At 42.9% G+C, this 60,948-nt stretch overlaps 2 protein-coding genes, 2 non-coding genes and 1 pseudogene across 4 annotated transcripts; 4 read left to right on the top strand and 1 right to left on the bottom strand.

Moving 5' to 3' along the window:
* The first annotated feature begins 6,321 nt into the window (after positions 1 to 6,321).
* EIF3A (eukaryotic translation initiation factor 3 subunit A) lies at positions 6,322 to 39,887 on the top strand. Its single transcript, XM_027112728.1, has 22 exons — positions 6,322 to 6,505; positions 13,195 to 13,385; positions 13,540 to 13,676; positions 14,074 to 14,237; positions 15,780 to 15,979; positions 17,178 to 17,386; positions 18,885 to 19,056; positions 22,619 to 22,723; positions 23,097 to 23,195; positions 24,699 to 24,815; positions 25,060 to 25,245; positions 25,865 to 26,212; positions 26,862 to 26,966; positions 27,053 to 27,166; positions 28,676 to 28,798; positions 29,342 to 29,495; positions 30,301 to 30,485; positions 32,890 to 32,978; positions 33,576 to 34,291; positions 36,676 to 36,877; positions 37,593 to 37,774; positions 38,651 to 39,887. The coding sequence occupies exons 1-22, from the start codon at positions 6,457 to 6,459 to the stop codon at positions 38,878 to 38,880; spliced, it is 4,077 nt and encodes a 1,358-aa protein (XP_026968529.1). The 5' UTR covers positions 6,322 to 6,456; the 3' UTR covers positions 38,881 to 39,887.
* Positions 22,824 to 22,954, top strand: LOC113623707 (small nucleolar RNA SNORA19). Its single transcript, XR_003434024.1, has one exon. It is a non-coding gene; the product is annotated as a small nucleolar RNA SNORA19 (small nucleolar RNA).
* Positions 24,242 to 24,371, top strand: LOC113623706 (small nucleolar RNA SNORA19). The gene has a single exon (XR_003434023.1). It is a non-coding gene; the product is annotated as a small nucleolar RNA SNORA19 (small nucleolar RNA).
* Positions 39,888 to 40,334: 447 nt separating the features above from the next.
* LOC113623461 (voltage-dependent anion-selective channel protein 2 pseudogene) lies at positions 40,335 to 41,607 on the top strand (annotated as a pseudogene).
* Positions 41,608 to 44,202: 2,595 nt separating this feature from the next.
* Positions 44,203 to 46,246, bottom strand: NANOS1 (nanos C2HC-type zinc finger 1). The gene has a single exon (XM_027112727.1). It carries the CDS (start codon positions 45,861 to 45,863, stop codon positions 44,988 to 44,990), a length of 876 nt encoding a protein of 291 aa, XP_026968528.1. The 5' UTR covers positions 45,864 to 46,246; the 3' UTR covers positions 44,203 to 44,987.
* Positions 46,247 to 60,948: the final 14,702 nt, after the last annotated feature.

Here is a 60,948-nt window from a genome sequence, read left to right as displayed (position 1 = left end):
ACAGACATTAAACACCACTGAGAAGGAGTCTTGGAAGTCTGTCTACCACAGTCTCCATTCCTTCATTTATTCACACATCTCATACTTATGGAATGCCTGCCCTGTGCTGGGCATAGTTCCAGGAGTTGGAGATACAGCAGTGAACAAGATGAACTTGGCCTCTTAAAGCTTACCATCTAGTATGTTAAGACAGACAGTAACCAAGGAAACAAAGAAAACTCCCAGTTAGTGCTGGCTGCTCCTCTGAGAATTAAAACAGGCTGGTCTTTAGATTAGATTGGGTGGTCAGGAAAGGGTTCTCTGAGGAGGGACTATTTTAGCTGCTCCCTGAGAAGAGAGCACAATGAAAAGGTCCATGTGAAGACAGTCTAACATCCACAAACCCAGGATGAAAGCCCACACGTTCTAGGGTTCCTTCTAATCATGTTTAACACATTTCACAGAGAAGCCCCATTTCAAACCACATCCAAACCCACTACGCACAGTATCTTACTCATTCTGCTTCCTTGGCTGTAGTTGGTTTGTGTAGCTTTGGGCATAATCTCCTCAATCCCCAAGCAGGAACTGGGCTTCATGGCGTGCCAACAACGGCACGTGTGAGCACGTGTGCCAATTCCCACAAACAAGCCCCTCTTTCTTCTTCCCTCAGCCTTCTTCTAGAGGCAAGCAGAATATTAATTGAAGGTTCCTGAGTGTAAGATGCATTTTACCCAATAAATAACAGTATATTGCCAGGACATGTTTCTGCTAAAAAGTATACTCAACTGAATTTGCATTCCAAGTTCCTGCTTTAAATGTGCAGAACCCAAAGGCTCAGTGAGAACTGTCTGGCACAAGCACAGTGTACCCCACGTTTGCCTTTGGTACCCCACTGCCTAAAAGCTTTCCAACCCCGGTTAGACACTTTCATGGTTAGGAATTCAAGGCTGTGAGGTTTTGGACCTAGTCTGTTACGGTGCAGCTGGAACCACCAAGGTGCTTGAGTGTGACCATGAGCCAGGCACTGTCCAGACACAAAGATTAATGGTCCCAATCATTACCTTCAAAGGACTTCCAGGGTCATAGAGGAGACCAACATGCAGACGGGCAATTATAATATAGGAGGCTTGCTTTAACCAATTGTCATTTCTTCGACGAAGATTTATCGAGTGCTTACTCTGTGCAGGGCACTCTTACTGGTGCTGCAGATATAGCATTCGAACAAAACAGACAAATCCCTGCCCTCATCAAGCTTATATTCTAGAGGAGTAGACAATAAAGAAAGAAACTCATAAAATATATCAGGGATCAAATGATGATAAAGAAATAAATGCTATGGAGGAAAATAAAGAAGAGAAGCATGCTAGAAAGTACTGTATGGGAAGAAGGGAGGTTATTATTACTTTAAAGAGGTGAGGGAAGACAGCACTGAAAAGGTGACACTGGCGTCACAAGGGAAAGGAAGGGATTGTGTAGGGCCTTGTAGGCCATTATAAGGACTGACTTTCACAGGGTGATCTGGGGGCCACAAGAGGGTCTTCATTAGGAGACTGACATGATCACTTCACTTTTGTGTTAAAAGGATCCCCTTCCTTGCTAAGTGGAGAAAAAAGAGAAGGGAGCCAGGTGAAAAGAGAAAGACAAGCTAGCAGGTTCTTATACACTCCAGATGAGAAATGATGGTGACTTGGATCAGCATGATAGCTGTGGAGGTAGCACATGCGGGATTTGTTGATGGGTTGACTGGACGTGGGGATATGACAGAAAAAGTGGAGTCGAGGATGTCTCCAACACTTTTGTGGCTTAAGCAACCAGAAGAAAGGGGTTGTAATGGTTCACTGGGGGACGATGGCAGGAGGCACAGGTTGGAGCCAGAAGAGACCCAGAGTCTGGTTTGGGACAGGCTGGGTGTACGTTGTGTGTCAAACATTTAATGGATGTGAGACGGGCTTTCAGGGGAGAGACCAAGTGCTGATGATACAATTTTGTAACTTATAAGCACAGATGTGATTTCTAAAGCTATGAGCTAGCGTGTTGGGTACCTTTGCCATAAACAAGCATTTCCACTGCATAACTAATTGGCCGTAAGACAATTTTGTTATGAAGGATATAATAACTGGTTGACAATTTGGTTTCAACTGGTTGAAATGTATTAGCATTTCTTCTGGTTAGTGATATCATGCATGTCTTTATCGAGCTGACAGATGAGGTCCCTCTTTTACTTTTCGTTATTTTATCTTTTAGGGCAAAATTGCCTAAGGCCAATTAGTTATGCGGCAAAAAACATTTGGAGCCAAAACGCTTGTGGCAAAGATGCCTATGGCAAAGATGCATACTGCGAAAGTACCTAGAAGCACGAGCTAGAACCAAGAGATGAAGGTAGTTAGAGGAGGGAAGAGGTCCAGCAGCTGAGCCCTGGAACTTTTCAACCTTAGAGGTCAGAGAGATAAGGAGCAGACAGAGAGGTAGGAAGAAAATCAGGAAAGGGTGATCCTGGAAGCCAAATGAAGACAGTGTCTCAAAGAGGATGCAGTGATCATCTGTGTGTGTGAGAGGAGATGGAATCCAACGTATTGGTAGGTAGGGGCTGGCTCTAGATAGGATAGTGGATGGAGAGTAACAGGAGGGAAGGCAGAGGGTCTGAGCACAGATGAAGATGGGTGGTAGATGGCAGAGTGCCAAAGTTCTCTAATTTTTCCACTGTTTTGGCCATCGGCTGAGAGTAGAGAAAGGACGCACTGGAGAATTAGAGAGGGGAAAAAGTATGAACTAGTCATCTGGGAGAGTGGGAGTGTGGCCCAGAGAAGTGGAGTAGGGTGGCTGAACAGCAACACAGTGCTTGTTGAGGCTGGTGGTCGTGAACTTAAAGTGAGACTTGTCGACATGGCTGTGCATTCTTCTCCAGTCACATTAGGCTCTAGGCAAGGAGTGGGTGGAGGGTTGGGTTGGCCAGGGTTTGGGGTAGAATAAAGGGAGAACTGAGCAAGAAAATAACTAAATGATGGAGTCTAAGTTGCGTCTGTAGGAAACAGAGAACAAGAGGGATGAGAGCAGCGAAAAGGAAGTACGGTTGATGAATGGATTGCAGGTCCCAGTCAGGCAGTAGGGTTGCTCAAGTTGGGATCTGATAGAATTAACCATAGGTGGTGGTGGCCAGAAAATAAGATGTTTGAAAACAAGATTTGGGAACTGAGACAGTTAGTGTGACAGTTAGTGTCTGGGTTAGGGGTCAGTAAACTATGGCCTGTGGGTTAAATTTGGCCTGCTGCCTGTTTTTATACAGCCTTGAGCTAAGAATGCTTTCTCACATTTTAAAATATATTTTAAAAAAAGGACTATTATCCTTTTAGTAAGAACAGTTGCTCCAATAATTGAAGACATTGCTTCCTGGCCTGCAAAGCCTAAAATAATTACTACCTGGCCCTTTATAGAAAAAGTGTGCTGACTCTTGGTCTAGACTCTAGGGTATCACCATGTGTGAGTGGCTGAGCTCAGGTAGAGGACACATAGTGAAGGCCAGGTGGCCAGGATCATTTACTGATACAAGGGTATAGAGCCGACGAATCATTACGATGGTGGTGTTGGAGAGAGTGACAGGGAGCCAGAACTAAGTGGCAAGGAATGAGGGAATGTGACCTGGGTTCTGAAGATGCCTGTAGAGGACTGCAGTGTGGAGGAATCACATGTGGCCTAGACTGATGGCATGAATGTCAAAACTCAGAATTTAAGGGAGGAGAGAGAAAGAGAGAGAGCACGCTCTGGAAGTAGCTAGTGGGAAGAGCTAGTCGGTCACTGGTTACCTCCAGGCACCAGTGGTTTGATGGAGGAACACAGCCACCCCTTGACAAGGTGGCAGGGGCAGCAGAGTGCTCAGGGCTGGCCCCAGTGATGGAGTTAACGGTGGCCTGAACAAAGAGCACAGGCAAAGGGGAAGTTGGGTAGGGCTCCCGCTGGCAGAAAAGGCTTTGCAGAGGAAGCCTTTGGGCTGAAGCTTGGAGTACTAGCAGGAGTTAGTCAGGTAACAATGGGGGAGGGGTTGGGGAGGGGCGGTATATATATGTGCAGGAAAGCATGGTATCTTTGAGCACTGACCTCAGAAAATCATGAGTGAACTTTGGCACAACTGGAGGTTCAGAATCAGTGCCATTAGGAGCTTTGGGTGAAGAACATTCTTGTTTCTTCTTTACTATTTGCATGCTGAGGCTTAGGGATATCGAGCACTCCGTGTAGATGGGGAGATGCTCTATGAATGAAGCGTGACACACATTGGCCTTTAAACTTGTTACCTCCCCATGTGTAAGGTAGGAAAATGTATTATATAAATATTTATGTAAGGATTTATTCATTTCTCTCTCCATTATTTTTTGAGAGTATCTTGTCTACCTGATGCCTTGCCAGGCATTGGGGATACAGTGGTGAACAACACAAATATGGTCCTTCCCCTCTCTGAACTTACAGTCTGCAAGTAATTACACGGAAGTATGGTCAGTGTTAAGAGAGGATGTTACTGGCGCTCAATGCCTTGGCACCTAAACTTATCTGGGGGCTAGGGAAGAATCCTGGCAGAAGTGACATGTATAGGTGATTGTTGCCAGAGCAAGGAATGGGCAGTGGTGAATTTCCAAGTGAAGTGATGGCATGCGCTGGGTTGGAGGTAGGAGAGGGCTGTTTCGGGCACTGAAAAGACACTGAGTGTGCTGAGAGATGGGCCTAGAGAAACGATGGGGGCCTGGACTGGAGTGGTGTCTCCGTTTCCACGTGGCTTCTTTTTTTTTTTTCAGCCTTGTGGGATCTTAGTTCCCTGACCGGGGACTGAACCCAGGCCCTGGGTGGTGAAAGCACGGAGTCCTAACCACTGTACTGCCAAGGAATTCCCTCCACGGAGCTTCCGACGAGTGTTCAAATCTTCCTCTCTCTAGACTGCAAAGTCTGAGAAGGCAGGAACCAAATCTGTCCTGTTCAACTGCTGTGTACCTACCTATCGGGTATTTACCTCCTCAGCCTGGCACATAGTAATGGTTTGTTGATAACATGACGTAGTTTGTTGAACGAATGTATAAATATGAACCTTGGTTTACCCCTGAAATTTATTGTTCGTCATTATAAATACCTTCATTACAGCATTCTTGTAAACAAAACAATGAATGTGAAAGCATTTCAGTAAACTGTAAAACGTCATACTTGTTTTAAAACTGTAAGACATTATGTTGCAAATATGTATAATGTAGTACTTCAGTTGTGCCCTTAACAACTGTTTTTTTTTTTTTTTTGCGGTACGCGGGCCTCTCACTGTTGTGGCCTCTGTGGCCTCTCCCGTTGCGGAGCACAGGTTCTGGACGCGCAGCCCAGTGGCCATGGCTCACGGGGCCCTGCCGCTCCGCGGCACGTGGGATCTTCCCAGACCAGGCACGAACCCGTGTCCCCTGCATCGGCAGGCGGACTCTCAACCACTGCGCCACCAGGGAAGCCCAACAACTGTTTTTTTGAGAATCATATTTATTCCACTCAAGTCAGAAAAGCCCTCCAAAACACTGTATTAGAGAAATTATCCAGTCATATATAGTACAAAAGTAGCTTGATTAGGGAAAAAACCTTTATCACCCTGATTACTTCCGTTTGCCACTTCCTGAGTGACTTTTAGTATACTTAGGTTGCTAGTTTTCTACTGAGCATTAATCAACAGCAAGTATTTATGCTTTTCTCCAGGCCCAGAAAAGATCCTATCTTGACCCTCATTGTGTACTCATCTATCTCTGAGGGCCCAGGCAATCTCTGTGTCCCCAATTTTAAAATTTTACCTAGGTATGAAATAAGCTTGCTTATTTAAGTTACTTATTACAACCCTCCTCCCCATACTAGTCCGGGCGGTGACAGGTCACCACTATCTCCAGTGATGAGCATCGCTGGCCCTAATGATACCTGCTCAAAGCATCTGTGTTAAATGAATAAATTCGGCATTTTAACTCAGTCAAGCCAGGACATTCTCTAGGCGGATGGGACCTGAGAGTTAACTTTGTATGACTCCGCACAAGTCATGTTAAAAGAAGAATCTGTGCCTTCCCGCCAGACAGAAGCTCTGACCCAAATCTCACCTTTCCCACCCAGATTGTCGCTCGAAGAGTGAGGTGGCGGAGAACCGGCTCTCTAACATTTCCCCGCGGAGTCCCCAGGTGCAGCCAGAGAGCTAGGAAGACTTCGGCTGGCGCCACGTCAGCCGGCAGGCGTGCGGCCAACGCGCCTGCGCGCGAGGAGGGGCGGTGCGCAGGCGAAGGCCCGCCCCTACATCCGGGGCCTAGGCGGCGGCGGTGCCGCCGCGCGGGGGTCACGTGTCTCTTTCCTTTCCGTCTCTGGCCGGCTGGGCGCGGGCTACTGCTGGCGAGGCGCGTGGAGCCTTGCGCTGCTACCCCTTCGTCTCCTCTCCTAGCCCGGGCCCCTAAGGAGTTCGCTGACGCCGGGTGAGCTGAGCCTGCCGCCAAGATGCCGGCCTATTTCCAGAGGCCGGAAAATGCCCTCAAACGCGCCAACGGTGAGTAGGGGATCAGGGCGCGCCGGACTGGGGCGGCCCGAGGCCTCGGAAGTCGAGGCGCCCGGGCCAGCTTCTCGCTGCTTCGCCGCTCAGCTGCGGCTGCACAGGAGGCCGATGCGGCCTGCCTGCCGCCGACTCAGGCCGTGGTTGGGCATGGTGTCCCTTCTCACTCCAACCGACGGGGGGGGGGGTGGGAGGCGCGGAGCAGGGAACCGTCGCTCGAGGGCTCGTCCCTCCCGCCGCCTCCGCCGCCGGGTGAGTCTCGGGGCCGCGGCTCCCGAGACAGCCGTACCCGGGCCCGAGCTTCTCCCTCCCGCCCGCCTCCGCTTGGTCCTCCAGACCACGGGGCTTTCAGCTTCGGCCCCGCGCCCCCGGCCGCCATCTGGGAGTGCCGGGGAGGAGGAAACATGGCTCCCTCCCGGGGACAATGCACGCCAGAACCTCGGCTCCACCTCCCGCCGGGCCCGGAGCCGGGCAGTCCCACCTCCTGCCCTCCCGCAGACAGCTCGGCACCCCCCGAATCCAGCCCCGCGCTTTGCGGGGTCAGGGTCCACTTACCCTCTCCTCTGACCACTATCTCCGCTTCGGGGACTCTGACCCATTTAACCCGTTTCCTATTTGTTCTGGCATTGATTATTGGCAGCTCAGAAGCCTACTCCGAATCACAGGAAGTTGGAACAGAGTTAATACTGTAAGAGGGACTTCAAGTTCTCTCTCAAAGATAACGAAAGTGAGGCCTAGGGAGTCTGGTTTGCCCAAGGTCACTCTGGGAGTTAGTTGTTGAGCTAGGAGCCTAAAACCAAGGTCTCTTCCAGATCAGTCGAGTTTTTCACTACGGCGCTGCTACTTGCGATTTTTATTTACATATGTGTACTTATGGGAAAACTTATGGCGCTTCTGGGAAACCTTGTGCTTGTCCCGGTCTATTCAAGAGGCATTTATTACGTTGGCATTATGGGGGTGCAAATGTATTATACGTGCCTCTGGTCTTTAAACACTTTTTTATTTAGGGTTTGTAAGTGTTAAGGGCGTTCATTGCTCTTAGTTTCACCCTTCTTCCATCCAAACAAGTTTTGGATCTTATCCATGTTGTAGGTGGATATGCCGTGTCTGTTAAGCTTTTATGCTTGTGAAGCTTATTTTGTTAGTTTGTTTGAAAATCCTCTTAGGAAAAGGTCAATTTCAGTCAGTACATACAATTGATACTACTGATAATCTGTCGGGACCAGAGGTCTGTCACATGCTTGTTATTTTAACTAGAAGTAAGAATTTCGGGGAGAAGTAACAGTCTGTGAAATAGGATAGTGCCATATTCTGTGGAATAGAGTAATTGTTTTAAAAACAATTGAAACTACAACTTTGACCTGATCACCCATTTTAATTCTCCATCTAATAGTCAGAACAGGCAAGAAGTTTACAGATGTTGATTAATTTATAGGAAAGAAAATAGATTGAGATGGAAATTTAACCCTACAAAATGAGCTAGCAAAGTTAGGGAAAAAATTTTTTTTTGATGTTTTGAAACTTAGAGAATTATATTGTGGCATACCAAATGACTTGGGTGAAATGACTGCTGTAATTGCTTCTGCAGATCTGTTTTACAGTCCTTTGAATGCTTGACCAACAGACATTTTTCCCCCATGTTAATTGGCTAAAGCACTGTAATCTCAATGGCCTAAATATTACACATTTGATGTGTTCAGGCCTTGTTTCCTTTGCTCCTCCCTTCTGAATCTTTTTATGAACTTAATATGTCAGTAATTTTTTTAAATTAGAAGGGATATATGATATGTAACATCTTAAATCTTTTCTCACAATTTCTAAGTTGAAATAGATTTGATTCATGGAGGGCAATATGGGGAAAATGTCAGAAATTAAAGTAGGCAAGATGAGAAAGGGACACTGAGATGGAGGTGGAAACTTGAATTTTGTTAATGTAGTTTTTCAAAAAGGCCCCTTTAAACTGTAGGATGAGCGTAGGTAGAGATGCCTTACCTCTCAAGTAGTAATTTCTGTACCTTTCGTCTTGTGAACAGAGAGATCCTGTCTTAGTGTCAAAGAGCAGAATGTGGATGGCAAATGACACTGCTTACAAAACTTTAAATAGGATGATCAAAGCACATTTTATTTTAATGGAAATAATCTCATTTATCTATAACATTGGTAATCTCAATCACATCTGGACCTCATCCATTATGTTATCCTAATAAAACATGAATAAATTTAAGTGTAGAATAGTTTATCAGAGCAATATTTTTGGAAACAATTGGAAAACAATCATCCAGGAAAATGAGAACTTGGCCCAGCAGTTACAGGCAAGAAATTCATTCCCCAGAATCATTTGGAAAAAGCCCTTTTCTGGTTTATATTGTTAAGTAGTGCCAAATCAGTTGCTTCTGACCCTGTAACAGCTTTTTAACTTACACTCTACAACCAATGACTTAAAAATGAAGTTGTTAATAAACCTACAAATTGTGTAACATTATATCTTATCTACTTGGTCCGGTGCACAAATAAACTAGTAAAATTGAAGGGTTGACCTAAAGTTTTTCTTTATAGGTAGACACATAATTTCAGTCATGGTGTCTTAAAGGTAAACTCAGAATGCCCACCCTCCTAGTAATAGTTGGTAATTCCAGATTTTAATTTTTATTTCAAAAATATCAGTCTGGAAATGAACATTTCTGTAAATTTTGCAGTAGAGGTTTTAGTGTGTGATAGTTTTTTCCAGCCTCAAAAACTTTTTTTCCCCTTAATTAGATGATTCAGAGGATCATCTAAACTATATCCTCAGATATCAGTTGGGATAAAGACAGGAACTCACCATCATGGATTATCATGAGAAACTTCTTTCCATTTCAGTGTTTTCTTTTAAAAACATCCTTGCCTGGTATCCATGTTTTCCTTTTTTTCTTGGTGGTGGTGATGGTCCTATGAAAAATTATTTTTTAATGCATTTGCTTTGGCTTTTATGAAACTATTGTTTCAGAGTTTGAAAGTATTGAATTTGGAATCCTAAATTTTGATTGACTGTTGAGGAAATGAAAAGTACTTTTAGTTGTATCACTGAACAAGACTTTGTTTTTTTTAAATGACATTAAGATACCACACGAATTTAAAAATAAGATATTGGGAAAGTGAATTATTTTTTGACAGTTTAATATTTTGTCACCACATCATGCTGGTGACTCTTTATGCCTATTCTGTATTGCGTTGACGGTGTTTATATATGGTAGTATGGGATTTAAATCCTCAGCATAAGTTTGGGAATTGGATATAATAGGTTATAATAGGTCATTTTGGTGTGCTGCTGTGATATTCTTAATGTAAAGGATAAATTTAAAAACATTTACTCCCCAATTTTTGGCTGATAGAAACTGTGTATGTCAGTTTTGAAAAGCATTTAAAGTACTGTTGGATTTTAAAATAATCTGTGCATGCTCCAGGAAGAAGATGGGTAGGTTCTCCCCTTAAAATAGAAAAGGCTTATTTCAACAAAGTATCTAGTTGTATTACATCTTTGTTTAATTTTGTAGGATTTATTTGGGGGGAGGTAATAAAATTGACTCAACTGAAAATGGCCTTTCTGTCATATTGGCAGGTTTGATATTGAGACTGTTGAAGTATTGAAGAAGGGGTTTATATTCATTTGCCTGTAAGGAATATGATTTGATATAATATGGGATGATGTAGGATATTGTGTTAAAGATACTAAGTTCAGTATGTTTTGTGATTTATCCTGTGCAAGCTTTTTAATATACTAGAGTTGGAATATTGTTTGTAGTTTTCCGGGAGGAAGGAATGTTTAGAAACAGCATTCCTGAAAGATGTGATAATTGGAAGAAGAAATAACAGAGTTACTCACTAAATCTGTAGATCTAGTAAATCCTCCAAATAAGAGACATTTTTACCTATGTTTGCCTAGCACAGTTAACGTTAGATAATGTTATACATTGTTAGGTTAACACTTAAAAGAATTTCTTGTCAAGGATTTTTTTTTTCCCTTAGGAGGAAAGTAAACAATGATTTTAAAAAACAGATGTTTTAAGTTTTTTATAGTGTAAACTAGTGTTTAGTTCTGCCAAATTATTTTTCAAATGTTCAGTGGAGAGATTTTTCTGTGTGTGAAATTTGCCAGTTACTGAGTTTTAAGTTGAACATAACCAGAAAAATACCACCCCCTAGTCTATTAAGTGTACAAAAGAAAATAAGATGAGAAAAAATATAAATTTTAACCTTGGTCAGAAATAATGTGTTAGAGGAGACTTTGCTTTTGATTGAGTTTCAAAACGAGCAACATACCTAAGATTGGAACTGATTTTGAAATATTGCCATGTACATGCCTTCACGTTTAGGTGGTGAATTTTAAAAGAGTATACATTTCTTTGCTCTACGTTCTATTTTTTTTCCCAATTAAAAAATAAACTTAATTTTAGAAATTTGAGATTTACAGAATTATCATATAGTACAGAGGGATCCCATATACACCACACACAGATTCTCCTATTAATGAATATCTTACATCTGTGTGGTATATTTTTCACAATTAATGAATCAATGCTGTTACATTGTTATTAAGGAAAGTCCATACTTTGTTCATATTTCCTCAGCTTTTCCTAATGTCCCTTTTGTATTCCAGGATCCCATCTAGGATACCACATTACATTTAGTTGTCTCCTTAGGCTCCTCTTGGTTGTGACAGTTTCTTAGGTTTGTTGATGGCCTTGACGGTTTTGAGCAGTATTGGTCAGGTATTTTCTCTCTCAGCTGGGATTTGTCTCAATATGTTTCTCATGTTTAGACTGGGATAAATAAGTGGAGTGATATTCTGTGCTCATGGATTGGAAGAGTAAATACTGTTGTCAGTTTTTCCAAACTTGTTATATAGATTCATTGAGATCCCAGTGAGCTTTCTATTTTTTTTTTAACTTATTTATTTTATTTATTTGGCTGGGTCTTAGTTGCGGCATGTGGGATCTTTCCTTGCAGCATGTGGACTTCTCTCTCATTGTGGTGCGTGGGCTGCAGAGCGTGCAGCCTCAGTAGTTGCAGCGCTTGGGTTTAGTTGCCCTGTGGCGTGTGGGATCTTAGTTCCTGAACCAGGGATCAAACCCACGTCTCCTGCATTGGAAGGCAGATTCTTAACCACGGGGCCACGAGGGAAGTCCCCATGAGCTGTTCTGTAGGTATCTACAAGCTAATTCTGAAGTTTATGTGGAAAGGCAAAAGGTGTTGTATAGCCAACACAATACTGAAGAACAAAGTTGGAGTACTCACCCTACTTGATTTGAAGACTTTTCTATATGGCTACAGTAATCAAGACAGTGAGGTATTGGCAAAAGACTAGACAGATCAATAGAGAATGATAACTATAGAGCCCAGAAATAGACCCACACAGTCAATAGATTGTAAAGGAAAAAAGTCAATCTAATTTGTTTTTTCTGCCTCAAGTCTTAACATAAACTAACAAAAATTTTATCAGCCAGATCACTGTGACCGAAGTTATGCTTGATTTTTCTGCATGTACAAGGGGGAGATTGTTTTCCCTCATGACTTGAATTTCTGGAACTTTAAAATAACTTAGAAAGATATAATTGGTACAGAGGAATTGAGTGAAATCTAGTTTTACCTGTAGGTCATATTTGAGATAGTATTAAATTTTCATTGTTTTACCTTGGATAATTTTGGCATAGCTTTAGAAGTCAAAAATAAATTTGAGCCATCATCAAAAAATCTAGAAACAATAAATGCTGGAGAGGGTGTGGAGTAAAGGGAACCCTCTGCACTGCTGGTGGGAATGTGAATTGGTTCAGCCACTATGGAGAACAGTATGGAGGTTCCTTAAAAAACTACAAATAGAACTACCATATGACCCAGCAATCCCACTACTGGACATATACCCTGAGAAAACCATAATTCAAAAAGAGTCATGTACCAAAATGTTCATTGCAGCTCTATTTACAATAGCCCGGAGATGGAAACAACCTAAGTGCCCATCATCGGCTGAATGGATAAAGAAGATGTGGCACATATATACAATGGAATATTACTCAGCCATAAAAAGAAACAAAATTGAGCTATTTGTAATGAGAGGGATGGACCTAGAGTCTGTCATACAGAGTGAAGTAAGTCAGAAAGAGAAAGACAAATACCGTATGCTAACACATATATATGGAATTTAAGAAGGAAAAAAAAATGTCATGAAGAACCTAGGGGTAAGACAGGAATAAAGACAGACCTACTAGAGAATGGACTTGAGGATATGGGGAGGGGGAAGGGTAAGCTGTGACAAAGCGGGAGAGAGGCATGGACATATATACACTACCAAACGTAAAATAGATAGCTAGTGGGAAGCAGCTGCGTAGCACAGGGAGATCAACTTGGTGCTTTGTGACCACCTAGAGGGGTGGGATAGGGAGGGTGGGAGGGAGGGAGACGCAAGAGGGAAGAGATAGGGGAACATATGTGTATGTATAACTGATTCACTTTGTTATAAAGCAGAAACTAACACACCATTGTAAAGCAATTATACTCCAATAAAGATGTAAAAAATAAATAAATAAAATAAATTTGACCTCAAAAGAGATGGTAATAGGTTCAGAAATTAAAACAGCCAAATTAAAAAGCAAGATTTAGGCATTTATATAGTATACATGACTGATTTTAATTCTCCTGAATTACTTTTCCAGAATTTCTTGAAGTTGGCAAAAAGCAGCCTGCTTTGGACGTTCTTTACGATGTTATGAAAAGTAAGAAACATAGAACATGGCAAAAGATACACGAGCCAATTATGTTGAAATACTTGGAACTTTGTGTGGATCTTCGCAAGAGCCACTTGGCTAAAGAAGGCTTATATCAGTATAAGAACATTTGTCAACAGGTATGAACAGCTGGGTTTTTATGTTTTACTAAGTGCTTTTAGTAATTTTCAGAGGAGTTTGCCTCTGAAAGTTATTATGTTTTATATCATAAAGTTTGCTTTTAAAATATTTTATGGTTTGTTGGGGAAAGTTTTATTTATTTGTTTTGTCTAGGTGAACATCAAATCTCTGGAGGATGTTGTTAGGGCATACTTGAAATTGGCAGAGGAGAAAACTGAAGCTGCTAAAGAAGAATCCCAGCAGATGGTCTTAGACATAGAAGATCTGGATAATATTCAGACTCCTGAGAGGTGTGTGGGTTAAATTGCTAAGTAAATTTTTCTCACTGTTTTTCTTTACATGTGTCTCCATCATACCCATTTGAAGTAGGTGTTTGCTAGAAAGAATGCTTATCTTTGAAGTTTTAAATGTGTGGTAACCTTAAGAAGTCATGTACTATTCAAAGTTCATAAAGGTGGAAAATTACAACCATCAGATAGGAGGGTGTATACTAATTTAAATGGCTGTAATACAGGTTGGGAATCCAAATACTTTGACACTAAGTGATAGCTTTACAGTGTGTCCAGAGTTGTAGTAAAAATTTAAACTATTTTATAATGATCAATTTTGGTTTTGGTTTTATAATCATATGGCAAAGTAGGAAACCATGTCTAAAATTGTTTTCAATGTTTTTAAATATTTTTGTAGTGTTCTCCTAAGTGCTGTAAGTGGTGAAGACACTCAGGATCGTACTGACAGATTACTTTTAACTCCATGGGTTAAATTCCTGTGGGAATCATACAGACAGTGTTTGGACCTTCTTCGAAACAATTCTAGAGTAGAGCGTCTCTACCATGATATTGCCCAACAAGGTAAAACAAGAACTGATTTGAAAGTTGACTTAAGGATAGGTTTTGCAAAAGATTAACTGTTAAAGTTAACCTCCTTTTCTCTGTAGTACTTATTTTACATAGTTTTTATTGTTGTAGATGATTAGCATTCATTTGAATATTATATAAATGATTATAAGAAATTTGTTTCATTAATCAAGGTATTTCTCTATATTCCACTGATGTCTGAAACACCTTTTAAAGTCATTTTGGAATTTTCCAAGTGACTGAAAAGATAAACTTAACTTTTTGATTGCTTTCTGGCAAACTTGAGTTCTACTTTTGACTCTACAACATATTCTTTGGCAAGCTACTTAACCATGTACTGGGTTTCTGGAGTCTTTTTAAGGTCCAGAAGACTTACATGATTCTATGAAAAACTATATATTTTTCCTTTCTTAAACAGTGTTACTGAATATAGAACTAAACCTTGATGACTCAGGATCATCATAAAAAGTATCTAGTAGTTAATACTGCATGCACTTTTAATCTGAAGAACTGTGTTAAGTCTGTTTTCCTAATCTTGTCTTTTTGCCTTACTGTCAATGCAGCCTTTTAACTGTAAGTGACTTGAGAGTGGCTCTTGGCTTTTTCTTACTTTGGCCTTAGGCACAGGCAGGTGTTGCCATTCTTTTTAATATGGGGCTGATTGGCTGATCTGTTTTGTTATGGCTAGCATATGTGAATTTTCATTTAACACAAGCTAGGGCTTTTTGATAACAGTTGAGATAAATATTAACTTGTAGTTAAACTGCATCCTTTGAAATAGAAATACTCTTTTTTAGGGGAAGGACAAAAGTTATTTTAGTATAGCTTTTTTTTTTTTTTTTTGTGGCGGTGTGCGGGCCTCTCACTGTTGTGGCCTCTCCCATTGCGGAGCACAGGCTCCGGACGCACAGCCTCAGCGGCCATGGCTCACGGGCCCAGCCGCTCCATGGCATGTGGGATCTTCCTGGACCGGGGCACGAACCCGTGTCCCCTGCATCGGCAGGCAGACTCTCAACCACTGCGCCACCAGGGAAGCCCAGTATTGCATTTTTGACAGTAGAAAATGACTATGTATTTTAATGGTGGAGCAAGTACTTCATTTGCACATCTGTGTACACAGTAGAAATTAGGTTACCACACACCCCCAATTTGTATTATTTAGTTTTAATTAGTGCAAAAGCTTGTTTTCTAGTAACTTAGATAGGAAAGTTCATTGTATTTCAGACCAGAATTTTTTTGCTCTTTTAGGGTTTGAAGTGTTTGAAAGGTGAGTCCCTCCTAGACCTAAATTTGAATCGCTTCCTTTTGTAAACTCTCCCAGAACCGTATTTTAGTCCTAGACCAGGACTGATGACTATGTCCAAAAGGTGGTCAGGGCACATGAAGTGAGTTATGACTCTGATCACTTCTAAAGACTGATGGTGAGTTTGGTAAATCTTGATAAAATAACTGACCTTAGTATATGAAATAAAACCTATTCAAATACTTAAGTTGATGGTGGAAAGTACCTAATATATTTTACACTTATGCTTATAGCTTTCAAATTCTGCCTCCAATATACCCGTAAGGCTGAATTCCGTAAGCTGTGTGACAATTTGAGAATGCACTTGTCTCAGATTCAACGCCACCATAACCAAAGTACAGCAATCAATCTTAATAATCCAGAGAGCCAGTCCATGCATTTGGAAACCAGGCTCGTTCAGTTGGACAGTGCTATCAGCATGGAATTGTGGCAGGTATGTTGTGAACTGTTAGCTTTTCTTTGTAGTAATAACAGCCCATATTACCTTTTTTTTCTTAATGAGTATCTGCATCTTGATAATCTGTTGGTTAATTTCAATAGATAGGTGACAAATTTAAGGTTGTCTAATGGAGTAGGAAGAGTTCTGGACAGGAAGTCTCAGATATTTTGGTTCTTGATGCCTGCTGTCAGTTCTGAGCCAAATCATGTAATCTTTTTCAGACCTCAGTGCTCAAAGTGTGGCTTAATGCTTGGAGGATATGTATTACAAAATTTTTTAAAGAAGTTTCATGGTAGTTTTGTGTCTGTTTACTCTGATTAAAAAAAAGTCTAAGTTCATCTTTCCATCTTATTTTTGTAGTAATTTTATTGTATTTTATAAAAGTATTGGTGGCAACAGGTTAGAAATGACAAAGATGAACTTGTCCTTTACCGCAGAGAGCTACAGAAGCACTGCACTAGATTATCTCCTAGATGTTTCAGTGCTGCCCTGACTTAGTAAGCAATGCACAGTGAATATCATACACTGGAGATCCCAGTGGTGTTGGGAATCTTGTCCTCAGCATGGCCTTTTTACTCTAAGAATTCTGCAACGACATTTTCACATGAATTGTTTTTATATATTTGATTCCCCCACCAAATCTAATTGAAATTGCAGAGGAAGAAACTAAAAATCGGTAGTTTTTCAGCCAAGTGGAAATGTGATTTCCCGCTCTCTCCCCATATTTTCCTTTTCTGTAGGGTACACCCTTGGAATACTGTCTGATGAACTAAAGAGGAAAAAAAGTTCAATAGAAGACAAGTAAACACGCTTAGTATAGGAAAAATAGATAAGTAAAAGGGAGAAAATATCCATTATCTTTATCACTCAAATAACCTCTATATTGTGTTTTATATCCTTTGAGATTAAAATATATATTCCCTCAAGTGGTGTGATAATATGCATATTTTTAAAAAAAGTTTGGGCAATCTACTTTAAGCAGTTTAAGGATTTAGTGTTTTTGTAATTGTGATGTTTTTCTGAAACATATCAGATATTGAATTATAGACGAATAAAGAGAACCACACATGAAGGCATTTTATTGGCCATTTTTATTCTTGTGTTCTGTATTTTAAGTTTCATAAAGAGATTTGAGTTAGATTTGTTTGTTTGTTTAGAATGCAATGACTGTAATTTGTACCACTAATTTTAGGAAGCATTCAAAGCTGTGGAAGATATTCATGGGCTATTCTCCTTGTCTAAAAAACCGCCCAAACCTCAGTTGATGGCAAATTATTATAACAAAGTCTCAACTGTGTTTTGGAAATCTGGAAATGCTCTTTTTCATGCATCTACACTCCATCGTCTTTATCATTTATCTAGAGAAATGAGAAAGAATCTTACACAAGAAGAGATGCAAAGGTAAGAGTCTTATTATCAGATAGTATTGAAATTATGAAAGAAATAACTTCTAAATGGCATGATAGTGTTTGATGAGGGTTTCTCAGCTTCTGCACTGTTGACATTTGGGGCTGGTTCATTCTTTGTTGTGGAGGGGACTGCATTCAGGATCTTCAGCAGCATCCCTGGTTTACCCACTGGGTGCCGGTAGCAGTCCTTCCAGTTGTAGCTACCAAAAATATCTTGACGTGGTTTTTCTTGGGCAGTATTCTTGGTCTTCAGTAGCTATCTTTTATCTGATAACTCTCCAACTGAGAAAATGGAATATTAGAAAAGTCAGTGTTAAGGTATGAGCTTTCTATCCGCGTATGGGTATTTAGAATCTAGGAACTAATTAGACAAAAGAAATGAGTATTTCTATCAAGTAACTTTTTCCCAACTATAAAACATTAACTGTATAGAATATTTGGTGTGTGTATTTTTATGTAGATAGATAGTCTATAACCTAACAATCTAAAGACCATTTTATTTTTTTAACATTACATATATACTTTTCTTTCAGTCATGTTTGGTTTTTATTGTACATTTCAGTTGGGCTTAGGCAACTCACATACCATATCTTATTGGTAGACCATGTTATTTTGGCCTCTAGTAGAAATATATACACCAGATTGTTTTTCTTTTAGCTTTTAAAGAAATACATGGAACCAAATAAATGAATTTTTCTAGTATGTATTTTTAAAAAATAACTCTTGAGGATAGTGTTCATTATGTCATTCACTGTCCTGTACGTAATTCATGTCTATTTGGGATAAGAAAAAACCTGATTTTCCTTTGTTGTTTCTATACTCTCCCATTAGAAAATACTGTAAGAGTACTGTCATAATCATTAAGCTGTCTTGCTCTATGTACGTTATTTTCCTTAATCCTCACAACAGCCTTGTGACTCAGAAAATGAAGTATTTTGCCTAAGGTTCCAGTCTTGGGAATCGTGAAGCTGAGATTCCAACTCTAGACTCTTGTGCTCCAGAGCACACAATCCTTAGTGTCCTACGGTCCTCTGAATTCAACCCGACTTTCCTTTTGTGTTTTAAGGAAGCTTTAGCTTTTGACCCCCACCTTCCATAATTATGTTCACTTATGGTCCTTGTAATTTTTTCCTCTTTCTTATTGTCATTTTTCCCTTCGTTTTAAAAGCTGCCTTAAATGTTTTTATAAGGAAGTATGGGGTACATGCAAATGTGTCTGTTCTGCCGTTTTACCCACAGTCTTTATAGCTAGAAGACATTGACGGTAGTAAGTGGGTGAATGAAGTTCTGCTTCTCCAAGTGTTCATTTTAGCATAGTCCATTTCTCTTTTAATTAATCCCATGCTTTGACGAATACTTATGAGTACAGTTTACCATGGTGGTGTACATATTCTATCAGTGGCATATTTTACTAGAGGATTAAAGAGAAGTGTCTTTCTGCTTATCAAGTAACATTTACATATTTAACAGATTGTAACTTTGTTCTCCAGAATGTCTACTAGAGTCCTTTTGGCCACTCTTTCCATCCCCATTACCCCTGAGCGTACTGATATTGCTCGACTTCTGGATATGGACGGCATTATAGTTGAAAAACAGCGTCGCCTTGCAACACTGCTAGGCCTGCAAGCCCCACCAACGCGAATTGGCCTTATTAACGATATGGTTGGTATAAGTTTTAGCATTCTTATGGCTTTGAACAGAAAGCTATATGGTCAGGTTTTATAATTTATGATTATTAAATGCTGGGAATTCTGATGCATGGACAAGTTTGAGAACCACTGGTGTAAGTCAACACTGTGTTCATTTGAGGTGTTTTGTCTTGAGTGAGCTGGGGTTAAATTTGATGTAGCAAACAAGACTTGGACTAGCTTCAAGGAATAATATGGGCCACTTGGTAAGAGAAGTGATGATGGGCAAGAATGTTCAGGGGCAAGAGAAAAAAATCAAGCTGATAGGTGTTAGAAATACGATAATGAGGCTAGGAAAGAATGTGAGTTAGATTAGGCCCAATTCTGGACAATTAAAATGTTTCCAACTTTTTTCTTTTAAACTTTCATTGTACGTCACTAAGGCAGTGATTCTTAATCAGGGCTATGCACTGAAATTTTGTGAAGTACTTTTTAAAATGCAGATTTCTAGGTTTCACCCACTGCATTCACTAAATCAGTTTCAGAATATGGAGCCTAAGATTTTGTATCTTCACAATGTTTTACATTGGAATCTTTAATTCAGTGGAAACTTATCACGTGAGTGTCTGTTACATGCCAGGCAAGTGATGCTTAAATGGAATTTGCACTCTTAGAGGAGTTTAGATTTTAGAGATTCTGATTAACAGTAATAGTCTGACTTTGTGGTTATTGTGGTACACCTCCAGCAAATTACTTTGGAACAAGAGAAAGAGGAGGGATAGGTATTAGAGAATAGGCCTTACTTTATTGGCAGTCAATTAATTTAGATAAAAATTAACACAATTATTATATGGCAACCGTTTTCTCTTGTAACATACTTCTCTGTATAGTAGCAAGGCAAATTCCCTTTGTGATCAACTTTTATAAAAAAACTTAATATCTACAACAGTATTTCTCTTTGTATGCCTCCATGTTTTATTCTGCTTCCACTTGCAAAAATCAGCTTTGTGTTTTGGAAAGTTTCTGTGGGACTGAATTAAGTTATAAAACAACAGCATTGTGTTTAGGAAGAGGTCTTACTAGAAAAAAATTTTTTAAATACTGAAAAATGTGCCAAACTGGAAGTATAATCCATATCTCTTGAGCCCATGTCTGTACATAGCACACCTTGATGTTAAAGGTACTTATTCAGGGGTGAGTATTGGTGGGATCAGGGTCAGTAGCCAGGACATCCAGATCTGGGTCCTCATTGTACCCATAGATAAATGTTTAAGTTTATAAGAAAGGTACTGGTTGGTGCCAGATGAATAGAATAGCTAACTGTCAAGAGGCATTTTACAAAACTTGAGTTCACCATATGTACAAGGTCGAGACCTGAGTTTTGGGCTCATATAACTAAATTCATAATCACCAAGAGAATGATTCTAATATCTCAGGAACAGGCTCAAATTAATCAAGTTCATAAGGTATTGTTAGGTCAGAAAGCCAATTATTAATTTTAGAGAGAAATGTACTTTAATAGATTATGGTAGCCTGTCTAGCACATTCCCTATTTGGAGGGGGTGCTAAATGGAAAATCTAGAAGAATAATTTATTTATTTATTTTAAATCGAATTGTAGTTGGTTTACAGTGTTGTGTTAATTTTTGCTGTACAGCAAAGTGATTCAGTTATACATATATGTACATTTTTTAAATATTCTTTTCCATTATGGCCTATCTCAGGATACTGAATATAGTTCCCTGTGCTGTATAGTAGGACCTTGTTGTTTATTCTGTATGGAAGAGTTTGCATCTGCTAACCCCAAACTCCCAGTCCGTCTCTACCCCGCACCCCCAGCAGCCGCTAGTCTGTGCTCTATGGGTCTGTTTCTGTTTCATAGATAGGTTCATTCGTGTCATATTTTAGATTCCACATATAAGTGATATCATATGGTATTTGTCTTTCTCTTTTTGACTTCACTTAGTATGATAATCTGGTTGCATCCATGTTGCTGCAAATGGCATTATGTTTTTTGTATGGCTGAGTAGTATTCCAGTGTGTGTGTGTGTGTGTGTGTGTGTGTGTATTTATATTACGTCATCTTTATCCATTCATCTGTTGATGGAAATTTAGATTGTTTCCGTGTCCTGGCTATTGTGGATAGTGCAGCTGTGAACATAGGGGTGATGTATCGTTTTTAATTATAGTTTTATCCAGATATATGCCCAGGAGTGGGATTGATGGGTCATATGGTAATTCTAATTTTAGTTTTCTGAGGAACCTCCATACTGTTCTCCATAGTGGCTGCCCCAATTTACATTCCCACCAGCAGTGTAGGAGGGTTCCTTTTTCTCCACACCTTCTCCAGGGTTTATTTGTAGACTTTTTGATGATGGCTATAGAATAATTTCTTGATAGGAATGAAATCAGGACTGGGGGAATTTTATTTGAATGCTTGTATCACATCTTATTCCTATAAACATACAAGGGCATTTACAAGGGAAGTATTCAAATGCTGTGGGACATCAGTCATGCACGCATTTTGCACTGGAGATAAACCTAGAGTGCTCGAGAGTGTGGACATCCTCCTGTCTTGGAGATGGGATCTGCCAACAGTTGCCTCAGTTTGGAACCTAGTCTGTAGGGGTACGTGCTCCTGTGCTTTGGGGGTCTTGGTTTGTTGGCTGCAGTTGTTCTCTCTTTGGGTTAGCAGTTTCCAACAAGTAAAGGATAAAGGTCACATGCACTGCATGTAGTTAGAGCACAGGTAAGATAGGATTTGGTAATAGGCAGTTTTGGAGTTTATAAAATTATACCACTTTTTTGTCTCCTTTGTGAGGGCGGTTTATGCAAGCAGCATCTTTATTGTGAAAGGAAGTTGAGTTCTATTCAAATATAAACTTAAAATGTATTAAACTGTAACTTTTTTTAAAGTACAAATCATAAATGTAATTGCATAAATTCTCAAAAGATTTTTCCAGTCAACACTCTCCCATTTCCCCCAAGAAGAACCACTGTCCTGATTTATAACACCACAGATTAATTTTGCCTGTTTGTATATTTTATATGAAATTTAAATTTCACATAAATGGAATAATATGTGAAATTCTTTTCCTCACCATCTGGGAGATTTATTCATGTATTGAATGTAGCTGTGCTTTCTTTGACCGTTTCTGTATATAATGTGAACCTATCCCTTTTTGTCCTGAGTTTTTTTTGAGTTTGTGGCTATCAGGAGTGACGCTGCTGTAATAACTTCTGTGTGATAAAGTTGTTTGTAAACTGGTATTTTACTTGTTACTGATAATAAATTAGTCGATGTTGGCCACACAAATTGTCTTTGTAAATATTTTGATTGTGTTGATGAGTTTTTATTTCCCTTGTAAATTCTTTTGGGGTTTCACTGTAGAGAGCTGCATAATTTGGGGCAGGAGACTCAGAGTAGTGGTCCTGGATTTCTTTTTCATAAATTTCAAGGAGGTGAGGTTGAGGCTAGATAATCTTAGAGTCATATCCCAGATTTCCAATCTTATATTTTTCTTTAATTTATAATCATTTCAGAATCCCAGTGGAAAACACCTTCAGCATTTAAACCTTTTGTTTTGCTTACTGTAGGTCAGATTCAATGTGCTACAGTATGTTGTCCCAGAAGTAAAAGACCTTTACAATTGGCTAGAAGTCGAATTTAACCCACTAAAACTCTGTGACAGAGTCACAAAGGTAAGCTTTGGTTACATTACCACGTAGCCAGCCCTGTTGCAGTTTTAGGTTGTATTTTTATTTGTTAAGAGAGAAGTGTTGTCCTGTGTGTTTGAATTTGGTGCACATTTCATTGTCTTTTTTTTTTTTATGTCAAGAGAAAAGATATTTCTGATGTGCTAAATAAACCTTTGGAGGTAAATTAGCAGCATGACTAATTTAGCCATTGCTGTCAGTCACCTTCAGACAACAGTCAATAGCTGCATATTACCTTTTGTATTTCTTTGCATTGTGTGGTGGTTTTGTATGTTAAGAAAATTGAAAAAAAACTCAGGTGTTTTAGTATTTGTCGTGTAGAAAATATAACTCTTTTTCAATTTAATGGATTTTATAGGTTTTAAATTGGGTTAGGGAGCAACCTGAAAAGGAGCCAGAGTTACAACAGTATGTCCCACAGCTGCAAAACAACACCATACTCCGGCTTCTCCAGCAGGTAAAGATGAAAAAAATGAATGTTTTATGGACGAACTGTAATTTCTCCCTTGATTGTTTTGATCACAAAACTAAAAATATAGGAATAGCCTAGAAAATGAAAGCCTCCCCAAATTCTACCCTCCACCAAAATTAGTTTTATTATTTATCTGTTTGATTTGAAAAAACAATTATGTGATTCATAACTGCTTTTGTCTCTTTTTTGTTGACCACTGTCTTCGTACATTTTTCCTTGTTAGCCGTTTATGTCTTATTCCTTTTAATACCTACGTAGTTTTTCATTGTCTAAAGGTACCATGATTTATTTATACAGTCTATTGATGGAATTTTTTTTTTTTCTTTTTTTTTGCGGTACACGGGCCTCTCACTGTTGTGGCCTCTCCCGTTGCGGAGCACAGGCTCCAGACGCGCAGGCTCAGCGGCCATGGCTCACGGGCCCAGCCGCTCCGCAGCATGTGGGATCTTCCCAGACCAGGGCACGAACTCACGTCCCCTGCATCGGCAGGCGGACTCTCAGCCACTGAGCCACCAGGGAAGCCCTGATGGAAATTTTTTAGTTTTTTTGCTGTCATAAAATGTTGCAGTAGTGAGAATCTTCTGTACTTGTATCTTTGCATTCTTCTGTGATTTCCTGTAGCTAAGAAGTGGAATTAGTCATGGTCTACACATTTAAAGCTAATAGATCCTCAAAGATCAGATTCATGGGCCCTCCCACCAGTAGTGAACAAGAAATAGAAAGCCTTTTTTCCTGCTAACACTAAGTATTATCAGTATTTTTTTTTTTTTTTTTGGCTGCACTGCGCGGCCTATGGGATCTTAGTTCCCTAACCAGGGATAAAACCCGTGCTCCTTGTGTTGGAAGCACAGAGTCTAAACCACTGGACCGCCAGGGAAGTCCCAGTATTGTCAGTCTTTTAACGTATTTTAGCCCACCTTTGTACTTAAGTTTGAATATTATGGTTTCTAATATGGCTTTAATGATCCTGTTTTGTCTTCCATTTGTTTCATTGGGGGGGGGGCTTTTACTATATGTTCACTTTCATATTTGTGCACATTTCATTGACCTGCTTTCTCTCCTGTATGTGAGCAGTGTTATTTCTTATGTGCTATACAAATAATTGAAGGTTAATTAGCAGTATAACTAAGTAGTAATACTGCCAGTCTCCTTCAGACAAATAAACAATTTTATTAAGTGTTCAGATGAATTACGTAAGTAGCAGGTCTCTGTCTACAAATATGTGACCATTTAGGTGTTTTTTTTTTTTTAATGAAACTAGGATATGAAAGGATTATGTGATGGTTCAAAATATAACATAATCCTTTGAAATAGCCTTGGATTGTAATTCCAGCTCCAGCAATGTACTGTTAACATACTCTGAGCTTCAGTTTTCTTTTCTTTGAAAAATAGGCTAAATTTCTACTTTCCATGGTTGTCATGAGACTCCACATAAAAATTGCTGAATAAATGATTGCTATTATTACTAACCTTGTGTTTTTTATGCAGGTGGCACAAATTTATCAGAGCATTGAGTTTTCTCGTTTGACTTCTCTGGTTCCTTTTGTTGATGCTTTCCAACTGGAACGGGCCATAGTAGATGCAGCCAGGCACTGCGACCTTCAGGTAGGTGCTGCAAGGGGACTCTGAGGTTGGAGGCCTTTGAGGACGAAAAAACGCATACTCTTTGTTTCTCAGCTTTTGGTACAGTGGCACCCTTGTAAAACTTTATTGAATCAATCTTCTAGCTTTTATATTTGACATTCTTCAGTTAATTTTTTATTTGAAATTTTAATCAAGTTATTCATTTGTAGAATGACTATATTTGCATGTAGATTTAACTGTTGATAATACCGTTTAATTTTCAAAGGTTCGTATTGACCACACATCTCGGACCCTTAGTTTTGGATCTGATTTGAATTATGCTACTCGAGAAGATGCTCCAATTGGTCCTCATCTGCAGAGCATGCCTTCAGAACAGATCAGAAATCAGCTGACAGCCATGTCCTCAGTACTTGCAAAAGCCCTTGAAGTCATTAAGCCAGCTCATATACTGGTATGTATCTTTGGGAGAAATGGACTACAGAATTTTTGAGGGGCCCTTATGTCTTTCACAAAAAGGTTTGAGACGATGTCTGAGAGAAGGGATTTATTATATATTTCCTATTGATATTTAGTTGTATTTGATAGTTTTGGTATTTTTTATCAAATATCTTTATCAGATATACAGATCTTTGAGCTTCCTTCCATGGGATAAAATGATAACACTACTCGGGTAATGTGATAAAAGGAGTACTGTTAAACCGTACAATAACAGACCACGTGTGATGACCCTCCAAATAGGGGAGTGCTATGATTGGGCTTTTCCTTTCTGCTTCAGTTGTTTCTTGTTTGTGAGCTCTGTTAGTATTCCACCTTGGCTTGAACACTTTAAAGTAGATTTGGTTCAGGGAAAAGTCAACCTAGCAGGTAAACGTTCTTCAGCTACTGTTAAAGACTTCAAGTAGGAGTAGTGCCATAGTATTTGGTACTGGGAACCAGTAGCTTGAATAATGTTATCGTCTGTTATTAACTGCAGATGCATGTAAGGATAATATATTAGAATTATGTAATATTTTTGATGTCTGATACCATGGTATGTCGCTTAAATTTTTTTAATGCATTTGTTTTTGAAGCAAGAGAAAGAAGAACAGCATCAGTTGGCTGTTACTGCATACCTTAAAAATTCACGGAAAGAGCATCAGCGTATCCTGGCTCGCCGGCAGACAATTGAGGAAAGGAAAGAGCGGCTTGAGAGTCTGAATATTCAGCGTGAGAAAGAAGAGCTGGAGCAGAGGGAAGCTGAACTCCAGAAAGTACGGAAGGCTGAAGAAGAGAGGCTGCGACAGGAGGCAAAGGAGAGAGAGAAGGAGCGTATCTTACAGGAACATGAACAAATCAAGAAGAAAACTGTTCGTGAGCGTTTGGAGCAGATCAAGAAGACAGAACTGGGAGCCAAAGCGTTCAAAGATATTGACATTGAAGTATGTAGCATATTATGCATTAAAAACTTCAGTTTTATTCGGGTCGCTTAGAAGCACAGTTCTTTTTTGTTTGTTTTTTTGAGGTACACAGTCCTCTCACTGCTGTGGCCTCTCCCGTTGCGGAGCGCAGGCTCAGCGGCCATGGCTCACGGGCCCAGCCGCTCCGCGGCGTGTGGGATCTTCCCAGACAGGGGCACAAACCCGTGTCCCCTGCATTGGCAGGCGGACTCTAAACCACTGCGCCACTAGGGAAGCCCAGAAGCACAGTTCTTTACCATTTATTGGTTTATTTTGGGTTATTTGGTTATTTCACTCATTTTGATACAGCTAGTTCATTAATCTCTGAAGTAAGCATTTGTTTTTAGTGATGCTACAGTTTTTAGCCACTGTTGAAATGGAGTTTGGATACGGTAGAATGGAGGAATAAGAAATAGATGTTAAGATTACATTGTTTTTCCCTACAATCAAGTGGAAATAAGGCTATTTTAAAACATTTTTATATTGCCTGAATTTACCCATTGCAAACATTTGCCCATTATAAAGAAAGTAATTTAGCATATGTTTCTAGAAAGAAATGGTGCTCCATATTGACTGCTATGCACTTCTTTTATACTCTTATTAATTATGGTGCATTTGTATTACTTTCCAGGACCTTGAAGAATTGGATCCCGATTTCATCATGGCTAAACAGGTTGAACAACTGGAGAAAGAAAAGAAAGAACTTCAGGAACGCTTAAAGAATCAAGAAAAAAAGGTAAATGAAAGAACTGGTGAACTTTAACATGCCAAGTTTAAAAGAATTTTTTTTTTTTAAACAACACTTGTTTTCATGACATTCAGATTGACTACTTTGAAAGAGCTAAACGTTTGGAAGAAATCCCTTTGATAAAGAGTGCTTATGAAGAACAGAGAATTAAAGACATGGATCTGTGGGAACAACAAGAAGAAGAAAGAGTAAGGTTTTCATTTAATTATATTTTCAGACTGTAAGCTATAATGAAGTCCTCTGCCAGTAATGGGAACAGGGTTTCAAATTGATTTTTGTATTCTTTTGCCAGATACGGTGCTTTAATGGCTGCATGCTAACAGATTGGTAGACAGACAGATTTTCAGAATAGAGATTAAAAAATGAAACTTGTAAAATACAAAGGATAGCTGAAAAATTTATTTTAAAAAAAACAGCAATTCACATGCCATATAATTCACATGCCGCATAATACAATTCACATGCCATGTATTTCACCAATTTAAAGCGTGCAGTTGATGGTTTTAGTGTATTTACAGAATTGTGCAACCTAATTTTAGAACATACCCCAAAAGAAACTTCATACCTTAGCAGTCACTCCATTTTCTCTCCACTCCCTCAGCAGCCACTAATCTCCTTTCTGTCTCTAGACTTGCCTGTTCTGGATATTTCTTATAGATGGAGTCATACAGTCTGTTTTTTTGTGACTAAACAGTTCCTTCTATAGTTTTGTTAGTCTGTATTGTATGTATTTACCTAACGATACAAAAGCAACATTTGCAAATGCTTGTAGCGGCCACATTTGTAGTAAAAACGAGTGACCTCATTCCAGTTAAAAAAATAACCACAGGCAGGAGACCACACACAACTATGGAGGCTGCCCCTCCTTCTTGGTTCCATTGGATTGTTGTCGTTCTGGGCCTAGTGTTGCCAGTTTTTCCAGTTTTTTTAGAAGTTGTAATTTGTGTGGTAATTCTTAAAATGTATGAAATTAGAAAAAGAAAAGTGTTACAGACCAGCTAAAATGCTTAAGAGGATTTGCTCCATGTGCCCTGAAACCTTTTATTGTTTCACTTGGAGCACAAAGGAAAAGCCTTTCCTATATGAGTAATTCATCGTGCCTTAACCTCCAGTTTTTGTTTTGTTTTTTTTTTTTTTGCGGTACGCGGGCCTCTCACTGCTGTGGCCTCTCCTGTTGCGGAGCACAGGCTCCGGATGCGCAGGCTCAGTGGCATGGCCCACGGGCCTAGCTGCTCCGCGGCATGTGGGATCTTCCCGGACATGTGGGATCTTCCCGGACCGGGGCACGAACCCGTGTCCCCTGCATCGGCAGGCGGACTCTTAACCACTGCGCCACCAGGGAAGCCCTCCAGTTGTTTTTAAGGAAGAAAATGCGTTAAATAATAAAGCCATAGTGCCTATTATACCATGAGGTATTTGTTATTTTGTTTTACTATATACATTTCAGTTTTTTCTCTATAAATGTTGTGGTACCATGGGGTTAAAACTGTTTCTTACAGATGCTCCAAGTTGCCTTTATCCATCTTCTGTCCCTGATTGTCTTCCTAGGGATGTGTTACCCTTCCATTTTTATGGCAGAATGGAAGGGGCAAAGGAACTTCCTGTAATTCTTCAAGAATATCTGTCAGGAATTGGGGATAAGTTAGTAAGCAGATAATGAATACTTTGACATTTAACTTTGTATCATATATTTGCAGATTACTACAATGCAGTTAGAACGGGAAAAGGCTCTTGAACATAAGAACCGAATGTCACGGATGCTTGAAGACAGAGATTTATTTGTAATGCGGCTCAAGGCAGCACGACAGTCTGTTTATGAGGTGAACTTACTGGTTTCAGGGAAACATCTATTCATGAGCTTTTGGGTTTTACCTTAAGGATTCTTCTTTAACCTTGGTGGTACATTCTGTCTTGAGCTAACATTTATAATCGTCATTCAAATAATATTTTAATAGAGGTATCTTGAAATTATTTTATAGGCCAAGTAACCATCACTATGAACAAATTGTTCTGAAGGTGAAAGTAGACTGCATAAAATTTGCTTTTGATACAGGCTTCTGTTTATTCTTTGATTCAGAAAGGAAAAACTAGATCAAAGTGTCTGCTCTTAGTTTCTGACTTAATCATTTGATTTATTGTATAAAAATAAACCCACTGGGTATAGGTAATATTGTCAGTTAAAAATTTAAAAAATTCGACATGCAAGAACTTCAGTTATTTGGAAATTTGGTTTTTATACTTAATGGTTGCTTTCTGTGGTTCCACGAAACTTGCAATGATTTTGTAAACTTAAAACTTACTGCCAGTCTGTAGCCCTTGAAAATTTGATTGTTTTTTATTTTTTGGTAACCATTCAATTACAGGAAAAACTTAAACAGTTTGAAGAGCGATTAGCAGAAGAAAGGCATAATCGTTTGGAAGAACGTAAAAGACAACGTAAAGAAGAACGAAGAATAACCTATTATAGAGAAAAGGAAGAGGAGGAGCAGAGGAGGGCAGAAGAAAAAATGCTGAAAGGTAAAACTATATAGACAGACTGGAGGTATATGGGAAGGGTGGTGATAGGTCCAGTTTGTACAGTCTTACTTAGAAAATAGAGGAATGTGGAACCAAGATGATTGGCTTCTTTTCTTTTTTTTCCGTTTTTTGTTTTTTTGCGGTACGCGGGCCTCTCACTGTTGTTGCCTCTCCCGTTGCGGAGCACAGGCTCCGGATGCGCAGGCTCAGCGGCTATGGCTCACGGGCCCAGCTGCTCTGCGGCATGTGGGATCCTCCTGGACCGGGGCACGAACCCATGTCCCCTGGATCGGCAGGCAGACTCCCAACCACTGCGCCACCAGGGAAGCCCAATGATTGGCTTCTTAACTGCAGCTAACTAGTTTTCAGGTTCTGACAACCCAGCTTGTAGTTTTCTGCAGTTTGTTATCTGTGAGGGTGTTAGGTCCTCTGCCAGCTTATTTCCACATTTTTGGTGTTCTTTTGAAAATTCTGCCTTTTTATTTTTTATCACTGTAGTCTATATAGTGTTAACATTTATTGAGCAACACATGCCAGATGAAGTCTCTCAGATGATCCTTTATCTGGCATCCCAGATGCTCAGGAGTTGGGGGAGGGCTGCTCCTTTAGTTGTGTTGAGCAGCATAATACTTGTGTTCTTGAATATTTCTGATATTCAAGTTTAACTGATTGTAAACTCTTTTAAAATTCTTAAAAAGAATTTCCTTCTACATTATGCTGCCTCTTTAATACCAGAGAAGTAGACCTAGCACTGGGGGAAGCGTGCAGGTAGGAGGCACACTTTATAACCTGATACGTTGTACAGAGCGGGAAGAGAGAGAGCGTGCTGAACGGGCGAAACGTGAGGAGGAGCTTCGAGAATATCAGGAGCGGGTAAAGAAATTAGAAGAGGTTGAAAGGAAAAAACGCCAAAGGGAGTTGGAAATTGAAGAAAGGGAACGTCGTAGAGAGGAGGAGAGAAGACTTGGTGATGATTCACTTTCTAGAAAGGTAAGTATAGACATCACTCTGTTTTTATGTGCTGTGTGTTTATCAGCCAGGTCTCTTGCATGATGCGTTTGGTCAATGCACATGTCAGTGTCTGGGCTTGGTGTTTTAAATCACATTATTCACGTTTCTTTTTAAGTCTGGTATTGCTTTGTCTTCCCAAAGACAGAAGGTTCCTAGGGGCAGTGGGGAGGGGATTAGAGTTGTCTTAGCAAAGTTTGGATTTTATAATAGGCTTCAGTTTAGAATACTTAATTCAGTAAGAACTAATCCCATGAAACTAAGTATTTGACAAAAAGTGACACAGTCGTATGGAAGAGGGACTGTTTTGGTTCCTTGAAAGGAGTTACTGTGAATTAGGAGGATGATGTGAGGGTACTCAAAGATGAATCTGGGGGACCAGCAGTATTCAACATCCCTTTAGGAGCTTGGTAGAAATGCAGAATCTCAGGCCCAATGCCAAATCTTCTGATTCAGAGTCTGCATTTTAGCAAGAGTACCAGGTGATTCAAATGCTGGTCTAAATGTTTATTTTTAATATGCATTCATGTCCAAAACTGACCTGTGTTTCTCACTTTATCTTGTGTAAAGGGGGGTATCTCTTTAATCCCCTCTTCTGGTGGTGACATTGTACCTACTTAACCACAGTGTTTTGAACCCCTCCCTCTCCATGCTGTCCCTATGCTCCTGCCTTAATTCAGATTGTTTCTTTTGCCTGTATTACTTACTCGTCTTAACTATTTTCCCTGATCGTAATCTTCCCCAGCTTCACATCTTCCTCTATACAGTGGCCTGCTTGGTTTTTCATAATGCATATATGATTGTTACCCCTGCTCTTGGTTTCAAACCTTCCTTTGAGTGGTACTCATTGCTTAGAGCCAAAGGTAAAAAACATTCCTTAGCCGTCAGGGCCTTTTATGTTTATTGCTTTTTTCATTAGCTTCATCTATCACCATATTCTTCTTAGTCACCTATACTTTAGCTATTCTGAGCTAGTTTTATGCTTCATCGTGTCTGTGACATCTGCCTGCATGCTCTTTGTTTTTCCTGGGATGTGTCCATGCTGCCCTTTAAATAAAATACTGCTTATTTTTTAAGGTTAGAGGTGAGTAGCTGGAGGTATGTGTGCCACACTTGTATCAAATGCTTAACTTTACTGGAGGACCTGCTACTAGTTATCTTTGTAGCCTTCAATTTGTTTTATAATATATAGATAAATTTTTAGTTTTGTTACTCTTGTTGCTAATTCCTATGAGTATTCTTTTTCTGTTGGGCACTAAGTGCTGTATGTGTGAAATCAGAGTTACAGTGTTTGATTTGCTACATCCTGTTAATTTGCTTCATCTTCTGAAGTAGATGAGGTAAATCACCCGTGGCTATGGGTTTCTAATTCTTTTCTTTTCATTAGTTTTTGAAATTCTGTGTTCGTCCTTTTTTTTGTTGTTTCTGTTTGTGGGCCCCCCTCTTCCCTTTCAGTTGGAGAGTCTTTAGTTATCTCTTAATGTTTAACATGGTAACTAGTATATGAGGCTTTATTCCTGACATTTGGTTTGGTGTTTTTTATTTGCTTCCATGTCCCTGCCACTCACCCCTTCCTTTCTTTAAGCCAAACTTCAGAAGTTTTCTCAGCTCATTTGTTGTGCTTTTCTCTATTCTTTTAGTGATTACCATCTGTTCTTTTCAAAGTCTAAACTGCAGTGTGTAAATTTTGAGAACTCTTCCCTCTCTTCAGAACAGAACAAAATTTTGAGCACACCTTAAGTTTTATTGCCTCTAGTGCATTAAAACAATGCTAATCTCTCTATTTAGAAATCATTTAACAGTTTTACAACCTTGTTGGCAACATGATTTAGTTTAAAATATGTTTACACTGTTTATCACCTTTTCCCCTTTGCAGATAAGTTGTTTTGTAGAGTGTATATTTTATCAAGTATTTTTGTGTATGTCTCAAAAGAGGTTTTGTTTTTCTCTCTCAGTTGAATAATGGTTCATTGGTTTGGCCAGTTCAAAGTCATCCTCCTCCAGAAGTTTATAGAGACCTGTGCTCAGGGTCCTAGTACATAATGGGAGGAGGGTTCTTGATAATAGTCTTGGTCGTGTTACTTTTGTAGATACTCTGCTTTATTCCTTGGAAGCTCTGAGCATATGGTCTGTTATTCACCCGTTTTGGCATGTGTGCCCTGTCAGTCAGGATTCAATTTACTTAGAGCAGATAGAATTTCCTTAACTTAGGGAAATTTTTTCTCCTTTTCTTCTGGCCTTTCACAGTCCATCTCTTTTAAAGTTTCACTTATTCTTTTCATCTCTTTGTCCTCTTGTTACTGGCTCTTTGAGATTCCTGTTCAGTTTATATGTTGATCAGTAGTGTTGCTAATGTAGTGCCTCTCATTACCTTTGCTCAATGTAGGACCCTCGTTGGGGTGATAGAGATGCAGAAGGCACATGGAGAAAAGTACCTGAAGTAGATTCTGAGTGGAGAAGAGGCCCACCAGAGAAGTAAGTAGAGTTAAGGAAAATAGTACCAACAAATCATAGATCCTGTTAATATCTTATCAGTGTTTTTCTCATTTGGTTTATTTGTAGGGGTGGGGAAAAGGGAGTCATGAAGAATTGTACACATGTCTGTTACTGAAATGTTTGCTTCAGTGCTGCTGTAATTACTGACTTATAAATATCTTGGGAAATATGTGCTTCAGTTTTTTTTTTTCTTTTTAATTCCCTAAACTAATAGTATTGAGGTTAGAGTAAGAATGAACAGTTCCATAACATTTTTCTCATCGTTTTGAAAGCTTGTAGTAATAGATTTAGAAATTGCTAAGGTATTCCTCATAAAGTGCAGATAACCTTTTTTTTTTTTTTTTTTTTTTTTTTGCAGATAACCTTTTAAAGGCACTTGTCTGCTTATTGGTTTAATTAATTGTTGATGTAAGATTTTGGATTCATGTTGTTTTTTAGTGGAACATACTCTTTTAGGAGTAGGATAAATGAATTTAGACTGAAGTGATTTTTAGAAGTGAGTAACATCACTCCCAAAAAGATCACCTGCTTTGAAGAAAATTTACTCTTAAAGATGTTTGGGTTGTTACTCTGTAGGGAGTGGAGACGTGGAGAAGGGCGGGATGAAGAGAGGCCTCAAAGAAGAGATGAAGATCGACCAAAGCGTTTGGGGGATGAAGAAGAGAGAGAGTCCTCTCTTAGACCAGATGATGATCGGGTTCCCCGGCGTGGCATGGATGACGACAGAGGCCCAAGACGTGGTCCTGATGAAGATCGGTTCTCTCGCCGAGGGGCAGACGATGACCGGCCTTTTTGGCGTAATGCAGATGACGACAGGCCTTCCAGACGAATTGGCGATGAAGACAGGGCTAGCTGGCGTCAGGCGGATGATGACAGACCACCTAGACGAGGACTGGATGAGGACAGAGGCAGCTGGCGAACAGCTGATGAGGACAGAGGACCTAGGCGTGGGCTGGATGAGGACCGGGGGCTGCGCCGAGGAGGTGCGGATGAGGAGAGGTCATCCTGGCGGAACGCTGATGACGACCGTCCCAGGCGGGGCGTGGATGATGACCGGGGTCCCAGGCGTGGGCTGGATGACGATCGAGGACCTTGGCGGAATACCGACGATGACAGATTTTCCAGGCGCAGTGCAGATGATGACAGATTTTCCAGGCGCGGTGCAGATGATGACAGGGGGCCTTGGAGAAACACAGATGATGATCGGATCTCAAGACGGGCTGATGACGATCGGATTCCCAGAAGGGGTGATGACTCAAGACCTGGTCCCTGGAGACCATTTGTCAAACCAGGTAAAATTCTGGTATTCAAGAAACCAGATTGGATGCTTTATAGATGTAATCTGCTTGATTTGTTTGCAAATACAACGTGAAATTCTGCACCAGCTAATCTCCACTGTTCTGTAGAGGATAGCAAGTTATTTCAAACAAGGAGATCAGATCTCAGGTGACAAATTACAGTTTGATTGTTAAGTAAGAAGCGTTCTTTTCAAATGCAAAAAGTGAAATTTTAACAGGCTTATGACAGAGGTTGGGCCATGTTACTACGATTTTTAGATAAACTGGTCTTTTATCTTTCCTTGAATATTTCTGCAGTGACTTTTATGTCAAAAGCTTGCCTCTGAGATCTTTCACACCAAAACAACTAGCTTCACCCGCTTTACTGCTTTAGTGATACATGCACTTTGTTTTCCTTCTTCCTTGTTGACTGCTTCTTTGAGGGCCCTTCCTTCTGTACCCGTCCCTAAGTATCGGTGTTCTTCAGGTTCTGTCCTGGACTAGCCTCCTCATATAAATAATGAAAAACAAAATATACTTAACTAAACATTTATCTGTACTCTTGCCAACCATGGGATTATGTTCATGAGAGGAGCCCATTTCTTTACTTTGTCAGTCTTAGGCCTGCTCATCCTTTCATACTTTTTATTATTCTTGAGTAATGTATACAGGTCTGTGACTTCTGCTACTGTCTTCCCCAGATGACTTCTCCCCTTACCTTCAGACCTGTGTTTCCAACTTTATATTGCACCTGTAAGTGTTACTGACACTTCCAACTCAACCCATCAAAACTGAACCCCCGCCTTCTCCAATACACACACACATACACACTTCAGGGGCACCACTGTCCATCTAATTGTATAAGATGGGAGTTCTTTGCTCTTTCATCCTTTTTCTTCCATCTTTTCAGTAACCATTGTAATTTGTTCTAAATGCAGATTTGAGCAGCTTCCTGCCCTTTATCCTTAGTGGTTTCTGTGGCATACTTGTGCTTCTTCTCACTTCATTCCACTGTGAAGCTTTGTGACTTTGAGAAAGCCACCTAACTTTTCTGTGCCTTGTGTAAAATGGGGATAACAGTATAGTAGATTCTCATTAATTTGTGATAGTTAATGTAATATAAAGTCAGTGAATACTGAACCATTGCTCTTAAGGGAAGTACCAGGTTAGGTTTCTGTGAGCCCTCTGGTCAGTTTTTCAAGCAGTCAACACATAACCTTGTTTTATTTTTCTGTTTAAAGACACTTTATTTAATGTATGTTATTGATTCATTAGCGTTGAACTTATGGCCAACAGCACTGTAACTCATTCCTGAAAGAAGCTTATCTAACACATTTACTTTTTCCCTAAGGCATATCCATTGCCTTCTTGTGCTTGGGACTGCTGGGGCGTAGGGCTGGTGGTGCACTTAAAAACTGAAATCACCAACAGAAAGCACAAAAATGTGGTACTAACTAGATCACCAAAAGGCTACTTGTTTAAAGTAGGAGAGCTGCAGCAAGAAAACAGCATTGTCTTGTTGTCCTCAGCTGAGAACAGGCCCGTCAGGCGACTCAAATATTTCGCCACTCTGTATGTGTCTGCGAGTGACTTGTAAAAGTGCTAGAGTATTAATTTTGGGATTATAGATTTTAGCAAGTAGCAAATTAGCAAGTATGGAATAATCTGCTTAGCTCAGCACTATGGGTAGGATTGAATGAGCTAATACAGGCAGAGGCGTTAGACTAGTTCTGTGGCACGCAGTAATATAAATGTTAGTGACAATAATAATTATTAGCCTTGCAGCTGTGATACATTTTCATTGAAATCTCTGCTTCCTTTGGTTTCTTTTTGTGCATGCGTGTGTATGTGTGTGTACATGTATATATTGTTTCTGGATTTGGACATCCCATGGCTAAGTGTGAGATATTGAGCAGGGCCAAAGGATTTATCCTTATTTCAGGACTTTTTATGAGTGGTAAATGGTGAGGGGCATGAGTGTGAAAGGAAAGAGTCTTTAGTTAGAAAGGTTTTGAAAATGTTGCAAGGTATAAATGAACTAGTAGTTGGGGTTCTGCCTCTCAGAGGTCTAGATCCTACCCCTTACCCTTTGAGTTTTCTGCTTAAATGACTTGTCTTTACCGTCAGAACAGATTTTTATCCCTGAAATCTCTGCATGTGGAACATTTAACCCAGGCTATAAAAGTTCCTATATGTTATATGTTAGAAAAACAATAATAGGTAGTCATAAATAGGAGTTGGTGGTTCCATGAAATGAGGTAAATGAATTGAGTTGGTGTTTTAAAAATGAGGCAGAGCGTCTTCATTAGCATCTGTAATGGTGATGGGTTAACGTCAAGATTTACGGCTGCCAATCTGTTTCTTGAGTGGAAATTTTTTTTCTTTTTTTAAAAACGTAGGTGGATGGAGAGAGAAAGAAAAAGCCAGAGAAGAGAGTTGGGGTCCACCTCGAGAATCGAGACCATCAGAAGACCGTGAATGGGATAGGGAAAAAGAGAGAGACCGAGATAATCAAGATCGTGATGAGAACGACAGGGATCCGGAGAGAGAAAGAGACAGAGAGAGAGATGGGGATCGAGAGGACCGCTTCAGACGGCCAAGGTTTGATATTCTAATTAAAAAAAAAGTGTCATTACAGTTAGGATTCTTTTAATGCTCTCTTATGCATTCCCAACTATTTTTGAAAAATGGTGCTCATCCCCTTCACTTCCCCCAATTTATCTAGTAGAATCATAGTGTAGATTTAAAAAAAATTAGAGGTCATCTTAATTGAACCAGTTCCCTCTCTACAGAGTGAGGACATGGAGGCTGGAGCTGTGTGGCTGGCTGTGGGCTGTGTAGCTCTATGGCAGTGGAACCAGTCGAGGTTCTTCACTGCCAGTTGCTTTTCCCTTGTGGTTGAGGTCAGTTTATTGCCTTTAAATTATTAAAAGCCTCTTTACTTTTATTAGTAGTAAGAATTCTAGCTTACTTCCTCTGGTCAAAGTGGCTTTGTACTAATCTAGACCAGTACAGTAGTACAGTTCAGTACAGTTTCCTGCAAGGATGAAAATGTCCTGTATATGTAATGTTTGTCTGGTAACCAGCAGTCACGTTTGACTGTTGAGCATTTGGAGTGAGTAATGACTACTGTGTTGGACAGTGCAGAGCCAGGTGTTCTCATTTGACCTCCATGCCTGAGGCATCAGTTGGAGGTCAAGTCACGAGTTTAAACTATTCCTGTTACTATTTGCTAACTTGGATGTGATATATTCACTTAAAATTAACCCGTAGAGTCTAATGACAGAACTTAACGTGTCATTTTGAATGGCTACAGGGATGAAGCTGGCTGGAGAAGAGGACCAGCTGAGGAATCTTCAAGCTGGAGAGATGCAAGTCGTCGTGACGACAGGGAGCGGGATGACCGCCGTCGGGAGAGGGATGAGCGCCGTGATCTGAGAGAGAGGCGAGATGACAGAGACCGAAGAGGACCTCCTCTCAGACCAGAGCGTGAGGAAGGTAGAGATGTTCTTTCTGTATGACCGCTGAACCCTGGAGAGCCATAATATATGAGGGAATTTGGGGTTTTGCTATGTCTTAAATTTGTATGAACACCAAAAACAAGATGGACACGTAGATCTTTTATTTCATTTAGAGTTCAAGGTTCTCACAAACTTACTCACTGGTTGCTTTGTGAAGTTTAGCTCATCTTTAAATTTAAAGTATAGTAGTAGACTAATTCAATGGTGTAGTAAGCAATACCTATATTGATTTTACAAAAAGAGTTTATTTTATGTAAAGAAGGAAAGAAGTAAGGTCCTGGTAGATAAGCACAAAGTGTAAAACATTCTTCCTCTGGAATTGTAACAATGGAAGCTTTAGTAAAAAATGCTTTGTTTAAAATGACCGTAGCACTTACGTAGTTGCCTCACAAGCTTTTACTATTTGGTTTGTTACAAACCAGATTGTAAGGGTATTTCTTCTTCGATAGCCGTAATGAAATATATTGTTTCATTTATTTGCTGTTAAATCTTCTTCAACAGGAGCCAAAAATCCTTTAAAAAATTTTTATTCAGCCAGATTTTTGTCACCTTATCCTAAATTAAAAAAAAAATTAGGACACTTCCCAGGCCGGTGATTTCTTCTTGCTTGCAACTTATATTTCTAAGTCTGTATATTGTTTTGAAGGTTTTTCAGAAATTGTATCAAAATGATTAAAGTGTATTTATTTAGCTTTTATTGTTTTGTTTTGTTTTTTTAAATGATTCTCTGTCACTATCTTCAGTACAGGATTTCCAAGTAATTTGAGGCATTCCTTTTGCTTCAGTTCTGTTTACTCTGAGCTAATAGCATACAGTACAAATTTATTCTCTCTCCTTTTTTTTAAATTAAAAGTAAGTTCTTGGAGACGTGCTGATGACAGGAAAGATGACCGGGCAGAAGAGCGGGATGCCCCTCGTCGTGTTCCTCCTGCAGCTCTTTCAAGAGATCGAGAAAGAGATCGAGACCGAGACAGAGAGGGTGAAAAAGAGAAGACCTCATGGAGAGCTGAGAAAGATAGGGAATCTCTTCGTCGCACTAAAAATGAGACTGATGAAGATGGATGGACCACAGTACGACGTTAAATCTCAAGATAATGGACTCAGACTCATGTCTTCACATAGGTTTGATCACATTCAAGGAATTATTATACTTGTGCTTCAACCAATCTAAATTGGACTCTTTAATGTCTCGCCATAACACAAAAAGCATGAACTTGTATTAACCCTATGTAATAGGTTGATCATGCACCGTATCCACAGAAGGTTGGAAAACCATGCCATTTTTTGGAATTTGAGGTGTTGCATTGTTTCATCAATCATTTGTTTACAAAAAAGAAAAACTAAAAAATAAATTTAAAATGGGAATTCTTCAGGTATTCAGTAACACCCGTATCTTGGTATAGAACTGATCTTTTTTCTTTGATTTCGAAATACCTGATATTAATTTGGAATGAAGTAAGATTCTGTTATAGAAAATGTATTTGAAGACGCTAAAGCAGAGAGCTGAAACAATTCTCACACCACTAGCGGTTGAGACGTACCTCTAGGTATTTTGAGGTATTTACTATTTACTAAATTTAGAAAGTTTTTAGGTTTACTGTAAGTGCAGTAAGCATTACACACACCGGATACAAAGGAATTTTCGGTAGATTTTACTTGAGAGAAGGTGAGTATAAACCAATTTGCAGTCATTATTGTAATGACAAGAATACTGCTAAAGTGTGAATCCAGAACAGATACATACAGCTTTTACATTTTAAAGCATTTGGTAAACTGTTGCTGAGTTTTTTTCTGTTGCCAATAGCAAACCGCTTTTCCATTTATGGAGAATTCATGCCTTTCAAGCATTTTAAATATGACAATATTTATAAATGTGTGGTTTGGAGGAATTGTTTAAATTGTTTTTCCTAATTTCCTTTCTCTTCGGGATAGATTCTTTCACCAGGTAATTTGTAGTAATGACTGTGTTGACTTCAATTCTGGAGTGTAGTAGCTATGTTAAAGATTAACTATTTGGTCTTATTGAAGCCAACACAGAACTTGCTGCTGTGTTTTTTCTTCAATGATAAATAAAATACTTAGAGAATTTGTTTTAGTGTTGATTTGTGGTTACAGTCAAAGTGTTTTTGTTTATAATGCTGAGCTTGCGTATTCAGTTGAGGTTTTTTCACTTGAGTTTTTACCAGTGCTGTTAAATTTTTCACTGTTGGGTATCAAAGAACATAACCTAAATATAACAGAAAGCAAACGTGGCTAGGATGTTTCCACTAAAACGTCCTCCTCTGTTCCTTGATGAACCCCTTAGTTTCCTTGTAAAGCTGTCCTCTCTGTGAGTACGGTGTGTGTGCAGTACATCTTGGGTTTTCCCTTGAAATTAGAAAAATCATAATTGGTTTCACAGAATGTTAGTTGCAAATTTATAGTGGCTGTAGGCACTTATATTCTTCCTGGTGTGAGTAGTGGTGAGAATTTCTGTTGGTATAGCCCTAAGGCCAGAAGAGGGAGTATTGATGCTTTTTTAAAACTTAATCAGATGCAGCCGGACCCCGAGCGAGCCGAGCAGCCTCAGCTGCTAGCGGGGTGGCAGCGGCGCCTCCCCCTCCCCCCCAGGAGACCACCGGATCATCTCTCCCCTTGGCCTCGCCATAGCGACCTACGGACAGAACTGCCCGCAGCCAATGTGTATTCCTCCCATCATATGCTGACCTTGGCAAAGCTGCCAGAGTTATTTTCAACCAAGGATTTGGTTTTGGGTTGGTGAAAATGGATGTGAAAACAAAGTCATGCAGTGGCATGGAATTCTCAACATCTGGTTCATCTAATGCAGACACTGGTAAAGTTACCGGGACCTTGGAGACCAAATATAAATGGTGTGAGTGTGGTCTGACTTTCACAGAAAAGTGCAACACTGATAATACTCTGAAATCGCTCTTGAAGACCAGATTTGTCAAGGTTTGAAACTGACATTTGATACCACCTTTTCACCAAACACAGGAAAGAAACGTGGTAAAATCAAGTCTTCTTACAAGAGGGAATTTATAAACCTTGGTTGTGGTGTTGACTTTGCTGGACCTGCAATCCACGGTTCAGCAGTCTTTGGTTATGAGGGCTGGCTTGCTGGGTACCAGATGACCTTTGATAGTGCCAAGTCAAAGCTGACAAGGAATAACCTTGCAGTGGGCTACAGGACTGGGGACTTCCAGCTACACACTAAGGTCAATGATGGGACGGAATTTGGAGGATCAGTTTATCAAGAAGTATGTGAAGATCTTGACACTTCATTAAACCTTGCTTGGACATCAGGAACCAACTGCACTCGCTTTGGCATTGCAGCCAAATATCGTTTGGATCTCACTGCCTCCATTTCTGCAAAAGTCAACAACTCCAGTTCAGTTGGAATGGGCTACACTCAGACTCTGAGGCCTGGTGTGAAACTTAACTGTCTGCTCTGGTAGATGGGAAGAGCATTAATGCTGGGGGCCACAACCTTGGGCTTGCCCTGGAGCTGGAGGCTTTAATCCAGCTGAAAGAAACCTCTGGGAATGGATATCAGAAGACATGGCCTTAATATATTTCCAGTGTCACCAGCAGGCTTCCCCCGCCTCCACCCAGGAAGGTGATCAAACCAAAGGATGATCTAAAGAGCTGTGTTTTAAATATTTAGGCAGTTACTTGTTAGCTGGTTTCTAGTTGAATTGGTTATCTAGTTACCAATGCTGCAGCCACCTCTACATTATTTAAATGTATTTAACTGTTAAATGCGCTACCCACCAATAATGAAATAGACCTTTATGAAAACTGAAAAAAAAACACTTTAAAAAACATTTTTCTTAATATCTGGATTTCAAACAAGTGAAAGTCTTAAAAGGTCCTCTTTTGTGAGGAGAGGGTCTTATCTTTTGTAACAAGTGAAAAAACTTGGGGCAGTAACCTGCTCTGTCTTAAGTTACTAGAACAGGACTGTGCCTGGGCCATCACAGATAGACCGCAGCAGACGATTCATTTACGCTAGTTTGTTTAGATGAGTTACAGATGAGTGTCCCAAGTTCTTTGTCTTGGGTATTGGAATCAGAGCACAGGGTAAAGGCAGAATAGTCTGCAGCTGCTGTGATCCTGCTCTTAGGTTTCCACTCTCAAGGCCTCACCACCTTACCCCCTCCCCCACTGTTTATTCACAGGTGTCAAAGGAAAGCTGAAAGACCAACCTACTCACTGTCTTCCATGTTGCCAGTGGTTTCTGCATTTTTATTTTTATTATTTATTATTTTTTTTGCGGTATGTGGGCCTCTCACTGTTGTTGTGGCCTCTCCCGTTGCGGAGCACAGGCTCTGGACGCGCAGGCTCAGCGGCCCCGTGGCATGTGGGATCTTCCCAGACCGCGGCACGAACTCGTGTCCCCTGCATCAGCAGGCGGACTCTCAACCACTGCGCCACCAGGGAAGTCTGACTTCTGCATTTTTAGATGGGGGTATTATTTGTGTCAATATGGATGGGTCTGAGGGCAGAGACAACGGCCCAAAAAAGACTTGACATCCTAGTAGTTGTCCATAGTGGCTACCAGGAGGAGGTCGGTGCCTATATGGTGTGGCATGATTTGGCTGTAGACTGATTCATGATTTCATAAGTCTAATTGAAATTAATTAGGAAATTAACAGGAAATTAATGGAATGTTCATATTGTAGCTAAGAACAGATTAGAAAATTAGGACTAACACTGAAATTTTTCTTTGAAGTACATGTGTATTTGTGGTATAATTTTAAAATATAAAGCAGTCTGTGCCTGCACAGTTGGTGAAGCTCTTTTGAGGATTCCATACTTTTTTTTGGCCAAATATGCAGTCTGTTCTTATGAAAACAACTTCATCACACTATTGTGGATACTTTTTAACACTTCAAAAAATTGGGTTTCTTTTACCCTAAATTTAGCTTTTCAAGTGTTTAAAACATGTTTCAGATTGAGAGTTGCTTTTAAATGTATTAGCGTGGTTAGTAAACTTTTCGTAAGAGATCTCTGCAAAACTACTGATATTCCCTGTTCATGCGTAAAATACTGGGAGTTAAAGTTAGCTGGAGAACGGGCAGATTTGGGGGCTGATTATGGTTATAAGTCACCTTAACCATATCTTCTGGTCTGGAGAATGCACCTCTCAGTTAATGATGACTCTTGAAAAGGTACAATTAGAGCAGTGGCAAGAGGTAACAGGAATTCATGTTGACCTGAAAACTCCTTAAAAAGCAAGTCTAATTTAAACTGGTATGTTTTCTAGCAAAACTGAAGAAAATAAGTTAATTTCATGGTTTTATTAAGCTACTTGAGTTTAGGCCTAGTCAAGTGGATTATCTTTTCCTGACCAAGAAATCGTCCTGTCCATCCCCCGCCCATGCACCTTCCTTTGACCAATAAATGCTCATAGCTATCCCCAGTGTTATTTTTTTTTTTTTTGCGGTACGCGGGCCTCTCACTGTTGTGGCCTCTCCCGTTGCGGAGCACAGGCTCCGGACGCGCAGGCCCAGCGGCCATGGCTCACGGGCCCAGCCGCTCTGCGGCATGTGGGATCTTCCCGGACCGGGGCACGAACCCGTGTCCCCTGCATCGGCAGGCGGACTCTCAACCACTGTGCCACCAGGGAAGCCCCCCCAGTGTTACAGCAGCTTCAAAGGATGTTCAAATCAGGCAAATTGGCTGTGGAGGAAGTTAGTTTTTTTACCATGAAAGCAGTCTAATTTTTAATAACCTAGCTAAGCTCTCCTGGAACCTCTATAAGACTAAATCTCTTGCTGGTATTTTCAGAGAGTGATTTTATACATTTCAGATGACTTCATCTTAATTCATTTCCATTTTTGCCTTCTGTGTCTGTCCTGATGGTAGATATGGCGTGGTGCTCACTACAGTGGATTTGAAAATGAGGGTGGGAGGTTAAAGTAGGAGTCAAGCACCTTTGCTAAGGATTAGATTTAATCTCATTTATGGATAACTGGTGGGATTCCAGAAAGAGAAGGGTAATCTTCCAGTGAGAATGGGAACATGAGAGAGGCTGTGTTCCTTGTCTCCCGCCCTCCCCCCCACAATAGTTCCTTTAATTAGTGTTTATACCAGTTTGAGGACTGCCTCTGATGCTTAAAGCCAACACAGCCCAGAGTGGAACCTTCCTGAACCCAGGTTATTACATTGACCTTCCAGAGCTCAAAGGATTCCATCTTACATTTAGTTTGAGAGGCAACAGCTGGAATGAGCTTTCCACTATTCAGGAACCCTGAAATTGAGCAATTCAGGCAGTGAATTAATACTACTCCCTTTTGATCTGAAGAGTAACAAATGTTTTGCAAAACTGGAATGGGGTGGGGGGCATAGACAAAAGGCCAAGTACCAGAGTTAAAGGCAAGATTAATGAATTAACATACTGTATAAATGCACACTTTTTTTAAACAGCACCATTTTCAAGTGTGTACACAACATTATAACTTGGCACGACTTTTAAAGGTGGAAAACACTAGTTGCTCGTTCAGTAATAAAAGATCTGGTACATAAAAGGATAAGGAGCTGTATTCTACCTGCTACATCCAGCTAGGACAGAAACAAGCCACAAGGAGGGAACACCCACCCAAACTAATACTGGAAAGTTTACTAAGCCTTCACTTAATGATGCTACCAGGCAGGGGGGCTTGCTTCGCCTGGAATTATAATAACTGATTAAGGACAACAGAAATATTACTTGTTTCAAACAATAAAAGTCATTTTGCTGACATTCCATAAAATCGCCAGTTAAGAGGCTTTTAAAAAAATATTCTAGACCTAATAAAGTGCCTCCATTCATAAAATTAAACATCCAAGATTAGACTGAGACAATTTCATACTGATGCGCATCTAAAATAGGTCGACGTATAAATAAACAGCGCCTCTAAGTTGCCACATTTCAGTTAGCGGAATACCCAGCCTTCACCGTCTGGATGTGCACAAACCAGAGATAAATCAAGACTTTAGCGTCTACTCTCAACCGCTCTTCGACAGGAAAGTACTCAGTACCGTCGGCTTCCTTTGAGAAAACCAAGACGACATCCCAAGTTAAGCCAACTGCTGAACTCCATGCTCCCCAGCAGCAAGGGAGAGAGAGTGCGCAGACCAAATACGAGAGTGGGCAGGCGGCGACCCTGGTGGCGTCAGGTGGCAGCAGCAGACCGGAGCCCGGGTCCTCAACGCAGCTTCTTGCCGGGCAGGCCGTCCCTGGCGCTGCGCGGCGGCGGGCGGGTGGCGGGCGGCGGCGGCACTTTGGAGAGCGGACAGTACTTGATGGTGTGTGCGTTGTCACCACTGGCGCCGCACAGGGGGCACGTGTAGCGGCGCAGCACGGGGCACAGCACTCGCCCGTCGGGTCCCTTCAGGATGTGGGTGGTGTAGAGCGCCACCGCCTCCTTGTTGTTCCGGCAGAACACACACACCTGCAGCTCGGGCTTGAGCAGCCGGGCGGCGGCCGCCCCGGAGGCGGCGTGCAGCCTGGGCTCAGCCGCCCACGCCGCGGCCCGCTCCTCGCGCGGCGCCACTTCGGCGGTGGCAGCAGCGGCAGGGGCGCAGCCCAGCAGCACGGCGGCGGCGCGACTAGCGAACGGGCTCAGCTCGGCAAAACGCTCCTCCAGCAGCCCGGCCTCGGCGGGGTCCGCGCACAGCTCTAGCGTGCGCAGCTCCAGCGCGCCCCCCAGGTAGCGGCCCCGGGATCCCGGCTCGTCGCTGTCGTCGTCGTCGTCGTCCTCGTCGTAGTCGGGCGGCCCCAGCGCGGGCCCCAGTGTCCCGGGCCCGGCCCCAGCGTGGGGGGAGCAGCACGACGAGGAAGAAGAGGAGGGCGGGGAACCCTCGCCGCCACCGTCCCCGCCGCGGGCGCAGCCGAAGCGCGGCTCGCCATCCACCGCCTTGGTGATGAGCGTGGCGAGCCCCAGGTAGTCGTTCCACGAGCTGAAGGGTTGCGGGTGCACTGGGCGCTGGGAGCTCACGTAGCGGGCGCTAGGCACGAGCGCCATGGGCGGGGGTGCACGGCCGCGGCGGGGCGAGCGGGGCGCCCAGGGAAAAGCCTCCATGGGTGGGCTACGGGCCGCTCGCGCCGCCTCCCCGCCGCCGGCGCGGGCCGGACGGAAGGGACGCGCTGAACCTGCCCGCCGGCCTGCCTCGGGGTGGGGCCGCTTCGCCGCCTTTTATCGCGCCCCGCTCCTCCCCGCCCCCGGCTTCGTCGCCTTGGCCCTGCCCCCTGCCCTACCCCGCCCCGGCCACCTCGCCCGTGCCCCGGACCGAGGCGGAGCGGAGGCGGACGCGCGGGGGGGCGGGCGGGCGGGCAGTGAGCGCGCTCTGCTCCGGCCCGCGCGGCTCCCGCGCCCCACGCGCTGCGCCAGCCTCGCCAGCTGCGGGGCGGCTTTCATTCTGGGAGTGGGCGGGCGAGGCACCGCCTCGGGCCGCTGCGCTAATTGGCTGCCGACCTGAGCCCCCTGCGCCACGGGCGCCGCTCCGGACTCTGATTGGTGAATCGGGGGAGGGGGCGTGCCCTACCGCGCAGCTGGTAGGGGAGAGGAAAGTAGGGGAGAGGAGTACGGGAGGGGCGGCTGCTGGGGCCCGCCTGAGCCTGAGCCTTATTCTCTGGGTTTGGAACCGATGACCAGGCCTGAATCTCCCTCGGCCTGGTGGTGAGACCCACCTCCCAGCCTTTAGTGCCCTGGGCTAGGCTTCTGCCTTCTGAGAAACCCCTATCTCTCCTCTCTCCTTCTCACCAGCATCGGCAAGAAAAGACGTGGGGAGGCAAGACTTGGCGCGACCTAAGGATGCAGTTTTTAAGTCAGAGCAGCCCAGCAATCAAGTAACTTCCGTTTGCACAGCGTTTTGGAGAGCTTTCAACTGGGTGAAATCCTCGCACAAACCTCAGAGAGGTTCAGAGAGGTTTTGGTTCTTGCCTAGTAAGTAGTGGAAGGACGCAGGACTTTTCCACAGCACGACGCACCTCCCAACAGGTGTTCCGAGACTAGGTGGCCATTAGCTGGTGACAGGTGGGGATGCGGGCTGGGCCAGATAATCTTCCGGCCTTAGGACAGTGATTGGTGTGTGTGTGTGTGTGTGTGTGTGTGTATAGCTCCCCACGCTCCCTGCCCCACCCCCAACCCCGGGGCGGGGGGCTGTATTAAAATCTTAGGTGTATGTGCAATTTGAATAACAGCATATTCAGCGTCACAGTTGAATACTTTGAAATGAATAAAATTTTTTTCTAAAAACTTGGAAAATAAATCAGAAGACTTGATTAGGTGGCTGCAAGGTTGTCATGTCCTTCCCAGGAGAAGCGGCAATACATTTTTTAAAAAGATGGAAAGTAGGAAAGGTATTAGCTACTGGGAGGATTCTTGTAGGGTACTGTGGGACAGGGAAAACACCTCCTCTGGTGGCTGAGCTGGCAGGCAGAGTTGGCTTCATGGGGCAGGGCAGGGTTTTCCTTCCTCTCTCTGGAGGAGCTGTGGCTATTGAAACAAGGACTGGGAGGCTGGTGTTGCAGCCGTCATTAGCGGTCATTAGGCTATGCTGATGGGTCTGGCTGTGCCCAGCAGGTTTAGAATAGCCCAGGAGGGGATGTCCAGAACCTAGCGCTGGCACAGGTTAACATTAGAATGAATGAGTGAGTCAGAATGTTAGCAGTGGAAGGGATCTTTGGGATTATTCACTCCGATCTTACTTTACAGATGAAGAAAATGAGACCCAGAGAAGAGAAGGGCTCCTTTAAGGTCACGCGGTGAATTTGTCACAGCCAGAACTAGGACTCAGGCCTCTTCATGACTGGCATGGTGGCCTTCCCACTCTATCATGGAACCTGGAGGTATTTCAGACTTTGAGTCTGTGCATGCATCAGCAGAAATCTAGTGTAGCACACGGGGAAAACTGGAAGAAGAGAAGCGAGATGGGGCCTTGTGCCTTTGGCATGGGCCCCTGCCCTCGGGAGCAATCCAGAGGCCATGTAGCAGGCATGGGGAAGGCCTTGAGGCGGTAACGTGTTGCCTGTTCTGGCCACCTGTCTGCATGTGGGGTGGAAGAAATGTTTTTCAGTCTCTTCCTCACCTACTACTCCCTAACAGTTAAGTCCCCAACCAGGCAGTGATATTCTGTACTTGCCAACCCAGTTCCTTTTCCAAGTTTGTGTTGGCACTCAAGTTAAAAAGCTATTCCTTTATTTCCTCCCGTCTCCCACCAAAAATAAATAAAAGGGCCCAGATGGCGTGGGGCTCCTGCAGAAGTGTGGCGGGTTTGCTGACACTGAACTCCGAGCTCTTACCACGAGAACGCTGGCCCCCAGAGTGGTATGAAGGATATTATTCTATAAATGGAAAATTCCTGCAGCCTGCATATTTTCAAGGTATGCAGGCTTTTCAAGTTCTGAAGACTGGAGCTACCATTCTGAGAAAAACTTCTGCAAGGAAAGTTTAAAACCGCCAGCTGCTGGGCCCAGTCCCCCTTGGTCAGGCCAAAGAGAGGATGGCAAATAAGCGAGGCCTTCTTTCCTCCCTCACATGACTTTTTAGCCCTTGTGGTTTTGCAAGGGGAATAAACACTTTTAAGTGAACATGAATGGAAACAAATGCCTTGATTCGGAGCTACAGCCTGGGTGGGTGGGTTGTGGGGATTGTCAGATAGATGCCCTGGAGAGAAGTGAAAGGATGCTCATGTGTCCTGGGGCCTGGCTCTGTGCTCTATTCCCTAGGCTGCTCACCTTGTCTGCTGCCTTGCCCACAGTAGGTATTTTGCCCTGAAAGAATGTCTGGAAGTGGAGGCCAAGTTCATAAAGGCTTTTTTTTTTTTGACGGGTGACACCCTGGGCCTCAGTACACCGTCAGTGACCACAGAAAGCCTGGAGTGGCTGCCTGGTCCAGCTCTAGGGTAAATCAGGAGTTACTTTTGTCACCAAGCACAGGCCTCAGATGAGCTCTCCAGCTCCCTTTGAGGCAGTGGAACTAACTTCTGAGATGTTCTTAGATGCTCTGATAGATGAAGTCTGACTGCCTTTTTGTTCCCTTTCCAGAAGTCTGGAATGAAACAGAAGGAGTCAGAGTGTGACAGTGTCTTCGAGGGATACCTTCAGATTGATGGAGGCAGGAAGACAGATCAGGACGGGCCTCATCTCAGAGGTTAGACAGCATCGCTCAGTTTCTTCTGGAAGGGGGCCTGTGTGGCACAAGTCGGGCAGGGCAGGGGTGGGTAGTGGGGAGGGACGCTTGGGCTCTGAGTTTACACCTCTCCACGTGGCCCCCAGCCGCCATCCTGGGCCATTTCCTTTGCTGGCAGCAGAACTGAACCATGAGAGGCAACACACAGACCTCAGGCGTCTTGAGGCTCTTCAGAAACATGAGGTCAGCCCTAGGGAATGAGGCAGCTTGGCGGGTGTCCAGGCAGCTACAGAGATGCTGTTTGTCAGGCTCTGGGTTCCCGCTGACCCGCCTGCCAAGCTCTCGCGAGGGACAGGAAGTGCTTTGGCTCCCCCTGCCCTGGGGCCTGGGTATATCAGGGGCTCACTTCTGTAACGGTGTCGACTTTGTGCATGTCATGCCTCTGGCGGAGCTCAGAGGGTCCCGGGGACGGGGCTTCTGCCCTTTGGTGCTTAGAGGCGGCTGTAGTGGGTTGAGAAGCCACGTGGTGAAGTGGCGGGAGCTTGCTGGGCCAGGGGCTGGGTTTTTATCTTGGTCCTTCTGCGAAGTCGCCTGTGGCCTTGGACGTGGGACTTTACCACTCTGGGCTCCAGCTCTTTCCTCGATCAGCGAGGGGGCTAATCGTGTAAAGTGACAGCCACTTTCTCCTTCTTGCTTTCTTAATTTTGTACTGGAACAGTCTCTCCCTCGCCCTGTGTGGATGAGCTGTGATGGGTGTGAGCCAGCAGAAACAGCCTATTTTCCCTGATTTTACTAGGAGAGGGCTGGTGACCCAGGTCCGGTCCCTGAAATATAAGGGGATGTCTGTTAGGTGGGCTCTGAGAGGGAGTTTGCTCCCTTCTTTAAAAAGAAAAGAAAAAAAAGAAAAGATCAGGAACCTCACCTTCTTCTGGTCACTGACAGGTTGTGGAGCTGAGGCAGCCCAGAGGTGACAAAAGTCTTAAGGGAGAAAAAGCTGGCACACTGGTGATGGCCGCCTGGAAAAGCTATATTAAAAAAAAAAAATGAAGCCTTGGTGACATTTCTGTTGAAGTCTTGTGATTTGTTACACAAGATAATTAAACATCTTTGTGGTTTCAGCCACTACAAGTCAGGTATTCTTTTACTTGCAGCTGAATTCACTCTAATGGAGACGTAGTAACATGAAAAAAATGCATTTGGGAATTCTATCAAAAAGGTGGGATACAACATTCTGGCCAGATGGAGGTGACAACCATGTCAGAATTGTGTGTGTGTATAAACGGGGGCAGGAAGAAAATCCAGAGAACTGAGAACAGGGGCTTTGTGGTGGCTCTTCTCTTACCCACCCTGCCTTGCGCTGAAGTCTCCCAGCTGATATTCGTAATGGTAACACCACGACCATCAGACCAGGTGCTTTATAGCGTCGTCTTGGTACCACTTACACGACTGCTGCACGCGGCAGGTGCTGTGATTGTCCTCGTGTTGTCCATGAGGGGAGGCTACAGAGCTCACATTTAAACCTGTGTCCCTCTCCAAAGCTGGGCTGTGCCTACTTGGATGCAGCCGGTCATCCTCTGGCCATGGGGCTTCTGGGGCTCGCCTGGGGGAGGACGGCTAGGAGCGCAGGCAGAGGGGGCAGGAGGAGACTGGGGCCAAAAGTGGGCCCATCCAGCGTGTCAGGGATTGTTCCCAGAGAAAACCAATTCCACTCAGAAGCGGTGTGGATTTTTCGATCTATTTATCTAATGGGTACTTTGGTATAACGAGTAATCGTTTCTCTTTGTAACACACCCTCCCTCCTTCTAGCCATGTGGTTTGCTTTTAGACATACGTATCATCCCAATTTTGTTTAAAGCAAGATATGCCTGGAAGCTGACAGCCCGAAGGGCAGATGTCCCTGGGCTGATGGTGCTGATAATAATAGAAATAACAGCTCGCACGTCCAGAGCCTTTACAGGCACCAGCATGAGCTCATAGTTTCTTAAATCCTTCCGGCAGTGCTACAATCATACCCTTTTCACAGAAAGGAAAATGAGGTTTTCGGAGGCTAAAAAAGTGTACTCAGCATCTCCCTGGTAGGTAGTGGGTGGGCTTTCTCCAAGGCCTGTGCTGGGAGCTATCATAATTCCTCAGCCAGCTCCTGGCCCATAGACATTCAGTTACAATTCACTACTTCCTGTCTCCCTACGTCCTCACCTTCTTTCTGACTGGGACTATCAGGCTCATCCTCAACCCCTGCTGTCTGCAAGGGGAAGGGAGTAAAAGCTGGGGCCCCTAGTGGAGGAGTTAGACATGAAACGGTAAACTATGAGGTCAAGGTTGTTTTCCAGTGGGCCTGAGGGCTGAGGTGGAGGAAGATGAGGTCAGCGAAGGGGATGAGACCAGACTGCCGAGCAGGGCTGCTGTGTATGGTTCTGCAGGTTGTGCACTGTGCAAGGGCTTTGCATCTAAGGGGGTGCCTTGTACTTCATAGACGTGGTAATACATGTATGAGTGAATCTCTGATAGTTTTCTGGCAAATCGGGAGTAAAGTGTCTTTTTCTAATGGAATGGTATATTATGACAATATTCTGACAGATGGAAAAAGATGTCTTGTGGAAGAAGTACCTTTTCCTAATTTGCCCAAAGCTTTGACTCTGGCCAGAAGAGTGAAATGCTAAGATTTTTTTTTTTCTTAACATCTTTATTGGAGTATAATTGCCTTACAATGTTGTGTTAGTTTCTGCTGTATAATAAGATTCTTGAAAGCAGGCCTTCAGTTTGCCATTAACTACATGCCCATGGGTCTTTCTGAAGCTTCAAGTGAAAGTGTCTTTCTAATTGAGCTGATCAGGCGGGTGCTGGGCACAGTTCTGCCCTAGTAGTTACTGGTGGACCAGGGGCTCCACTGGGATTAACATTTTTAAGATCGCTCAAGTCATTTTAGACATCTTCTCTCGGTCTTACCTGACTTTCCCAGCTGTCCCGAGTTCCCTAGGGTTTCTTGTGCCCTGACAGTGCCTGTCCATGATGGTAAGTTGGCAGTTGTGCCTGTCCTGGGGCTTCTATGGCTTAGGCACCAGCAGGCAGGGTGGTGGCCCAGGCTGTTATAGATGGAGTAGGCTTAAGCAAGTCATTGCCCTTCTCTGGGCCTCAGTTTTCTCTCATGTAAAATAATTAGGTGGCCTAAGTGATTTCTTGGCCCTTTCCAGCTCTCAGGTTTATTTGTTCACCATCAGGGCTTTGGGCTGAGTGTGAATAAGATGTGCCTACTTCTGAGCTCATGGAGCTTATACTCTGATGGGGGTGGACAGACAAGCAAACAGATGATGATACTTTGGTGGGAGACATATTAGTTTCCTTTTGCGGCTGCAACAAATCATCACCAACATAGTGGCTCAAAACAGTACAAACTTATCTTACCGTTCTGGAGGTCAGAAGCCTGAACTGGGTCTCACTGGGCTAAAATCAAGGTGTCAGCAGGACTGTGTTCTTTTCCAGAGGCTCTAGGGGAGAATCTGTTTTCTTGCCTTTTCCAGTTTCTCGAGCCCACCTGCATTCCTTTGGCTGTGGCCCCCTTCCTTCTTCAAAGGAGTTTTTCTTCTGCTTCCCTCTTCTGCTTTTCAGAATGCTCGTGATCACATTGGGCCCACCTGGATAATCCAGGGTACTCTCCCTATTTTAATGCTCTCTAATTAGCAATCCTAATTCCACCTGGAACCTTCATTCCTTTCTGCCATGGAAAGCAACATAGTCTTCCGGGTCCGGGAATTAGGATGTGGGCATCTTTTGGGGCCATTATTCTGCTTCCCACAGGAAGAGTACAGAGGACTGTGGGACCCCTTGGCAAGGGGCGTCCAACCAATACACAGGGGACCCATGTGTCATGGGCCCCTAGACCTTTGAATATCCAGAGGTCAGCTGGGCTGGTGAATTGAGGTCTCCTTTGCCAGTTGGGACCTGACCCTGTAGGGTGAGGAAGCCCTACGCAGTGTATGTGTGTGTCCCTCAGGCAGATGGAAGGTAATTGCCTAGGGTCTGAGTTGCAAGAAGGGATGGTGAGCAAAGGTAGTAGTATATGTGTGGGGTACTCTAAAACATAATAATGATGGCGATGATGTTATTTAATTTGTGGTTAAAACAAACAAAAGCCAAGTACAACAAAAATACCAAGCAACAACAGCGTGTACATCTTTTAAATTTAGTGTATCTGAGATCCTATGTATTTTCTGCAATTTGCTTTTTTTAATATATATTTATTTATTTATTTTTGGCTGTGTTGGGTCTTCGTTGCTGCGCACGGGCTTTCTCTAGTTGCGGCTAGCGGGGGCTACTCTTCATTGCAGTGCACGAGATTCTTATTGTAGTGGCTTCCTTTGTTGCGGAGCATGGGCTCTAGGTGCGTGGGCTTCAGTAGTTGTGGCTCGCGGGCTCTAGAACGCAGGTTCAGTAGCTGTGGCGCATGGGCTTAGTTGCTCTGTGGCATGTGGGATCTTCCCGGACCAGGGCTCGAACCCATGTCCCCTGCACTGGCAGGCGGATTCTTAACCACTGCACCACCAGGGAAGCCCTGCAATTTGCTTTTTTCATTTAATACGTCTTAGGAGCTTTCCAGTTCAGTATATATAGCACCACCTCATTCTTTCTTTCTTTTTTTTTTTTTTTTACCTCATTCCTTTTAGCTGCTCTAAAGATGAACCATGGTTTATTTAAGGGATGATGTCAAACTCCCTGCCCTCCTCCCTGTGTCTGGCAGGTGAACACATATCTCTTGCTGAATCACTGATTGGGGAAAGTGCTCCCCAAGCTGGAGGAGCCTGTTGATGTTTTAGTTTTCATCAACTATGCAAATCTTTGAGTCTTTTTGGTTTGAATGCGTCAGAGTCTGGTCTGGAAATCTACCCAAGATTATTGTTAATGTGTTTAGCCAGGGAATCAGCTGCCCTCTGGAAACGCTCCCTCAGGGCCTGTCTGCACGTGCTGCCTCCAGAAGGCGGTCACAAGCTCTTGAAGATACATCTGGGCCTGGGTTGGAAGCTGATGGGAACTTGAGTCCCTGAATCTGAAAGCAGGACCGGGGGTCTCCTGAGACTGGCCACAGCCAACACGTAAGGGACCCCAGGGGATTGATTCCTGGCTCCTTTTCTGGTCCTGCTCAGACTGTCTCCATGATGGTGGTTGCATGCTGATGGGATACTTACACTCTGGCCTCAGCCTCTGCTCAGCCCTCCCTCGGCTCCAAACAAGCTGTGAATGCTCACACCTTTGCACAAGCTGTTTCTTCCGCCAGGGATACCCTTCCTTTTTCCTTTTTTTGCATTTAAGGCTCAGCTCAAATGGCCCCTCTTGGGTAAAGCTTCCCCCGCTTCCCATTGGGGATGAGTTGGTCACTCTCTTCTCTGAGTGCCCAGAAGCTCTGTACCTGCTACATCCTGGTCACAAGGTAGGACCAACCACTGCTACCTGTCTGCTCCCCTCACCTGGTGGGGGCTTCTGGAGGCAAGGACCCCCGGTGCCCATCCTAGTGTCTGGCACATCGTGGGACTTTGCAAATGTCCACTGGATGCGAGAAGCTCTGTGACAGCAGGATGAAGGCGCTGGGCACAGGCAGGTGAGCAGAGGTGAGTGCTCCATGGAAGAGCTGAGAAGCTGTGAGGTTAGGAGCCACGGGCTTTCCTCAGGGTGACTTCCTGTCATCAAAGTGGTCCTTTCAGGCTGGAACAAGACACTTAGAGCATCAGAGACTTGAGTTCAACTCAGATGAAATCTTGTCTAATTTCTAAAAAAAAATACTAAAGGCAGATGGCAGTTGTGTCCGTGATATTGATTTTACCTGTATCTGAAAAACAAAGCACCTTGGAGCGCCTTGCATGTTGGAAGTCACGTCATCTGAGCATAGTGATGGTCACTTTTCTAGGGGTCTGACCCCCGCAAACCTCAGCCATCCAGGATGAGGCTGAGAAGTGGGAAGTGAGTGGAAGGGCTTGGGTGATTATCTCAGAGAGTTCTATGAAAGCATTTTTGCTGCGCAGAAAAGAGTCAGCTGCTCTCTGGGAACCTGTTAACTCTTACTTTACATACATTTGTAACCGGCTCCTTTATCTGGTTTCTCAGCTCAGACTGTAAGGTGGTGGTGATGGGGTGGGCGATACCTGTTGAAAGCAATGAAAAGCAGTAGCTGAAAACCAGACGTGAGAGAGGGGACCAGTGAACTGTCAAACGGCTGATGTGTGGGGCTTCCCTGGTGGCGCAGTGGTTAAGAATTCGCCTGCCAATGCAGGGGACATGTGTTCGAGCCCTGGTGCGGGAAGATCCCACATGCCGCGGAGCAACTAAGCCCGTGCGCCACAACTGCTGAGCCTGCACTCTGGAGCCTGAGAGCCACAACTACTGAGCCCACGTGCCACAACTACTGAAGCCTGCACACCTAGAGCCCGTGCTCCGCAACAAGGGAGGCCACTGCAATGAGAAGCCCGCGCACCACAACGAAGAGTAGCCCCCGCTCACCACAACTAGAGAAAGCCTGCGTGCAGCTACGAAGACCCAACGCAGCCAAAAATAAATAAATAAGTAAATAAATTTATTAAAAAAAAAACTTATTAAAAAAAAGCTGATGTGGGCACAATTAGAACAGAGCCACCTTGTGCTGGACCATCTAGCACCTGGACAAATAGCCCAACTTGCATCCAGTCACCTCTATAGATATTACCGTATGATGACAGGATGTAATTATTTGGTAATGTTAATTCTGAATTATTAGAAAAATATTAAATTCCAATTACTGTTTAAGAAGGCAGGAAACATATAGTACAGTTTAGAAAATGATTAGCACCTAGTTTGATGTTTGTAGTATCTGTCATGTAGACACATATATTATATGATTTGTCCCCTCTCTCAGAACCACCAGGTAAATAATAACTGTGGTTAATGTGTCGAGCTATGAACTCTACCCTGTTACCTCATTTACTCTCCAACAACCTGGGGGGGGGGTAAGTATTATGGGTAATCCCATTTTATAGATGTGGACAGTGAGACTCAGAGAGGGAATGCAATGCATCCAGTGTCACACAGCCAGCAAAAGCTAGAAAGGACTTTGATCCCAGGTTAATAGACTCCAAAGCCGGCGCTCTTAACCCTTAGGCCCTGACTCTGCTGTGATTTTCCTCTCTTGCCTCAGCAGACTGCAGCCCTGCTGGGTGTGTCTCCTGCTGTCCTTTAATCGCTCCACTTGCCCTGGCTCCCAGGGAAAGGTTCAGGGTGATGGAGTTGCTTCCCAGGAGGCTGGATGCATCGTCAGGGCCCCTGGTGTCCACTGCTATGACATTTGCTAATGAATAGCTCCCTTCCTGGAGCCAAAGGAAATTCACTGTCTGGCCACAGGAAAAGCACACCGTGTGTCCCCTGACAGCACAAAGATGAATGTTGACTGTCTGGACACACTCGGGGTGTACCCATGGCCTTTGGCTTCACCGACCACACCTGTTTCTGGGCCAGAGGTAAGGTCTAGGGCCATCCCTCTGCCAAGTGACGGGGCTTGGCTGGAGGGTGGGAGGGAGGCAGGGTCCAGGGTCCTGGGCAGGAAGCCACAGCAGCTGCCCTGCGGGCTGCTGCGAGGTTATGTGAGCCCCAGAATCTCCTGGGGGAGGCCAAGGTAGGATGGCATCACCTCCCCCTAGCTGCTGCCTGCAACCAGAGGCCAGAGCTCCCTGCCCACCCCCATGTTGAACACAAGTGTCACCTTCAGAAGGGAACTCACCACGCAGCAGCGTCACCTGCTGGGAAGGGTCCTACGTGAGCCGGATCGGGGCGGCTTTCTGACCCACCAGCAACTCGCAAGTGGTTTCCTTCCTCTGGACCTCAGATTCCTCCCCATTAAATAAGAAGACAGGCAGAGGCATGGAACATTGTTCATACCTGTCACTGTTAAACAGGGTCTCAAAACTGTACAAACTCCCCCCCTGTTATCTTGTTAAATGAGACATTTGGTAGGTATATTTTCCCTTATATATTTTGTGTGAAAAATATAGAAATATGTAAGAAAATATGTGTACAAGTATATATATATATATATATATATATATATATATATATATATGATTGCTAAGAGTGATCATCTGGGAATTCCCTGGCCACTCAGTGGTTAGGATTCCACGATCTCACTGCCAAGGGCACGGGTTCAAGCCCTGGTCAGGGAACTAAGATTCCACAAGCTGCATGTTGCAGCCAAAAAAAAAAAAAAAGAGTGGTCACCTCCAGGCAGTGGAATTAAGGGTGCATAGTTCTATACTTATTTTTTTTTAATACAAAAAATTCAAACCCAGGATGTTAGATTCCAAATTCTGTGCTCCTGGTTCATTGATGCTGCTGCCTCTGCTATTAAAGCCCAACAGTGGCTGTCTTCCTTGTCCCTGGAGGCTACAGCCAGCTCATTGCAGGGACCAGGTCCACCTGCCAGAAAGGTCTTGGTAGCCACACCTGCCCATTCTACCTCCTTTTGCCCCTCTGGGTTCCCTGTGTTGCACACCTGAGCATGCTTTCATCTGGGATTTGGTGGTGCCAAAGTCTGTTTTCAAAACAGCGCAAGTAGAAGTCTGGGTCCTATATGTTTCTTCACCTCTTACTACTGCACCCATTGCTCCCACCCCTAGATTCAAACATCATGATGGTCCTGGAGAGGTGGGAATTAGAGTGAGATAGGTGAGTGGAGTTCTGAGGGGTCTTCTCTGCTTTCCTGTCTTAGCCAGGGCAGCTGTAACAGGATACCATAGACTGGGTGGGTTATAAACAATAAAATTTATTTCTCATGGTTCTGGAGCCTGGAAGTCCAAGATCAAGGTGCCAGCAGATTTGCTGTCTGGTGGGGGACTTCTTCCTGGTTCTTAGATGGCTGTCTTCTCACTGTGTCCTCATATAGCCTCTTTTATAAGGGCACTAATCCTGTTCACAAGGGCTGCACCCTCATCACCTCCCAAAGGCCCTACCTCCATATACCTTCACGTTGGGGATTAGGTTTCAACATATGAATCTGGGGGAGGTGGGGAACAAACATTCAGTTTATAGCCCTCTCCCTCTCAGCCATTGTCTAGGGTCACTGCTGTCCCATACCTGTTCCCTCTGCCCTTCACTCTCCCCTAGTAAATCTCGCCTAGCCATCAGAGCCAGCTCATATGCTGCTCTTCAGTGAAGCCTTTGGCAGTAGATCAGGGAAGTGAGTGCCATCTGCCCAACATGCTTTCCCACACTCCACCTGTGGGTTCCTCTGAGGAACTCCCTTAGGCCATGTGGGCCTGGTAGGGCTGTCAATCACAGCTCTGCCCCTGCCACAGGGGTCAGCATATGACACAGGCTGGCCAATCAGAGAATCCAACCCCCTGGCCATAGAGATTGGTTCAGTGGTGGGCATGTGCCCAAAACAGGACCAAGCAGACTCTTCCCTGAGATTGATGTGAGCATGCTGCAGGAGAGAAGTGCTGTTTTCATTGACAGTGTTTACTTGGGATGCTGTGAGTCTGCAGTTGCTGGTGGCTATCTTGTCTGCATAGGAAGAGCACCTCTGTGCAGAAGAAAGCCATATACAGACAGAGCCCAGATGACATAATTGCTTCAGCCTCTGGATCCAGCTGTACCTGAAGCTGATACTCGTAAACTTCCCAGTGAGCCGGTAAATCTCATTTTTGTTCAAGCTGGTTTGATATGGGGCTCTGCTCCTTGACTCTGAAGGAGACCTGATCAGTACAACTCCCTGACACCCCGTCCCGCCATGCACCTCCTTGAAGTTAGTCACTCTTATTTGTACTTCTGTGCTACATTGTCACTGCTTGCTACTGTCCTGCTCCTCAGCAGGGCCTCCCTGCTCCTCTTCCAGCCCACAGCTCTGAGACCATAGGTTGTGGTCAGTGAAGGGGGATTGAGTGAACCAGGGAGGGATGAGTGCAGGTACCACCTTGAGACCCCTTCTGCGGCTACTAATGCTTCTACTCAGGGACAGGCTGGCTGGGTCTGAACTTACCTCACAAGGAGACTTTTAAAGAAAACAAAGAGATCTAGCCCTAGCTGCCAACATTCCTACTTCTGGAGTGAGGCTGGGCTTGGGCAGTTCCTTGAAGATTCGGTTCAAGCCAAGAGAACAGACAGAACTGTTGTTCAGGGGATGAGAGAGTCTGAAGCCGTAGCACCGGCACCTGCCAGGGACAGAGCTGACGTTAGGATTCATCTCAGCCCCTTGGAGGGCGGCCAGGAGCTGGCCAGAAGGTCAGAGACAGGGTCCCTTGAGGGAGTGGGGGCCACGGTCCAGACAGGGGTCCACTTGAAATGGGTGGAAAGCTGATTTCCTGCCAGGAATCTTAACCATGCACAGCTTCAACTCCCAGGGAAAGGTTCCGATTTAGTTAGTGTCCCAGTGCCATGCCCCGGGACATGGGCATGGTTTTCATTGTGCCTGTGAGAATAAAACTGATGATGGGCTTTTTAGAAAATGGAATCTAATAATCAACATGTTTCCAGGTCTGCAGCTTGTAGAAAGCCTGGCGGACGGTTGAAGAAATGTTTTCTTATAATAAATTAGAAAGTGTTTTACTTTTCCTTCAGCTTATTTCTCATAATAAATTCAGTTGTGCTGTGGTGGGGCAGGATTCTTTTAAATAATTCTTCCCTGAAACATAACATCTGCTGGTCTCAGATTGCCAGAGAGGATCCTTGATAAGTTTGAAATTGATGAAGATAGAATATTCATTTTACAATTGGCCCATATTTTATTTTGATTTGTGGAAGTTGCCTTCTCCTCCTTACTTACGTTGGCTCTCAAGTACATACCATGATTGTGGCTTAGGTATTCAGCAAGTCCACAGTTGGTTGTTTTAGTAGAAGCATGGACAACAGGGAAGGCAAAGCCATATTTATTTAAATTAAAAAATTTTATATTCCAGTATAGTTGATTGACAGTGTTGTCTTAACTTTTGCTGTACAGCAAAGTGACTCAGTTATACATGTATGTTCATTCTTTTTCATATTCTTTTCCATTATGGTTTATCACAGCGTTGTTGAATACAGTTCCCTGTGCTATACAGTAGGGTCTTGTTATTTATCCATCCTATATATACACTAGTTTGCATCTGCTAATCCCACACTCCCAGTCCATCCCTCCCCAACCCCTCCTCCCCCTTGGCACCACAGGTCTATTCTCTGTGTCTGTAATCTGTTTCTGTTTCATAAATATGTTCATTTGTGTCACATTTTAGATTCCACCATAATCACGTGGTATTTGTTTTTCTCTTTGTGACTTACTTCTCTTTGTATGATAATCTCTAGGTCCAGCCATGTTGCTGCAAATGGCATTATTTCATTCTTTTTTATGGCTGAGTAATATTCCATTGTATGTATGTACTACATCTTCTTTACCCGTCACCTGTCGGTGGAGGCAAATCCATATTTAGAGATTCAATTCTAATGAGAAACAAGTGCTGCCCCTCCTCTGATGGAAGTGATTCAATGTAATCAACTTGCCATCAGATCACTGGCTGGTCCTCTTGTGGGGTGGTGATGTGTCTGTAGCCTTGAGGAGGGGATGTCTATTGCTGAGCCATGGTGTCGTGGCCACTTTGGTGTAGGTTCAGAGCCAATGCCCAGTAACTCCTAAAAAGTATAGATATTTCTCCTATCCAGTGCACAGGAACATGGTCACCTGCTATGTTGGAGGAGCAGAGTTCTTTCTCAAGAGACTGCAGCAGATCGTGTTTTCCAAACATGGCTGTGTTGAATATGGTCCATCTCACATGCTCTTTTTATGGTATGATGTTGAGACTTCTCCACTGAGTGGTAGGGTCTGTGCTCTCTTCCCTTGAATATGGTCTGGTCTTAGTTCTAAAACACAGAACATGGCTGTGATCGTTCATATTACGTGTCAATTTGACTGGGCTAAGGGGTGCCTAGAGAGCTGGTAAAACATTATTTCTGGGTGTGTCTGTGAGGCTGTCTCTGGAAGAGATTAGCATTTGAATTGGTGACCTGAGCAAAGCAGATGGCCCTCCCCAGTGTAGGTGGGCATCATCCAGTCTGT

This window comes from Aethalodelphis obliquidens, unplaced genomic scaffold, assembly GCF_003676395.1.
Source record: "Aethalodelphis obliquidens isolate GAN/ISIS:26980383/991018 unplaced genomic scaffold, ASM367639v1 scaffold11, whole genome shotgun sequence".
In the NCBI taxonomy this organism is placed as follows: domain Eukaryota; kingdom Metazoa; phylum Chordata; class Mammalia; order Artiodactyla; family Delphinidae; genus Aethalodelphis; species Aethalodelphis obliquidens.
The sequence above is the reverse complement of the archived record's forward strand: the minus strand, read 5'-3'. Positions and strand labels throughout refer to the sequence as shown.

What these genes read in the sequence shown, in the direction of transcription:
- EIF3A (XM_027112728.1), top strand. Translation starts at nt 6,457, where the DNA reads ATGCCGGCCTATTTCCAGAGGCCGGAAAATGCCCTCAAACGCGCCAAC. An exon ending in AACAACAAGAAGAAGAAAGA is followed by an intron (nt 27,167 to 28,675) that starts GTAAGGTTTTCA and finishes ATATATTTGCAG; the next exon opens with ATTACTACAATGCAGTTAGA. An exon ending in AGAAGAGGCCCACCAGAGAA is followed by an intron (nt 32,979 to 33,575) that starts GTAAGTAGAGTT and finishes GTTACTCTGTAG; the next exon opens with GGAGTGGAGACGTGGAGAAG.
- NANOS1 (XM_027112727.1), bottom strand. Translation starts at nt 45,863, where the DNA reads ATGGAGGCTTTTCCCTGGGCGCCCCGCTCGCCCCGCCGCGGCCGTGCA.